Consider the following 70,354-nt stretch of genomic DNA (forward strand, 5'->3'; position numbering starts at 1 on the left):
AAGCCAGGCAGGCACACGCAAGTCCTGCTCCCGGCCTGGTTGGTGCACAGGGCGCTGACGTGACAGCCTCCGTTGTCAGTCTGGCACTCGTCCACGTCCTCGCAGCGCACCCCGTCGCCGGTGTAGCCGGGGCGGCACACGCAGCGGAAGCTGCCAGGTGTGTTGATGCAGGTGGCCTGGCTGTGGCAGTTCCCCATGCCGGTGGAGCACTCGTCGATGTCGGTGCACTGCAGCCCGTTGCCGTTGTAGCCGACCTGGCACACGCACAGCACACCCCCCGCCATGGTGTTCATGCACTCGGCATTGCTGTGGCACTGCTGCCCGGCAGCCAGGCAGGCACTCAGCTCAGCTGCCAAACACAGAGGAGGAAAAGACTTTATCACCTCTGCACTACATTATCATTATTATTATCATTATTATTATCACTCTTCTGGGTTTCAAATACAGTCAAGTTTGACATTTAATTGGGTTTCAGTTTTGTGTTTCACATTCACAGCAGCTTTACTGGATCCTGTTACCGTTCTGGTGCTGTCTGTGAAAAGACCAGTCGCCAGCGGTCGTGGTGTTACCTGTATAATATCTCCGTAAGAGATGTGGCTCGGGTTACGTCTCATATTTCTCATCTACATGGTCTTGTAATAAGGCTGGGGTTGTTTCTCCTGTGCTTTGAGAGGGGTACAGAGTGTGTGTTTGCTTCAGTACATTTTTGGCCCCTGGTTGGCATCTCATTGTTATAAAGTTGTGCTCAGACTGTTGCCTTGGTTCAGATTTCATTACCCAGCCTGCTTGTCATTATAGGATTAGGCTTCTGTTCTGTTAATACCTGTTAATATCAGTGAAAGCACCCTGTGGCGACTTGTGAAGCTACACACCACATCGGACTTGACTGAGTGATATGGTGATGATATTTGTTTGGCCCCGGGGTCACTCACCTGCCCACAGCCGGCCCAGTGTCAGCGCCAGAGAGGTTGCCCACAGCAGGAGTCTGAAACACAGGCGAGAGAGAGGTCACACCGGCCCCTCGATATCCAAGAGAAAGACCTAACATTCAGTTTCTAAAGCGTCCTTGTGTGGGCAGAGGCCCATTTTGTCCCGGAATCGAGTTTGGCCCCCTGTACCCGGTCATAAGGTCGGCCCATATGGCACCGGGGTGACACAGGAGAGGCGAGTCAGTCTCCGTGGATCTCACGAGCTCTACCTGAAGGCCGCGTCCCGAGACTGGGATTGAGTCACACTGTAAATGTTCAGGCAGGCTTGAGGCCCTGATTCAGCGCCGTGCCCGAGACGATCCCTTCTCTGTAGAGGAGCGGGTATCGGGTGACCGGAGCCCCTGCCGTTCAGACGCTGCCGCCGGCCCTGAGCCACGGATCGGTTACTGTCCGGCATCACTGCAGGAACCGCGACACGAGATTTACTAAAGAACCGGCCTTGTTTCAGAGACCTGGGGTTGTCGGGCCTAGCCAGTTACTCTTGCCAGTTTTATCCCAAATTTGGATCGACGCCTTGTAAAACGTCAGCCGAAAAATAGGTAGGAAAACAAATTTGTCGCACAAGCCATTTGTAATGATTTCTCCCTCGCCTCATTCACATCAATACAGTTTGCTCTATAGATCCCCGTCCTGGGAGTGACTCTTCAGACCCAGTTGTCCAGAATGGTTAGATAAATGTTGCAGAGATTACATAATCTGTAGTGAAACATATTTAATCACCGTCCGGTTAATATCTCACACCATCTCACGCTCAAAACAGGCGTGATTTCCGAGCTGTCGTTCACCTTCTCACGCCTGAACCTCACAGCACGAGCGCGGGGGGGTCCCGGCGATTTCTCCGTCTTTCTGCCAATATAAAACTTAGGCTGACAGCTGTGCAATGATCACATTACACATAAGCGTGTTGTGATTGTGACCCCTGTACTGGTGTGCAAACACCAGACGCACTCCAACACCGCGCACCTCAGGCACACATCCAAACCAGACATTTCTCACTCCTCTCCTTCACTCTGTCACAAGAGGTTGTGTAAAGCGCCTGCACACTCACCTCATCGTTGCCTGATTTAAACACGCGTGGATTCACAGCCGCTCTCTGCTCCTCTGTGGACCCCGGTCTGTGTTTTAATCGCCTGCTCTGTCTCTGAGTCCTCACCCCCCCGAGCTCCCTCCCCAGTCGGAGCAGACAATGGCCCGGTTGAGAACGGGGTGATATTTTACACCTTTGTCTCCAGAAAGGCAACTCCCTGGTTGTTGTTTTATTTCTTTATGATTTTTCACAGGATACTGATATGACTTTGCCTGCCGGACACAATGACTCCGGTCCCTGAGAAACCCTGTGAACGGGTTTATTAAGAAGCCCGGGCTGCTGAGCCCAGTAACTATGATTAAAACGGGTCTGATTGTGACCTGGTACCCCAGTGTGAAGCTCAGGGGTGTTTGGACATCCTGCCCCTATTCCCACTGAAGCCGTCCTGTCCCGGGGAAACTTGGTTCAGTAAGGAAGCAGGTTTGTTGAACTGTTTTTTTTTGTATAATTTTCCCCAGGTTTCATGTATTAGTAAAGCCCCTTAACTGTTTTTCCTGGGGTAAAAATAAAGATTTAAAAGTACCCTGTCCCCTACAAAATCCCCCCACAATCAAGATGATTATCAAGATATGGAAGGTGTGTGGCACAAGCAGGACCCCGCCCAGATCAAACCTCTGAAATGGAGAAGGAGACGGATCAGAGAGACAGTGATCAGAGACAACAATGTCCCGGGCACTCCACGAATCTGCCCTGTATGCTAGGGTGGCTAGAAGGAAGCTGTTACTCAAGAAAAGAGTGGCACCGCTGCGGGGGTGCGCCAGGCTGGAGATCTCGGTGATCTGAGAGACGGGAGAGACGCAGAGAGAAGCAGCGTTAGTGGCCATAGAGTGAGAGGCAGAGAGGCAGAGAGACAGAGTGAGTGTGCAAGTGTGTAAGAAAGAGTAGGGGTTGGTATTGGCAAGTACTGCAATACACGTTACGATTCAATACATCACAATTCACCACGATATCACAATTGAATCGCGATACTTACTGGAGTGCTATTGAAAACCTAAAATAGTATTAGGCTAAATACCAAGAGCCAATGCCCATAAGAAAAACTAATAAAATATAACTAGGTAGCCATCAGCAAGCAACTCTTATTGACACTTTTTCCACTCAGGAGATGCTGTAGTCATGCTGCAGTCAGAGTTGTGTGGCATAAATACTGTTATATTTGGTGCAAACCCAACACAGAGCATCACCCCAACAACACCGTCCCCCCAGTGAAGCTCGGCGGGGCAGCAGCATGTGGGGGCTGTTTCTGCTGGGCAGGACTGGGGCACAAGGCAGGAGAGAAGGGAAATGAATGGAGCAAAGGGTAGAAAAGCCCTTGAGGAATTATCATTGAATTGTATCATATGTTTTTTGCTGTTGTAGTAGTAGGCCTGAATTAATAATGCTAATGTGGAAAACAAAATAGTTTAAGTAATAGGATAAAGGTGTTATAGGGAACAGACAATAACTATTAGTCATATTCGTTAAAAAGCAACAAACGATGTACCAGGTATCAAGCTGCATCGCTGTACAGAGTCTGCTTTGTGTAGCGCAGGAGCTGCGGGTCCGAGCCCAAGAATAATGTCCTTTATTTCAGACCTGCTACTAATATAAAGATCTTCCGAGGACACGAGTGCAGCTCTCACATGCAGACTAATGGAGCCTGTTTCAGACGCGGCACACAGTTAGGAAACCATCGCGAAAAGAAGCGGACGATTCCCAGAGATATCACTACAGACAATCACTATGACTTGATTTGTAAAATATTTATTGGAGCTTTTCCAGATCAGCAGGGACACTCGCACCCGGGGACACAAATGGAAATTGGGCTTCAAGGCATTCAAGACAGAAAACAGGAGACACTTCTTCACACAGAGAGGCGTCACAATCTGAACAAACTCCCCAGCGATGTGGCTGAAGAGACAATTTGGGAACATTCAGAAACAGACTGGATAGGATCCTTGATCACTTAGTTATTAATGGACACCAAACGAGCACGATGGGGCGAATGGCTTCTCGACTGGACACTTTCTTATATTAAAGGACTTTTGCGCAGCTGCAGCACATGCATGTAATACATGTGTCTCTCCACAAGGAGGCGGTGATGCACAACACAGGCGCTATGACACAAGACTCGGATTCGCTACTTCTAGGGAAACTGAGAAGGTGGTTTCAGTGATTTGTTTTGTATTCGTCTTGGTACAGGAAGTGGATATGTAATACACCTTATATAATCCTTTTGAAGGGAGTTCATTGAGGGCCTGAATGAGGTTTCCACCAGCTTTATACATGTCCTCTCCTGACGTCCGTGCCGAGCGCACAGTAGGAGACAGTAAACACACAACACACTGGGCCTTATCTCGTCTGCATTAGTAACCCTGATTTAAAGCTGTCAAGGGAACTGGGAATCCTGAAACACATTCCTCCGTGTGAGCCGCTGATATTAACCCTGACAACGGCGTGTCTGGACTCACTACTTTTGTGCAATATGTACTCATGTGTGAGAGAGAGTGCGTTTATGTGTAGGCGTGGGAGTGCATGTGTGGTAGTGTGTGTGTGTGTGAGTGTGTTTGTGTCTATGTATGGTAGTGTGAGTGTTTTTGTGTATGTCTGTGTGTGTGAGAGTGTGTGTTTGTGTATAGAGGCTTTGCCGTTCTTTTCCTATTCTTTTCTGTTCTTACACAATCAGTTTAAACAGGAACACAGTGGTGCTCAATTTCCCATGCATGGAAAAAATGATAATAAACAGTGCAGTTGTTTTGTGTGTTTGTGAGTCGCTGGAAAGCAGCCCAGTGTTGCGTTCGCTCCGCTGTGTGACGGAGAGCCCTGCAGGAAGCTGTCCGACACCCCGGGCTCCCGTGACGCGCTGCCGGCTGCCTCTCTGAAGTTTCGGTGAGAAGCTGTTTTGGTTGCTGCTTCTTCGCCCTCTGAGCCGGGATCCTGAGAGCGGTGACTAAGCCGGCAGGAATCGATACAGCAGCGCGATTCGGTGACGGCGAGATACCACGTGAACAGTGTTCATTCACAGGAAGAAATAGTGTGCTGCCCTGTGTGACCTCTGACTCTCAGCGCCTCCTCTGAGTGCACACTGAGTTTTACACCGATCAGCCATATCATTATGAGCACTGACAGGTGAAGTGAATAACACTGATAATCTACGTTATCATGGCACCTGTCAGTGGGTGGGATATATTAGGCAGCAAGTGAACATTTTGTCCTCAAAGTTGATGTGTTAGAAGCAGGAAAAATGGGCAGCGTAAGGATCTGAGCGACTTTGACAAGGGCCACATTGTGATGGCTAGACGACTGGGTCAGAGCATCTCCAAAACTGCAGCTCTTGTGGGCTGTTCCCGGTCTGCAGGGGTCAGTACCTATCAAAAGTGTCCAAGGAAGGAAAAGTGGTGAACCGGCGACAGGGTCACGGGCGGCCAAGGCTCATTGATGCACGTGGGGAGCGAAGGCTGGCCCGTGTGGTCCGATCCAACAGACGAGCTACTGTAGCTCAAATTGCTGAAAAAGTGAATGCTGGTTCTGATAGAAAGGTGTCAGAACACACAGTGCATCGCAGTTTGTTGCGTATGGGGCTGCGTAGCCGCAGACCAGTCAGGGTGCCCATGCTGACCCTTGTCCACTGCCGAAAGCGCCTACAATGGGCACGTGAGCATCAGAACTGGACCATGGAGCAATGGAAGAAGGTGGCCTGGTCTGATGAATCACGAGTTCAAGGTGTTGACTTGGCCTCCAAATTCCCCAGATCTCAATCCAATCGAGCATCTGTGGGATGTGCTGGACAAATAAGTCCGATCCATGGAGGCCCCACCTGGCAACTTACAGGACTTAAAGGGTCTGCTGCTGACGTCTTGGTGCCAGATACCACAGCACACCTTCAGAGGTCTAGTGGAGTCCATGCCTCGACGGGTCAGGGCTGTTTTGGGACCTACACAATATTAGGCAGGAGGTCATAATGTTATGGCTGATCAGTGTATCTGTGGCGGAGAACATTAAGTGTCTTTATTTTCCTCGTGTCGGTGCCTCCTGTGTGTGTCTGGGGGGGGCCACGGCAGTTTGTTTTCCCTAAGCGTGGCATCATAGGAACAGAGAAATGAAGGGACTGGTCTCTCTCTACCCGTCGGGCTGCATTGTTTCCACATTCCTGTGCGGGTGTGCATGTGCAGGAGGCAGCCGGGGGCACAGACTCCCCAGCCTGGGGAGACCACCCTCTCTGGCGTGCGGTTGTCAAAGACAGGGCGTTCGGGGGGCCAGCAGGGCGCTCTGGGCTCTGACCCCACGCTCCGACTACGATAAGGGGGTCTGCTGAGAGAATATGGCACTCACTCGTGACAGAGAAATTAAAAGGTTGTAAAAATAGATGAAACAATGAAAGTAAATAATGTACTACAGTGAAATATAAGTGTCCCAGCTGAAGAGCGCCACTGTTTACAGGTGAACTGACTACAGTGTGTTGTTGTGGTTGTTGTCCAGGCCTTTCACATGAACATCCAATCAAAATCTGGCACCTTCATATTGTCGAGATGTTGATGGATATGGTGCCCTTCTCAGTAGCATCGGCCCCAGTCCAGACGGGAAGAAAAACACTAACGCTATTGAGTAGTGGGGACAACATGCCTGTGTGCGTCTGTCGTGTGTGTGGCTGACTGTGTGTATCAATGTACATTTCTGTTGTTTGATGTACACTACATTTTTAATGATTCACATATCATTTGTTACAGAAGGTTTCAGACCCGAGTCCTTCTTCACCAGTGAAAACAAAGGGGTGCAGGAAACTGGTTATTGATAAAGGAAATGTGTGCATGTGTTGTGTGTGTGTGCGTGCACTGTTTCTCTGAACACGTTTATCGCTGTGGAGCACAAGTACCCCGTGGAGACCTGACGGCGCTGAGGGCAGAGGAGCCGGGCCGACACCCGCAGTGGCACATTGTTGGGACACGGCTTTCCGCTGTGACTTGAAAGGGGAACCATTTTACTTCCCTGCACAGAAGCCAGGATTGTAATGTTAATCGAATGTGAAGCAACACCCTGCACTGCTGCTTCAGCGCTCAGATCTCAGACCCGGCGGCCTCCCACTGTCCAGCCGCCTTGAGTTCTGTTGTTGTTATTCAGTGTTTATTGTGAATCGAAACGTTGATCCTCACCGAATCTTCTACAACAAACCATTTCCCAGCTGAGTCAGTTGGTGCATCACCTGCAGTTTGGCAACCAGCCGTTTTGTTGTTTTTTGGTTTCTTTTGATGTTTCTGAGGAACATCCTAATATGGTGTGGGAGGGAGGGGGGGACAGGTGAGCCGGTGAGGTCACGATACACCTGGCCACGCCCCCGGTTTCAGTGAGACAGTGGCTGACGTCACAGAGGCAGGTGTATATAATAACCAGAGGAGGAAGCGGAGGAGAAAAGACTGAGGAGACGAGCCGGAAGACGGACTAGAAACAGCCCTTGTCCTTGGAAGAAGAAGAAGAAGAAGAAGAAGAAGAAGAAGAAGAAGAAGACGACGACGACGACGACGACGACGACGACGACGACGACGACGACCCTTTTCAACACAAGCCGCAGTCTTCCTCTGTGCGAGCGCGCAGGACCGTGTCTTTGTGGGCGCTTGACGGCTGGTCCGCTGCTGTAACCCGAGCCTCTGCTCACCTGGTCGGACCGGTCGGACGGGAGGGCGGCGCACCTGTGCGGAGCGGCTGCGGGTTCATCTCTGTGCGGCTCGTCGGCGTTTCCTTCAAACCATGAAGTCTGTCCTGCTGTTGCTCGCCGTGGCTCTTGCCGGATCCGGCGCGCAAGGTGAGTGCGGGGCTCTGCCCGGTTGCGGGGCTCGGCGCACTTTCAGCTGCGGTAATGGATACACAGTAACCCCGGCGTCGTGTGGCTGTGCGGTGACCCGAGCGGAGCGACGCGGGCCTGTACGCGGGTTTCTCGGGGGGGATAAGCCCGTGTGTTGGTGGGGGGGTCGGGGGTGCACTTTCGTTTCTTCCTCGGGGGGAGGGGAGGGTGCAATCCGCCGCCATCTTTGTCCCGGATGTTACCTGGGCGGACAGGCCAACGCCCATCCCGGCGACATCGAAAGCCGGCGGATCTGTGCGCAAGTGTTCGTGACGGTCGCCTGGCCTCTGATGTGATTGTCTCGCCGCAGATTGCACCCGGTGCGCCACCATGAAGTGGGCCCTGTGCGACGGGCCGCCCTGCAGCTGCGCCGTGCTGGTGGACGAGCAGGTGAAGCAGGTCCTGGACTGCAGCACCCGTGAGTATCGCGCTGCGACCCGCGCCTGCGCACTGTAAAGGACCGGTTCTTCCAGCTTGCTTTGCTCTGCTATTACTTCTCTAAATTTAGACTTTGAATTCCTATGCACTGAGCCACTTTAGCAATTTTCCACAACACACCATTAAGTTGCACTGCCCCACCACTGTTTTTGCCCTCAATACTGAGTAACTTGGCTCTTTAATGGAAGATGGGGCAGGCAATTCCAGTGCTTGAGGGCCAAAGGGGGCTCTGGAGACCCGAGTATTTGAGGCACCCCTCTGTTAAATGAGTGCTCCTCATAGGAAGTCCCCCGTGTCAAAACTATCTTCGTGACCCAGACTCTCATTACAGTGATTCCCAAATGCTTCCTGATGAAGGCTGAGATGTACCGGGCGAAGCACGGCCTGTCGACCCGCAGCGGTGGGAAGCCGACCGAGTACGCCTTCGTGGACAACGACGGCATCTACAACCCGGACTGCGAGTCCACCGGCATCTTCAAGGCCAAGCAGTGCAACGGCACGGACACCTGCTGGTGTGTCAACAGTGCGGGGGTGCGCAGGACTGACAAGGGGGACCAGAACCTGAAGTGCGAGGCGCTGGTGGAGACCTAGTGAGTAGCCCCCCCCACCGTTGTAATGTCGATTCTGCTGACCTGGTTTGGGTGATCTGTGGAGACGCTGTAAATGAGTTTAATTTGCCCTTCTGTCATGCGCTACTTGTTTGCCTTCCTTTTGGCCAGAGGAGGAGTCTTTAATCTGTAACTCCTAGTTTGGTAAAAAATCTGCTTTCTCTTCCAGTTGGGTGAGGGCAGAACTGAAACACAAACCGCTAAGCCAGCCCCTTGATACCACCAACCTGAAATCGTAAGTGTTAAGGTTTTACCTTTTTTTTTTTTTTTTTTTTAAATCCGTCATTTCCATCTCCTTAATGAAGGCTAACCTCTGATCCTCTCTCCCACAGTGCCATTACTGGTGCCATTGTCCAACGCTACAACCTGGACGCAACCTATGTGGCAAATGTTACAGTAAGTCCCCCTTATGTGCCAAACTTCTTCCACAATGAGTAGCATGAAAGCCAACCCAAAATCCATCTTCTAGGATATGAGCACCTTTTGGTTAGTGTGAAGCAATAAGTCTCTAATCTTATTCTTGGAAACTGATCTCCAATTGTGTACATTTTAGATCTCTGCATGTAGTGAACCCCCCCAAGTCTGTTGGGGCTTTTGCTTTTGGGCAACATTGCTCGCTCTAAGTGGCACTAACCTGGACTGTTTGCTCTTGCAGTACGACCAGGGCGGCAGCAGAATAATTGTGGACCTGATGAAACCTCTGAATGCCCTAACCCCAGACCTCTCCCGAGCAGCGTACTACATGGAGAAAGATGTACGTAAAGCCGTGCTTTTGCCAAGAAGTCATCCTGTGCTTCTTGGTGAAGGGGACATGAAAAAGTTGACTTGGTCATTAACCCTCCTTGGCCCATCTCTCTCCCTCAGGTGAAGGTCCTGCCTCTGTTTGCCAACGAAACCAACAAATTTGAGCCCATGGTTGGTGCCCAGCAAGTGCAATTTGAAAACATCTTGATCTACTACGTTGACTCAAAGCCCCCCACCTTCACCATGAAGAGGCTCACTGGGGGGATCATTGCGGTCATTGTGGTCGTCATTGTGGCGGTGATTGCTGGGCTGCTTGTGCTGGTAAGAGCTGTGGCTTGCTTGAGGTCCTCCAGTGTCCGAAATGAGCCTGCCGTGTGTCTCGGTTCTGGAATAATCGGCAGCCTTTGCCTGTAGATTTAATGAAGAGATGCTGTGGTTTTGTGCCGTCTGAAGGAAGCTGTAAAATGTGTTGGTCAAGTGTGAGGATCTAAAGGTGTCCTGTCTTGTCTTTTTTAGTTCTTCGCCAGAAGGAGAGAGCGTGCCAACTACCAGAAAACTCAGGTGGGTCTTAAATCTTGGTTCCCTGTAAACTATCTAGACTACAATTGGAAAATAAGTGCCATTTATAGAACTAGGGAAGATCTTTGCCTTGGTTTTCTAAATGCTTTGAAGTGAGCCTCCCTGCTCTGCTGGGCTTGTCTGTAATCCGGTCTTCTGATCCTGCAGGTCCGGGAGATGGATGAGATGCAGAAGTCCCTCTCTTGATCGGGTTGAAGCCGCTGATGTTGTGCAGTCCCTTGCTTTGGTGACCGGAGGAGGATCGGGAGCCACTCGAGCTGACTGGGGTTTAAAGGGGACAAATGTCAAGTCCAGAAATCCCCCTTGTGTACATAAATCTTGCTGTTACTTTTTAATGTTTTTTAAAATCTGAGCAGTTATTGCAACTGTCCCTTCTATGCGTTACTGGTGTACTGTTACATTGTGAAACTATTTATCCATTAGACTTGTAAGCCTTTTGAAATGTCTGACCGTGTGGAGTTGTGAAGTGCAACGGCTAGAAACATTCAAGTCTTCTGTAATATAAATTGAATTGCTGAGATACTAGGGTGTTCTGTTCTTGCCTGTAACTGTACAGTTTGTGGTTAAAGGGTTAAAGTGTCAATTCCTTTTTGATTACCGTTTTTAATAAAACAATAAAATATAACTTTGTAGTGGACTTCCCCTTGTTTTGCTGTGGCCAACTGAGATTCAAACCGTGGTTTCTGGATTTGGGGGCTGGGGGGTGGTCTTGCTGAATCACGGGGCTCTTTGTGGAGATTGCCTTTCAGTTACTCAACTTCTCTGTGCAAATGGATGGCAGTTGGTGATGAACCAGTCATTGCATTAGCACTGAAACTGGGTTTTGTAACACTTATGGGTGCCATGTGTACTGGCTAGTACATGCATATCTGGGAATTAATTGGAACTGATCCTTTAAGGAAAATCCTTGCTGTAAAATGGCTACAGCCGAAACGGCCATTCAATTCTGTATTCTCCAAACCTGGTGCGTGTGGGTCAGATGTATTCCTGAGGAGTGCAGTGTACGGGTAAATATGCAACCATGAAATGCAAATTGTGGCCTTAATGTAGATTTGTTTATTGGGTGGTAAGGATGGCTTTTGTATGCCTGGTATTCTATACACTGAGACTGTAGCTTTCCCAGAAACCCTTTCACCTTGGCGTTAAACCGTTCTGAGAATGCTTTTGGGCGTTTCATCTGGTCCAGCAGGTTTCAAACGTGCGTTGCATAGTTTCGACAGTATCGGTCCTCTCGAGCGGCAATGCTTATGCACAGAACAACTTCAAGACCTTAAAGAGTTGATCAGTCAGACAGCTTCTCTGGCTGTCAAAACCACATTCCAGCATTTTATAAACCTTTCTAATGTGAGCCAGGCATACCTGCACTCAGCCCCACAATCACTTACAGAAGCAATACTGTGCTTGGAATTCAAGGTTTTTGTGGTTACACAACTTCAAATCGGTGTATTGAAACTGTTTAAATACAAAATGAAGTAATTATAATTATTGCACACATTATAAAACCCCAGTGTTGGCATATTGGAGTCTAGCAAATATCTGTTGTATTTTATCATTTGAACAATGACACATTTCTAACCTTTCTGAATGATCAAATATCGGCTGGCATTGAACCCAACACACCTTTACAGTGATCTGTCCCTGCTCAACAATGGATACATTTGGACATTATGGACTCACTGGGACAGCATCCATTTCCGTGTTGGCTTAATTAGCATACTGAAAGACCTAACTATCAATTACAAATTTGTTCAATAAATCTAGACATGCTTATTAATGCTAATTTACTATGTTAAACATTGCAAACTCGCTATGTATCATTAAAACTAAGATTTTAATCACACACGTTCATTTTTACTAAGCCGCGTCAATTATTGTATTTAAAGACTAGGACGGCGTGTCTGTTTCAGACGTTCAGCGGCACTGAAGGGCCCTTGCGTCGCTGGCGTCATGACGTCAGAGCCGACGTCCTCTGCCCTCTGACGCGGCGCGCAACGCTCTGGCGGGAGATTCCAGCATGGCGGTGCAGCCGAAGCAGGTCCTGCCCGTGGACAGCGCCTCGGAAAATGGCTTCGTCCACTTCTTCTTCTCCATGGCCGAGAAGCCAGACACCACCGTGCGGCTCTTCGACCGCAGCGACTACTACACGGCGCACGGCAAGGACGCGCTGTTCGCGGCGAAGGAGGTGTTCAAGACCAACGGGGTTATAAAGTACCTCGGCTCAGGTGACTGCGCGCCGTGTCCGTGTCCAGCCATGCCCGCTGCTGTGCTGTGCTGTGTGCGCCGGTTTGTTTCTGTATTAAAGCCATTTGAAGCTCCTCCCAGCATCCCTCTCGGTGCTCGTCTGCGTGTTGCTGCGGTGCAACCTGCTCCCTCTGCGGCTCCATTACATATGAGCTCCCAGGTCCTGTCCAGGGGAGGGAGAGGGAGAGATAGTCCAAGCTTCTGCAAAAGCCCACATCACAGTTGTGTGCTTGTGCCCTGAAATGACTGAACGAGGTGTCCCGTTAGTAACTGCTGGAGAGACTCCGCTTTATCTGCAGCTCAGATGAGGCCAACACAGCTGGAAAACATCTGGGCAAGAGGGGAATTAATCGCTAATATTACAAAATAATCCATATTATTGAAAAATGAGATGTCCAGCACGGTGGACGGGCAGTGGGGGGTGTATTGTGAGTCTGAGAATGAATGAAAACGAATGAATGAATGTCCTTCACGCTCACACGCCTCTCTTTCTGTGGCCGGGGGTCTCAGGGAGCCGCAAGCTGGAGGGGGTGGTCCTCAGCAAGATGAACTTCGAGGCGTTCGTGAGGGACCTGCTGCTGGTCCGGCAGTACCGGGTCGAGGTCTACAGGAACAAGGCCGGGAACAAGAGCAGCAAGGAGCAGGACTGGCAGCTGGCCTACAAAGTATGGGTTCCAGAGCGTATGAAACCCACACGCTGCAGATAATAATTAATAATAATAATATTATAACGCTAATATAACTATTGCCACTTCCTGTGTATTGCATGTTTACTGTTATGAACAGAGAGAGAACATGCTCTAAGCGTGTCTGTCTGTTCAAGGCCTCCCCAGGCAACCTGACCCAGTTTGAGGAGATCCTGTTCGGCGGCAGCGCCCCGGTGGGCTCGGCGGGCGTGGTGGGCGTGCGCCTGGGCACGGGGGACGGGCAGCGCGTGGTGGGCGTGGGCTACGTGGACGCCACGCTGCGCCGCCTGGGGGTGTGCGAGTTCCCCGACAACGACCAGTTCTCCAACCTGGAGGCGCTGCTGGTGCAGATCGGGCCCAAGGAGTGCGTGCTGCCCGGCGGGGAGATCGCCGGGGACATGGCCAAGCTCCGGCAGGTAACTGGCGGGGCGTGGTGGGGGGCCTCAGCGAGTCGTTCTGCCTTCTCCTCTGGTGGCGTCGCCGATTCGGGGCTTCGGACCCGGCCGGTGTCGCTTGAACGCATGTAAGCCGAGCGTGTGTGTTTGTTAGTCTCTGGGGGTCCGCCTCAACGCAGACCCTCACTGGCCGCTCCGTATCGTCGCAGGTGGTCCAGCGGGGGGGCTTGCTCATGTCGGACAGGAAGAGGATGGAGTTTGGCACCAAGGACATCGTCCAGGACCTCAACCGGCTGCTGAGAGCCAGGAAGGGCGAGCAGGTGTCCAGCGCTGCGCTGCCGGAGATGGAGAAACAGGTAGGAGAGATGCATGATGGGTACAGAGGGGAGGGTGGGATTTAATACTGAGGGACAGCGGTATATGGACAGTGGTCTCACGTGTGGTGTTCCCGTCCCCCCTTCCTGTGTTCCAGATCGCCATGGGCTCCCTGGCCGCTGTGGTCAAGTACCTGGAGCTGCTGTCTGACGAGTCCAACTTCGGCTCCTTCGAGATGACGACCTTTGACCTGAGCCAGTACATGCGGCTGGACAACGCCGCGGTGCAGGCGCTCAATCTCTTCCAGGTGAGGGGGGGCCGGACCGACCGTGCCCCTCGGCGCCGCCGTGTCACTTCCTGTGGCTTTGTAAACCGGTTGTCCGTTTGAGGTTTCTGTTCTTTTATGTGATCCTGCGAAAGAGGATGGTTTCACCGATGATTCACCGATGTATAGTTTCATTTTCTTCCTCTTATTTTAGTTAATTTCCTGCGGGGTCGGTTCTTCACTGTCACTGCACTGAGTTGAGCTGTGAGAGCAGTTTGTGTTTCTCCACGTCTGAATATGCAAAAGTCGCACACTTGCATATATGCAAAACCAGCCCTGCACACACAGCCTCCAGCTTATTGTGCGAGAGGCAGCACGAGCCCCACAACGTATTATAAATCACCCTGTAAGGTTTAGGCACAGATATCTTCACAGTGGAAAGAAAACACTTATTTGCATTCAGTTTCACAATCAGACCCTTTTTCTCAGTTTATTTGGGTCCGGGATCCTCTGTAGCCGATCTGTTGTGTTTGTATGCAAACGCACGTCCTGTGAACCCGGCCCGACTCGCACTCGGTGTCCAGAACCGGCGCCGGCGGCTGAGATGATTTTTACACGATTCTCTGATCGTTATAAACACGAGATATCGGGATGTTGGCAAGTCCTGCGCTGTGATCGGCTGCTGTCCCACGTGTGATGGTAATGATCCCTGTCTGGTGGTTTGGCAGGCCTCTCCGGACGACACCACGGGCACCCACTCCCTGGCCGGCTTGCTGAACAAGTGCCGGACCCCCCAGGGCCAGCGGCTGGTCAACCAGTGGATCAAACAGCCCCTGATGGACAAGAACAAGATCGAGGAGAGGTGAGGGCGCCGGTGACGATCGCGTCTCCTGGCAGAAGTGGTTGAGTGCTGCTCTGCCGCCGCGGCCTTCGGTGGTAGTGTGATCCGCTCCCGTTAGATGCCAGCCTGGTGTGGCCCCGGCGGTGGACGGCTCTGTCCCCGGCTGTTCCCCCGCGTGACTCTAATATGTTGTCCTTCTCTGGGAACGTAATTACAGTTTCCCTTTTCTTTGGTGGCTAAGGGTTAAGAGTCTGTTGATGCCAGCTGAGAGATTCGGCCCAGGGGGAGTGGAAGGTTACATAGATTGTGTGTGTGTGTGTGTGTGTGTATTGTCTGTACTCACTGTGCAGTAGTATGTGTGTGTGTGTGTGTGTGTGTGTGTGTGTGTGTGTGTGTCAGGACCCTGGCTGAGCTTTGAAAGCCCAACACAAACATTTGCCTCAACTCACAGCTCCCAGGGCTCTCCTTGTGTCTGTGTGATGCATTGGTTCACGACACGCCTGTGCTTTCGATCTGTAAACACCGGCTCTGTGGGGGAGGTTGAGGACGGGGTGGGGGTGCGGTGTGTCTCTCTCTCTCTCTCTCTCTCTCTCTCTCTCCCTCTCTCTCCCTGCGGCCACTGTTTATCTCCTGGCAGGACAAGGGTCAGCGTTGGTGCTCCATTCCAGGAAAGCCTGCCCTCTTCCTGACAAACAGTTCCTGCACAGGTTTAAAAAGATAGTTAAACCCGAACTGGCTCCCCCCCAAACAGGCTGTGCAGAGTCTCAGAGGGCTGAGGGCTTAGTGAGCCGTGTGTCGTCGCCCTCGTACCCTTTAACCTTTTCTGTTAACGTCCTGTTGTGTGGGGACGGTGTGTGTGTCCGTTAGTGTGTAAAAAGTGAGTTTGTAGGGTGCTTTGTGTTTGGGAGAATGAGTTATAGGATACAGTAAACTGTAGTAAACCGTAAACTTTCTCCACTGCCTCGTCTTCTGCGCGCTGTAAAGACGTGCCGGCGGGGGGGGGGGGGGGGGGCAGTGGTTTTGCCGTGGCGAGGCCGAGAGGATTTATTCCTGCACGCTGTGTTTTGTGGTGGTGATGCTGTGACTCAGTGAGAAAATCCTCTCCCATCAGAGCTACAGATCCCGAGATTACAGGTTGTCCGACGCCGAACAAGCACCGCCATCCCAGCGGCTCTGGGATGATGAGTGGGTTGCGCTCTCTCGCCGCAGCGCCGGCTTCTTCGTGGGGAAAAGCTGTGTGGTGTAACGAAGAGCAGGCGGGATCAGCAAGAGAGAACCGCAGGCTGTCTACTTTTTGTGCCGCACAGAAAAGCCGCCATAGATTTGGAAAACAATAAGTAAGGAGATGGTTTGGCAACGGGGGCGTGGGCGACGCGGACAGCAGGTGAGCAGCACGTGGAGCTGCGGGCCGGGTCCACGCATCTCGATCGCACCGATCGCGGGATTCTGGGGCAGCTTCTCAAACGAGGCCTTTTGTCTTGCATTGTTTTGTCATATAAAAGTCTTTCCTGGTGCTATATAGTCTCTAGTCTCGTGTCAGTGATGGCAAACCCAAAGCGACCGCTCCGTCTCGGGAGAGAAACGGATGCCGAGGATGAAGCTGGCCACGATAACGGGTGTATGGAGCCGGGGCCCCTCGTGTGTGTGTGTGTGTGTGTGTGTGTGTGTGTGTGTGTTCACTTAGGAAGCGGCAGACCTGAGAGGCGGGATGCATCTCAGCCCAAGGGGGTTCTGCATTTCCCAGAACCTCAGGGAGTGGAACTCATTGGGCAACTGCCGGGCCACGTCTCTCTGGGAGCGGAGCCCTGCCTGCCATGGCAGCCCCTGCAGGGCGTTCCCGCCGAGACCGGTCTGAACAGGTCTGCGCCAGTCCCCTCCCCTCCCCCACTCCACTCGGGGAATGAAGGCGCGCCGGTTTCTGTTTGTTCTCCCTGAAACCCGAGCTGCTCCAAGGCCCTGCTGCGGCCCGTCCCGGCTCTCGGTGGTCTTCGGTGATTCCAGGATTTCGGTGTGGTGGGCGGTGAGCGACGTTTCGGAATAAAACGCAAGCCCCGGTGTTTGTCCCCCTCCCTGCGTATCTGACTGTGACACAGAAGCACGACACTCATGTCCGCACGTTGGAACAGAAAGCCTCCCCGCGCTCAGAGCCGTGTCCCCGGGGGGGCGTCGCCCTGGCCTCCGTCTCCCTGGTTTAAGGTTGTTGTTTAACTGTGCTCCTGCCTCAGCCGGTTTGACGCACAGTGCTGTCTATATTCTCCCCGCGCTGTCGTGTGTGATCGAGCCACAGTGATGACGCTGTGATGGAGCTACAGTCAAGAAAGGACGATACAAATTATAAATTAGATTTTAATGTACATAAACATTTAGTTTTTGTTTATCAAACACAGAAGTAACAAGAAAATACATTATAATACTAGTATCTACAATTAGTGTGTTTCCTCTTCCCAGACAGTGCTTGTGTGTAGTGTGTCCCTCTCTCTCTCTCTCTGTCCCCCTGTCCCTCTCTCTCCCCTGATGCCTAGTCCAGACCTCGGAAGGTGAATGGTTTGATCTGAGCTCGGCCTCAGTCTCTCTTTCTCTCTCTCTCTCTCTCTCTCTCTCTCTCTCTCTCTCCTCCCCTCCCCCTCTCTCGCGCTCAGATTTGCCATTGCCTGTATTTCCTAATGGCCGCCCCCAGGCTCCCTCACTCTCCTGCTCTCTGCCGTGTCTGATCCCCACCTGGGGGGCGGGGGGCCGGTGTGCAACGCCCCCTCTGTCACGGGATCTCTGGCAGAAAGAAACGCCCGGCTCTCTGTGGTTCTGCTTCACTTGGTTTCCCCCCCACGTTACAGCTCAGCCTGGCAGTAAAGCACAGTGATACGGCAGAGACGCAGAAGCTGCCCAGTGGCGGGGAAACACCGCTTGTGTGTCACTGTGTCTGCTTGTCTCTGTACACAAACACACGCACAGAGGGACGGGAAGAGTAGTGCAGTGTAGTGGTTATGCACTCATCCTTTGCGATATTTGTTTACTGCGGTACGGACTGGTTGTGTGTCCAGGCTCTGGGGTTGTGAGGGTGTCTCCGGGGACTTCCCCAGACCTGTGTGTGTCATTCAGAGTAAACTACTCTGATTCTCTGTGTGCTGTCCCTCCAGCTCGCAATCACAGCCACACACTGTCTGTCTGTGTGTGTGTCTCTCTCTCTCTCTCTCTCTCTCTCTCTTTCACACACACAACACACCTGAAACTCTCGTACATGTTATTTTCTGTATAGTACAGTGAGGGGGAAAAAAGTATTTGATCCCCTGCTGATTTTGTACATTTGCCCACTGACAAAGAAATGATCAGTCTATAATTTTAATGGTAGGTGTATTTTAACAGTGAGAGACAGAATAACAACAAAGAAATCCAGAAAAACGCATTTCAAAAAAGTTATAAATTGATTTGCATATTAATGAGTGAAATAAGTATTTGATCCCCTATCAATCACCAAGATTTCTGGCTCCCAGGTGTCTTTTATACAGGTTTTCTCTTAAAGGGAGTGCTCCTAATCTCAGCTCGTTACCTGTATAAAAGACACCTGTCCACAGAAGCAATCAATCAATCAGATTCCAAACTCTCCACCATGGCCAAGACCAAAGAGCTGTCCAAGGATGTCAGGGACAAGATTGTAGACCTACACAAGGCTGGAATGGGCTACAAGACCATCGCCAAGCAGCTTGGTGAGAAGGTGACAACAGTTGGTGCGATTATTCACAAATGGAAGAAACACAAAATAACTGTCAGTCTCCCTCGGTCTGGGGCTCCATGCAAGATCTCACCTCGTGGAGTTTCAATGATCATGAGAACGGTGAGGAATCAGCCCAGAACTACACAGGAGGATCTTGTTAATGATCTCAAGGCAGCTGGGACCATAGTCACCAAGAAAACAATTGGTAACACACTACGCCGCGAAGGACTGAAATCCTGCAGCGCCCGCAAGGTCCCCCTGCTCAAGAAAGCACATGTACAGGCCCGTCTGAAGTTTGCCAGTGAACATCTGAATGATTCAGAGGAGAACTGGGTGAAAGTGTTGTGGTCAGATGAGACCAAAATCGAGCTCTTTGGCATCAACTCAACTAGCCGTGTTTGGAGGAGGAGGAATGACCCCAAGAACACCATCCCCACCGTCAAACATGGAGGTGGAAACATTATGCTTTGGGGGTGTTTTTCTGCTAAGGGGACAGGACAACTGCACCGCATCAAAGGGACGATGAACGGGGCCATGTTCCATCAAATCTTGGGTGAGAACCTCCTTCCCTCAGCCAGGGCATTGAAAATGGGTCGTGGATGGGTATTCCAGCATGACAATGACCCAAAACACACAGCCAAGGCAACAAAGGAGTGGCTCAAGAAGAAGCACATTAAGGTCCTGGAGTGGCCCACCAAGTACTAAGTCGAAGGGGTCAAATACTTATTTCCCTCATTAACATGCAAATCAATGTATAACTTTTTTGAAATGTGTTTTTCTGGATTTTTTTGTTGTTATTCTGTCTCTCACTGTTAAAATACACCTACCATTAAAATTATAGACTGATCATTTCTTTGTCAGTGGGCAAACATACAAAATCAGCAGGGGATCAAATACTTTTTTCCCTCACTGTATGTCCTGGTAGTAAGACAGTGAGCAGTGCTGGGTTTGTAATGCCGGGCTCTGTGGTTCACAGCGGCTTCAGAAGGAAAAAGGCAGAAGCCACAGACCACCCTGAGGAAAAGTACCTGATGAAATCAGCGCCTGTTCCCTGCAGGGACACCGTGAGCTGATTGTCCATCTTGAGAGGAGGTCTCTGCGGCGGGGGGGCAGCAGCTGATTTGTGAAAGGCGAGCGACAGCATAGGTTACCAGCGACGCTTAGGCAAATCACACAGGGGACAGAGCAAACAAACGAGTAGTTCAGACCAACGATGGAAGCTTCCTCTTCCTGATGTGTTTTTTATTGTTCTATCGAGAATGGCAGCCCCCACACGATGAGACTCTCAGGGGGGTCCTGGTACCGGAGCGGAAACGGGGTCCATAAGGGTCCAAACACTTGTGTATGGATATAAAAGCAGTAAACAAATAAATGGAGGGGCAAGCAAACTGATAAACAAATATCTAGCTACATATAAATACTGGCTATGCAAAGTTAGGACAAGGGAGTGGCGACCGTGGGTCGGGTCAGGAGGTGCCACAGAACATAGTATGTGGGCTTTCGGGTTCACGGTGTGCCTTCCTCCCAGTACCATGACCCAGACGGAGGGGAGGTTGATCCCGAAAGCCCAGTTCCTTCAGAAGGAAAAGTGCCTGTCCTCTTCCAGTCCTCGGCTCGGGTCAGTACCGAGTCTCCAGCGCCAGCCCGGCGTGTCCCCGTGCGAGTGCGGTTCCCACAGTCCGGGCTCTGCGGTCTAACGGCCGTGTCTGTTGCTGCGTGTTAAACAGTAACGAGACCCCGTGGCAGCCAGGGCCTCGGCAAAGCGGTCGGACCAGTTCTGGTTGATCACCGGGAGGGTCATGTGACCGAGTGTACAAAGAAAACGAGACGAGACGAGAGGTGTGTGAGAGAGAGTCTGTGAGTCAGACAGTGTGTGTGTGTGTGTGTGTGTGTGTCAGTGAAAAGAGCGAGTGAGTCAGAGTGTGTATTGTGTACAAGCTAGAGTTTCGGTGGAGCCGCGGTGTTTAACAATAGGGGAACGTCATACAGGCAATTCTGGGCCTGAGTGGATCTCCCCTGTCCCCTGGGACTCCCTTAAAGTGTGAGATCCAGCCGGACCACCTGCCGGTAAATGCCTGTGTGTTCAGGCCAGTCGTGTTCAGATTCAGATTGAGCTTTATTGGCGTGACCAGTCTCTCTCGCCTGTCGCAACCTGCACTTCCTGAGGGGGGAAATGAATTAAAAAAACAAACGGCGCTGAATTTGGTTCCCAGCATCTGCTCCTCGGGGTGTAGTGGACTAGAAGGCTGTTGAGCGCCTCCCCGAGTCATTATTTGGTCCCTGTGTTGCACTCCCGCTGACCTCTGCCCCCCCACCGGCACATTGTGGCGGCACCGCTGACCTGAGGCGATCCGAAGCCCAACAGTGACTCATTACAGAAGCGGCCGCAGCTGATGCACTGGGCCCGGGTCATGGGGGCTCTAATCCAGAGAGAGGCTGAACGCATGGCATGCTGGGAGGTCACTGGGGCTATGAGACGGGGGTTTTCTGCAGAGCGAGGCATTCGAGCAGGCCTTTTCTGTCAGAATTGGAGCAGGAGGCTTTATTGGGTCTAACGGGCTGCACCTTGGCAATTAAACTTTTATTAAACATCTCCCTGACTGGCCCCACACACACGTGCCCCCCTGTCTTGGCCCCGGAGGTGATTGATGCACACGGAGAGCTCCCCTCACTCCTCTGGGGGTGTGGCCCCAGAGACGCCCCACTGCCGCCGCCAGCCTCGGCACGCATCACTTCCTCTTCCTCCCCCGGCTGTCTGGTCCGCCCGCATTCACATCAGACCTCGTCAGTTCAGTGAAGTGGGAGAGCGGCGCCCTCTGGTGGCTGGCCTTGCTAAGTCTCCTTCACTTAATTTCCTCTTTTAAGCACAGAGCGGACCACAGAGGGCAAGAAGAGGGCAGCAGTATGAGGGAGGAGCGGGGGCAGTGAGGGTCAGTGATCTGTCTGGGACCTTGAGCCATGTTGGACAGGGCCAGCCTTGACTCTCGAGTGGCAGTGCGATTGGTGGGGCAGAAAGGGTGTAATTGTCCCCTGTGCTGTTTCCCGCAGGTTGGACCTGGTGCAGAGCTTCTTCGAGGACGCGGAGCTGCGGCAGAGCTGCCAGGAGGACCTGCTGCGCCGCTTCCCCGACCTCAACCGCCTTGCCAAGAAGTTCCAGCGGCAGAGTGCCACGCTGCAGGACTGCTACAGGGTCTACCAGGCCGCCCAGCAGCTGCCCAGCCTGGTGCAGGCGCTGGAGAGACACGACGGTAAGAGACGGAGATAGAGGGGGAAGAATGGAGGGGGAGAGGGAAGTAAAAGAACATACACATATAAGACAGTGTCCAATCGAGAGGCCATTCGCCCCATCCTGCTCGTTTGGTGTCCATTAATAACTAAGTGATCAAGGATCCTATCCAGTCTGTTTTTGAATGTTCCCAAATTGTCTCTTCAGCCACATCGCTGGGGAGTTTGTTCAGATTGTGACGCCTCTCTGTGTGAAGAAGTGTCTCCTGTTTTCTGTCTTGAATGCCTTGAAGCCCAATTTCCATTTGTGTCCCGGGTGCGAGTGTCCCTGCTGATCTGGAAAAGCTCCTCTGGTTTGATGTGTTCGATGCCTTTCATGATTTTGAAGACTTGGATCAAGTCCCCTTGTTGCATTTTCTCATGATTTAAAGTCCGATTGCCGATGTGGTTTGGCATTTGCTCAACCCCAGACTATAAACACAGCGCCGCGCCGGGACTGCCCCCCCACTGGCACTGGCGGGGCTCTGCTGACACCTTCCGCCGTGAAACATTGCAGATGCCCATCCTGACGCAGGAGAGGACGGTCAATTTGGTGTCAAATCGATGATGCTCGGGGCCCTGTGTGGGCATTACAACATGGTGCTTCTGTAGGCGGTGATTTGAGGGGCGTGTTTAGGGGATCAATCCACATTGCTTGTGTAGTAAATGTCTCCAGTGCACGGCAGGGTGCAGTGTTGCTCACATAACACACACTTATGTGTATATATAGATCATATATGCACACTGCACAGTACAGTATATGTACGTTTCCCTGGAACAGAGGAGACTACGTGGGGACTTGATCCAAGTCTTCAAAATCATGAAAGGGATTGACCACATCAAACCAGAGCAGCTTTTCCAGATCAGCAGGGACACACGCACCCGGGACACAAATGGAAATTGGGCTTCAAGGCATTCAAGACAGAAAACAGGAGACACTTCTTCACACAGAGAGGCGTCACAATCTGAACAAACTCCCCAGCGATGTGGCTGAAGAGACAATGTGGGAACATTCAGAAACAGACTGGATAGGATCCTTGATCACTCAGTTATTGGACACTTATGTTATGTTCCAGAAGCGATGGGGGATTTCTGTAACGGAACGATTGTGTGACCTGGCCTGAGGGGGTGGGCCTAAAACTTTTATTTTGCTGCAGCGATCAGTGAGAATCACAGTGCCGTCGAGTCCGGTGATGAGGGGCTCTGATGCACAAGTGGCGTACGAATGCATCCTTGACGTTCACGGGCGTGAGTTCGGTTTCAGGACTGGGGCACACATGGAATTCGAGTGCTATCGATATTGGGGGGGCTCATTTCATATCCCAGACGAGACTTACTGGTTAATATAGGATGGAAAAATGCCAGCCCTTGTGCCAAATCAGTTTTGATGATCGGACAGCAGCCAGAGCTTTGACTCCCATTGGTTGCTGACGCTGGGACAGTGTCTCCCGAAACACATCAAGGCCGTTTGTAAAATTGATTAAAAAACTGAGAATTGCAGGACGTGTGGAGACCGTGGTCACACCCCACGCTCGGCTCGGTGTCTCTGGTGGGGCAGCTGGAGATCAGCGCAGGGAGCCGGGCCGCGAGATGGAGGCTGTTAGCAGGAGCCCGCGCTCTCCGTGATGCAGAGAAAGTGACAGCTTATCACGGGGGGGGTTCGGTGTCCAGGGCAGGGGCAGTGCATGGCTGGTCACCCCATCACAGGGCCGGATCTGTCCGCTCTGAGTGTCTGTGGAAATGCCCCTGCGTTGAGGACGAGCCTCGTTAATCGAGACCCTGTCGATGGCGCCCTGGACTCATTCACCGGATCGTGTTTGATTTATTCTCCCCTGTCAGTGTGGGAATCGCTCCCTCTGGCCGACCGATTAATGACCTGGCAGGGGGAGTACTATGTGCGTGTGCGATCCTGATGTATTGAAGAGCTTAAAGCAGCTGTGTGTCAAATATTCTTGGCCACACCGACCGTATCTGCTTCCCAGGCTCTTCAATCCCATGTCAGCGCCTGCTCTCCGTGTTCTCCGTGCCACAGGTGGTCCGGGGATTTGGTTTTTTACTGTGGTGTGACGGAGCGCGTCGAATCCCGGGACGCTCTGAACCCTGTGTCCCGCCGTCCTGGGTGTGAATGAGTGCGATGTCAATGTAAATGAATATGAGAAGTTGCGGGTGTCGCTGCAAGGCCATATCTCATGAGGTTTTAATGGTATTCATTGCTTTTGTGCGCTTAAAGCATTGTGTGCCTGCGTTTGTGTCGGATGACAGAGATGGACTCAAACTTTCCATCCCAGATTCATTTTTCTAAAAGCAGTGAAGAAATTCATACGCTGGTCCTCGTTATTCAGACGCTGGAGCAGAACTGGGCTCATGGCACGGACCCGGCTCGGGACACGAACAGTACTAGGAAGCAGGAATTGCAGGAGCATTAAGATGAATGATCTTCATTAGGAACGTGGTTATAGTGCGTGTGTGTGTGATGGCAGTAGGGACATGTTAATTTGCTCCCCAGTATAAACCACAGGCGCTCAGCCTCACAGCAGCCCTTCTCTGCCGCAGCGGCATCGTAACGAGACCCCCCTCCTTCGTCTGCGCAGCTGGGAGAGGCAAAGCAAGTGAGATGACTCGGCATTTCATCGCATTCATATTAATATTAACGGCGATTCCGCGGCTCTTAGAGCTCGCGTTTATACGGTTTATACAGAAAACGCAAGCAGATCCGGCCGCTGGGATCGGCGTCGATGCGGCGCGTCTCTAAAGATCGCATTTGCATTAATTGCTCCGGCCCTCAGAGGAGCACTTCAACCATATTGCTTTCATGAGCATCGGCATGGCGGCAGTCAGGAGTCCCACGGGTAAAACACGCACACGCACTCGAACACACACATACTCGAAGACACCCACACTGGTACACGCATACTCGAAGACACGCACGCGCACACACACAGCTCGGCTGAATCTCGAGCGAGGCGGCCTTTTTTCATTCTTGTGCTTCTCTCACTCTGTCGCTCTTCCAGGGGGTCACCAGGTCCTCCTCAACGCGGTTTTCATCTCCCCTCTGAAGGACCTCATCAGCGATTTCTCGAAGTACCAGGAGATGATTGAGACCACGCTGGACATGAACCAGGTAGGCAGACCGATGAGCCATGGCGCTCGGGGGGGCAGAGTGGGTTCATGAACGGCGTACCGGGACTCAGTGGCCCGTTACTGTCCTGTGCTCGGCAGTGTCAAATTAAAAACAAGGTGGTGTTTGTGTGTTTTGAGGCCTTGCGTTTTTTTTTGTTTTTTTTTTCACCATCCAAGTTAGTGCCGCGGCTTCGGGGCTTCTTGAAACTGTCCCGGCCGGAGAACATGCCGAAATGGTTTCCAAAAGCCCCGTCTCTGCGCGGGTCGGAGGTTGACATTTAAAGCCCGTTAATGTCCTGGGAAATTGGGAAAAGGCGTCGTGTGACTTGTTAACCACGCTAATCTGGATGTCTTTTAACCTGCTGTCATAATGAATCGCTGACATTTCCTGCCCATTGAAGCCGGCGCCGCCGTCAGACGAGCCGCTTATCGGCGGCAACACCTTCCTGCCCGGCGGCGGCTTAAACACCGTCGCCGTTAATTACAGCGCGATACTGCGGCTCATCAAGCCCATCAAAGGCTGAGCGTTCAAAGCTCTCTCTGGGTTGTCGTGTGTGTGTGTGTGTGTGTGTGTGTGTGTGTATGTGTGGATACTGGCGATTGTGCGTGTCTTAGTCATAAAGTGCGTCTTCATTTTCAGCAGGTAGTTGCTGTCTGAGATGGGTGTGTGATAGTGCTGACCTCTCCCTGTCTGACCCTGCTGCGTGTGTGGAGACCGTGTTGTTGTGTGTCTGACCGTGTTCTGTGTGTTGGGTGCGTGTGGAGGCCGTGTTGTGTCTGACCCTGCTCTTGCCCCCGCAGATTGAGCACCACGAGTTCCTGGTCAAGCCGTCCTTCGACCCCAACCTGAGCGAGCTGAGGGAGCGGATGGACGAGCTGGAGAGAGGCATGCAGTCCAGCCTGAGCGCCGCCGCCCGCGACCTCGGTACGACCCCGGCCCCCCATGGCACCGCGACACGGGGGGGCACCACACCTCGCCCCCCTCCCTCTCTCTGTCTCCCTCCCTCTCCTATACTGCACCCAGCCAGGCTCTAGAGTGTGCTGGTGCCGATCTCTCTCTCTCCCTCCATCGTTCACAGTCTCTCTCCTCTCCTCTCTCCGTCCCCCGTCTGTGTCCCAGGTCTGGAGGCGGGGAAGACGGTGAAGCTGGAGTCCAACGCTCAGCTGGGCTTCTACTTCCGGGTCACCTGCAAGGAGGAGAAGGGTCTGCGCAACAACAAGAAGTACAGCACCCTGGACGTGCAGAAGAACGGGGTGCGCTTCACCAACAGGTGGGCGGGGCTCGGGGCGGGGCGGGGTCCGCGATCACCCGGCGTGAGATGCGTCCGTCTCCCTCTGACCCTCGGCAGTAACCTCAGAGCCGTGCCCCTCCGACCCCCTTTGGCCGTGCTTTACTTTTTATTCTTATTGTGGTGAAACAGGGGAGGGGGGAAGTAGTGGTATTTTTCCCGTAGCCTCTCTCTCTCTCTCTCTCTCTCTCTCTCGCTCTGTCTCTTCATTAATGAAAAATGTCAATAACGGAGAAAAGTCTGAGTTCTGTCCAGTGTCTGCGTTAGACTTGCGTTGGGTTCTGTGTGTCTTAATTGAATTATAATTGAATCCTGGAAGAATGCATGTGTGTGTGCGCCATACACGGGGCTGTGGTGAGGGGGGGGTTGTATTTGGAGGTGTGGGGGGCCTCGTGGTGTCCCTCTTTAAACGCAGAATTGAGTCTGCGGTGGTGGCCCCTCAGTGCGAGACTCGGTGTCGGAGCAGCACCGGAGGAGGAATGGAAACAACCAAACGAAGCATGAATCAGGCGTGTTTTAACCGCCACCTCTCTCTCGTGTTGTGTGTTCACAGCAAGCTGAGCTCCCTGAGCGAGGACTACGCTCGGAACCGGGAGGAGTACGAGGAGGCGCAGAACGCCATCGTGAAGGAGATCATCAGCATCTCCACAGGTGAGAGAGCCCGCTTCTGAGCCCGGTCCCGCGGGGGCAGAGTCGGGTCGTGGGAAGGGGTGTTGGTTTAGTTTGTCCTTCTCTCTCCTCTCTGCTCCTGGACGTGCGCTGCCGTAGTTGTGCATTGTGCTGTGGAGCGTATTTCTCAGTTTAAGCGAAGATGTATTGAATAGCGGGGGGGTTGTTGTGTTCTTTGTTTTCTCCCGTGGGCGGAAATGTAAACTTCACATGACAGCGCCGGCAGCCCCCCCCCCCGGCTCGTCTCTCACCGGATCGGCGCCGCTCCTGCCGTTCGTATCGCCGAGCGCCGCTGGCTCTGCGCCCAGAAACCTGTTCAGGAGCCTCGTCCTCTGTGTCACGGCTTTTATTTTGTTTATTGATGTGTATTTTTGTAAAAACAACGAACTGAGAAGTTACTCAAATGGAGCCGAAGCGCTGGTCTCGGCCCGGGGGGAATCGCTGGGCCGCCGCCCGGCAGGACCGGTTCTGACACTTCACACGTTTTAATCTACTATAGAGAAACGGATAGACTAACTGCTGGTGAATATTTAATGGCCTCCGCAGCCGTGTGGTTCTCATGAGTCACCAGTCTGTGCCGGCTGTGTCCAAACAGCAGCTGTGTACCAGTGTTGTCCCCCCCGGCCCGGATGTATCCTCTCTCACTGTCCCCCTCCCTCTCCTCGTCTCTCTCTCTCTACCTTGATTTAAGGGAAAAAAGTGAAGGAAAAATAAATGTGGAGATGCTTATTTTAATGTGATGCTTCACTGGCCCCTCTCTCGCCCCCCCCAAGGCTACGTGGAGCCGATCCAGACCCTGAACGAGGTGGTGGCCCAGCTGGATGCGGTGGTGAGCTTCGCCCACGTGTCCAACGCGGCGCCGGTGCCCTTCGTGCGGCCCGTGGTGCTGGAGCGCGGCGCGGGGCAGCTGTGCCTGACGGGGGCGCGGCACCCCTGCATCGAGGCGCAGGATGACGTGGCCTTCATCCCCAACGACGTGTCCTTCTCCCGCGGGCAGGACACCTTCCACATCATCACCGGTGAGCCAAGCGTCATAAAAGTGGGAATCTTAGGCGGACTGATCCAGGGCGACTTACAGGATACAAGAGCAAAAATACAGTAAACAGTTACAAATTAAACAAAGCGCAATTACAGAAGTGCAGGTAAATGTACAGTTAATGAAATACGAGCCCTACATCCTAGTTTTAACGGCTAACAAGTGCAGACAAGAAGCGCTGAATATGCGCTAATATGTGTGTATGTGTGAGTGTATCAGTGTGTGTGCATGGGCGTAGGTTTGATTGCAGATTTGTAGGGGATGCGTTTCGAGTCCGCGGGTCGTGGATACACACAGATGCACACGCGCACACGTTGAGTTGCATTCCGAGCCAGGCTTGTCCGAAGGCAGCAGTGGACAGTGACCTGTCGAGTGTATGTCCCCTTGACCCCCGTCCCCTCTGTCCCTCAGGCCCCAACATGGGCGGCAAGTCCACGTACATCCGGCAGGTGGGCGTCATCGTGCTCATGGCGCAGATCGGCTGCTTCGTGCCGTGTGACTCAGCCGAGGTGACTGTGGTGGACTGTGTGTTGGCACGCGTGGGCGCCGGGGACAGCCAGCTCAAGGGCGTGTCCACATTCATGGCCGAGATGCTGGAGACGGCCGCCATCCTGAGGTAAGACCGACCCTCCATCCACACACACACACACACACACACAAGACAGAAAACAGGAGACACTTCTTCACACAGAGAGGCGTCACAATCTGAACAAACTCCCCAGCGATGTGGCTGAAGAGACAATGTGGGAACATTCAGAAACAGACTGGATAGGATCCTTGATCACTTAGTTATTAATGGACACCAAACGAGCACGATGGGGCGAATGGGCTCCTCTCGACTGGACACTGTCTCATGTTCTAACATTGCCTGACAGCCCTCTGCCCACACAAGTATTCATATCATATGAGTGAAATACAAACTGCAAGGAACTGCAAACACAACACCTACAAGATCCCAAATTGCCGCAGATTGTCGTGGTGTCGTCCAGTCTCCGTGGCCCTGAGCCGTGCTTCTGGCCCCGTTTCCATCTGGAGTCTCAGTGTCGGTGCTCCTCACCCCCCCTGCAGGTCGGCCACCGAGGACTCCCTGATCATCATCGACGAGCTGGGCCGGGGCACCTCCACCTACGACGGCTTCGGCCTGGCCTGGGCCATCTCAGAGTTCATCGCCACGCGGCTGCGCGCCTTCTGCCTGTTCGCCACGCACTTCCACGAGCTGACGGCGCTGGCGGAGCGGCTGCCCACGGTGCACAACCTGCACGTCACCGCGCTGACCACCGACAGCACGCTCACCATGCTGTACCGCGTGCAGAGAGGCAAGACGCGCTCGACAAACGCACACACACACGAAGCACGGTCACACTCTCTCTCTCTCTGTGCTGTGTTTGTGTGACGCACTGTCTGTCAGGTCTGTAGGTTTCTTTGGCTGCCGTCGTTAGTTTTGTTTTGGTTGTGAGCTTGCAGAGATGAGCACACACCTCTCTCCCTCTCCGTCTCTCCCATGTTTCTCTTCTCTTTCTGTATGTACATAGATGTAATTTGTCCCTGGTCACGCCTCTGTTACTGACGGGGACTGAAGCCTACCGGAGCCACGCCACACAGGACCCGTCAGAGCGGCCTCTGTATCGACCGCGCCAGAAAGACGGTCTCCCTTTGCGCGTCCGGCACGTCGGCCTGTGTGTTTTGCGACCAAATGAGAACACTGACCTCAGAACAGCTTTTTCTTCCCACATCCTGGCTCTTATTTCACCATAAAGTGGCTCCTGCCAGAGGTTTGACACTGCGTTCATTAGAAACGCGTCAGGCGTCCGGATTCCTTTGGTCGTGTGTGTGTGTGTGTGTGTGTGTGTGTGTGTGCACGCGCGCGCAGGCTCCTCACCAAGGCAGTGGAAGTGGGTGTTAATTTGCATCTGTCCTCAACCCTGATGCCCTTCCGATTTGTCGAGAGGATGTTCGCTCCGAAGGCGGCCCCCGGCTCTCTAACGGCACGCAGAGAGAGGGGGAGAGAACGAACGCACAGAAGCCTGTTCAGATACCCGTGTGGAGTCTCCGCTAACGAGTTCTTTAATGAGACGGATGTTGCCAAGGATATCGTCTCACACGACATGTCCCCAGAGAAGGAACGTCTGTGGACCGCATGTGTGCGCACGCATCCGTCATGGTCTTTTTTCGCGTCCCGAATTGAATTTAAGGATGGTCAAATTCATAACCGTCGTGTGCTTTTGTTTCCTCCGATCGGAGGCATGTGTTTAACGTGTGATCGGGCGTGGATTAAAAGCGGTCGCGGCGCAGTGTCGGCCGGCTGTATTTGCCTCTGAGCCAGGAAAAGATGCGTCGGGAGGTTATCAAAGCCAGTTGGTGGTTCTGCGGCACGCATCTCCGCACAGGAATCTTCCTCTGAGGAAAGCCGTGCCATGAAAGAGCCGGTGAGACGGTGACTTTAGTGGAGCCTTAAACTTGTGTGGGTCTGAAATGGGCTGTTGGAAGTGGTCCGCCTGGCCATTTAGGGGAGACACGGCTGACCGGCGGTGGAGAGAGTGATTGGTTTAAAAGACCTTTTCGGGGGGGGGGTGGTCTCTTCTCATGGATATGAAGTGAAACCTGGAGCAGAGAGTGACGAATTAATGAGTCTCTCCTCCCCTCTCTCTCTCTCTCTCTCTCCCCCCTCCAGGCATCTGTGACCAGAGTTTCGGGATCCACGTGGCAGAGCTGGCCAACTTCCCGAAGCACGTGATCGAGAGCGCCAAGGAGAAGGCGCTTGAGCTCGAGGAGTTCCAGGACGCTGAGACGGAGGGTGCGGAGGGACCCGCCGCCAAGAGGCCCTGCCTGGACCGGGAGGTACGGCCGTCCTCCCTCTCCTCTCTGCATCCCCCGCTCTCTGGGTGTGGTGGTGGTGGTGGTTTTTGTCTGGACTGATTTGTGGTTTGTTTTCCAGGAGGGAGAGAAGATAATCGAGGAGTTCCTGGGCCGAGTCAAGGCCCTGCCGGTGTCGGAGATGTCCGAGCAGGAAGTCAAAGACGAGCTGAAGAAACTGAAGGCCGCTGTGTTGGCAAAGAACAACAGCTTCGTCAACAAGATCGTGGCTCGATCCAAAACCAGCCCGTGAGATGCCTCAGTGCCCCGTGGGGCCGTGCTGGGGTTAAACCGCTTTTGTTCAGTTTTAGAACGGTCCACTCACTACTGTATGTTTTTGTTTGTGCTGTCCGAGGCGGACAGAGTAATCGCGTGTAAAATAAAGAGCTTTACTTTCTGCTTCTTTTGTGATGGACTCATCTGTGCAGCGTGGAAGACGAGCGGTCACAATTCACAGTGTGAGGTCATAATGTAGGGGACGGGTTCTGCCTTGTTTGTGAACCTTGTTTCTTATAAGAATAAATACATATGTACATAAATACTACTTTCTATAGAAGTATTGAGTGCGTTTTAGATGCAAAATGTCTATGAAATAGTGTTATTTTCAGGATAATAGTGATTACACACCTCTCCTGCCCCCCCCTCCACAAGTGCGTCAGCTTGGCAGTGATAATTGTGTAGCCTGACGCCGGCGCTCACAAGTCAATCTGCACCGTCCGCTGCGGCTCGCCCGGCCCGGCACGAGCGCGTTGGTAAAGCGGCCGTTTTTCTCGGGATCGGCCGGGTCAAGTTGAGAGAGGTCTGTAATGGAGGTGGTTTTCAATTGGGTGAGAAATCCAATTCCAGGCTCGTGGTGGGGGGGTCACCGTTTGCTCTGATAGCGGCACTGCTTTTCAATCTCAGGCGAGAGCGGAGTCCGTGGCTTCATAACCAGGCACTTCCCTGACGAGCTGAGGGTGTTTTTAATGTTCGGTGTGTGTGTGTATTTAGTGTTGTACACTTCTGCCTCAATGCAGGTGCTTTTAAGAGGTTGCGTCTGACTTTCCCACCCTCACGGTATTGTCTGTGCACCTGCTGGGATGGTGCCGGACTGGGCAAACCTCCAGCGCCCAGACAAAGAGCCCCATAAACACACAATGAGCGCTTTGTTCGCTGTCGGGTTGGGCTTGACTGTTAAGGACCACAGGGGGAGGCGGCGCGATCTCTGCCCACAGTGTTGCTCACTACCCCGATGTCCGTTTGCTTGACCTGCACATAGAGGTCACGCAGGGGGCTCTACAGGAACGCCACCTGGGGCCCCCCCGTGTCCCATGCGCGCACACGGGTTGGCCACGGTGACCGGGACCAGTTCTGGGGGGGGGATGAAGACCTTGGCCTGTGAGAGAGGCGCGCCAAGACCGAATTTCCACTAAGAACGTCCTCTGATATTTATAAACCCGTTTATCATCAGATAAACTCGTTAGCCCGGACTGAATTTCCCACAATCCTTCCTGCCTGCCGCCCACCGATCCTCACCTTTTAATACTGCCAGGCGATCGAGGCTGTCCCCTGTGACCAGGTCTCCGTTGTCCCCCGTGGGCTCAGCTGCCGGATCACCGGAGCGCCGCGGCACGGAGAGCTCTGATGCGCTTAATGGAGTGCAGGCCACTTCCTTCACACTCGTCTGGAGCTGAATAAACTGGGTCACGGCTTTCAAGCACCGAGAGGAAGGGAAAAAGCGGGCCTTGCTATTTTCTGTTCTGCTCCTTCGTATGAATAATATATGACAGCCTGCCGTAGGAGCAAACCGAGCTATTTCGGTGAGCAGGAGGTTGTTTTTGCAGGGGGCAAGTTGAGCAAGTCTCCTGTTTAGGCACTGGGCCTGAGAGATCACTCTTATTTCCGGACAGACTCTCCAGGGGAGCCCGGGACTGGGGGATGCAGAGACTCGACACAGACGGTACCGCCCGGGGCTGCGGAGAGACGGACAGTAACGCAATTCTAACGGGCAGCCCGACACAGGCGCGTGGAACAGCTGGCGTGATCTCGACTGGCTGGATACGGCAATTTGCTCTGAGCGGACGGGTGTCGGGAAAATTACTCACACTTTAAGTCCTAGTCGGGGGAAGACTAGACTGTGCGGAGGCTTGTGTGTCTCGAAGACGTGAAAGAGGGAAGCGAACCAAAGCCTGTCTTATCGTTGTACATTGTAATTCACCTACAACACCTCAGGATTTAAAAACATTAGGGAAACATTACATCACGAGAGAGAGAGAGAGAGAATTTGAATTGAATTTGAGTGTAAGAGAGGGGAGAGAGGTGACAAAGCATAAATGCACAGATAAGCATTACTAAACAAAGAGATGCTCAGGGGAAAACCTCTCCAGAATAAATGTATTTTAAATGTTTTATTTTTACAGAAATATAAAAGTACAATCATTGGTATAAATGTGCAACTTGCAACCAGAATTCATTTGCATACATTAAATCAATGGTTTTAACACGATGCAGGGAGAGGCAGGGAGAGGGAGGGAGAGGGGAAGAGCAAGGGGATGCTGAGAGGTGACCTCATGGACAGGGGAGCATTGACCAACAGTGTTGGGGGGCCTGGGGATATAAAGACATAGGAACTGTGTAAATCTGACCACCACGCCCAGGGGGGAACCCTCACAGTGGAGGACAGCCACAGAAGGCCGTCTCTCCTCTCTCTGCCCGCAGAGCCGCTCGTAGGCCGGGAGCCAGACTGGCGTCTCCAGTGGCTCTGCACACCTTGAGACCCGGAGAGACGGGGCTCCACCGCGCTCCCCAGGCCGGCGCCTCCAGGCCTTTGCTGTGCGTTGATCGATACTAGCGTTGTGTATGGTTTCTCTATTTCATTTTTTTTTTTTGGTCTCTGTGTATTTGTTTCCTGATGGCACCCCTTGGGGTCGTCTCCTCAGGCCCCTCTAGTCCTGCCCTCGCCACACTCCCAGTGCCCTGGCCACGACGGCAAGGCTGTTACCTTCAGTCTGGCAGAGGGGGACGGAGTACACGCCAAACGCTGCCATTATAATACCCTCCAGGCCCCTTCCACTACACTCGGTCCTCTCTCACCAGAATGCAGTGCCAGTGGCAATAATCAAGTTGTGTACTTCGGGGGGAGATGCCCATGCCATAGTTTGGCATCAATATCATCTCCGCACACTGCGCTATGGGTCTGAAGTGCAGGTTCATTTCCCCTCCGTCCTGCTGAGGGCTCTTCAGTCAATTGTGAGTTTGCTCAATCATACAGATTGAACCACTGGTACCACTACACATCTTGGACAACTTATACAGCCGACTAGTATGGTGTGTGTTCGGAGTTTGGCTTTAATATTGCTGTTGTGTGTGTGTGTGTGTGATGCCAGCAAGTCACACAGATCAGACAGAGGAATCTGTAAGGGTGTTGTGAGATAATGCTACATCCCCGACGCCTGACTGGGCTTGATTTCCACACTTTGCTGGACGTGGCATTAGGACACATCATGTGCTCACCTTCCAGGAGCTCCGACACTGAAGCCTCCCTGCTGCGGCGACACGTGGAGTAAAGGTTTTTCATCAGGAGAGTAAAATCCATTGCAATCAATGGAGATACATTTTGCAAAATGCAAAAGGATTGTATAGTAAAGAGTAGAGTAGCTATACAATTGTCTTCTTGTCTGATCAATTTATATGCAAGGAAAATGTAAGGCAATTAAAGAACAAGCCATGCATGCACTTAAAGTATACAAACCGTTGTCTTTTCGTTTATGCTGCGCTAGCTTAATGCATTGAACAGGCTCTCGAAAATGTAGCATTGCAAAGATGCTGATTTCTCTTAATCTAAGGTCGCAATCAATCCTGACTCTAGGACTCAGTTCAGAAAGAAATATACATGAAGGGGAGCATAAACCTTTTTATTTATATTATTTGTCTGCGCCGCGCTGCGTCAGTTTCCCTCTTTTTCAACGATGCTAAAGAAATGCATATCAGTCCCGTCTGCCGTGGCTTTTCCCCCATCGCAACTCCGTGAACACAACTCGTCCCAAAGGGGTTTAATAGTTTCATTATATGTGTGTCTATATGAAGTGCATCTCTGTGAGCGTTCGAGCAGCCATGACTGACCTGGCTGACTGGCTGTGTCACACTGTTGTACGCAGAGCCGGGGGGCAGCTGCGCACAAGTCCTGCTCCACCCTGCAGGTCCAGACATCGGCCCGGGGGTCTCACACGGGGTCAGGGAAACGCCATCTGGGAAAGATGACCTCAAGTAAAAAATAATGAATAAATAAATAATGCTACATTAAGTAAATCATTGGTTTGGTTCAGTAGTTTGTGACAACAGATGGGACACAACCCCAGACCACCCTTCAACACCCGGTTGGCCGCAACGGCACTGACCCCAACCAGGGGTCTCATAAGGCCGAGGTCAAACCACCAGCCCCTGCGTCTTCAAATGAGCCGGGTTGGTGCCTGCTCTGTGTTGTGCTTGGTACTTTGTGTGTCACGGATGTACGCTCTCTGTGTCAAGCAGCTCGTAATACAGCTGGGCTGCTCTGTGTGTGTAGTCACTGCCCCGCCTGTAGCCCGGCCGCACACCACACACACACATCACAAACCCAACGGCACACGTCTCGACAAATTCACACGTGAGTCGCAGAATCTGTGGGATGTGCAAGGAATTCAATTAAATAACATCTGAAGCATCTGAGAGACAACAAGAAAATCTCATCCCTCCCCCGTCTGAAGCCGGAGATCCCATTTCCGTCAGCGGACAGAAGAACGGGCGTCAGGATGTAGGGATGAAAAAATTAAAAATAATGTGCATTGACACAAGAGCTGCTTCGTGCCAGTCTGTGTTTTTAAAAGCGGCTCGTTGTTCAGTCCATTTCGCAGCCCGGTGATCCTCGCGGTGTCATATTGCCATTTCAGCGCCGTTAGCGACACGATGAGGTCTGCGAATTTTGTTCATTAGTGTCAGTCCGTGAAACCAAAACTGAGCACAATTTCAAGTTCATTAGCTGTACCTTAAACACCTTCCTCTGCCTCTTGTAACTTCCTCTTGCCTATCTCTTCCTTTCCTCAGTATTATTATTTGTACACTTAAAAAAATATACCTATAAGGTGTCTCAGTTATATGTACATGTATATCTCATATGGCTTTACAATAACTGCATGCAAGAAACTATGTCAAGCCTGAAGTTCAAACTACCTGAGATCTGCACAGGAGCAGAAAGGAAACGACGTACGGTAGCCAGTGAAGGTCAATCCGCAAAAAAGGGGCAACGGATAAATACAAATCAATCTATATTGGTATCTGTCTGTCAGTGGTTAAAAACAAACAAATGAAAAACCTACACGTGACTATATACAGTTGGGTTTCTATTCACAGAGTGTCCTTTTGAGTTGACAGGCGCAGAAGGACGGAAGCAGACAGACAATGTGTCGACAGCACAGCGAGTCATGCGAATACCAACGTAAAAAGCGTAATCGAATAAAAACAGGCGAGTGTTGGCGTCCCGGAGAGGCCGGAGCCAATGGGATGGCTGGCGGTCTGGAGACGGGCGGCTCCGTCCGCCCCGCCCAGCGCTCTCTCAGATGGGAGTGAACCACCTACAGCTACTGAAGGAAAGATTATGACCACACAGGCCCACTTGAATGAGCTTTCAGTGACCCGTGTCCTTCCCCTGCGCTCTTTAACCAATCGCTGAGCTTTCCCTCTGCTTCCTTGAGTATTAACAGGCACCTGTGTCCTTTGCTTATTTTACAAATGTGGTATTCTACTAAATTCTTTTGCACCAATCGTGTACAGAAATTATATATATATGGCTAATGTTATCTGTTTCAGTCGGAGAGACGGCACTGCACAGAAAACCCCTTTCTGCCAAAGAAAGGAACTGAGATTCTGCCCGAGAATGTGCTACTTCAACGGGCAAAACTGTGCTCTTAGTATCTTTCGTTTTCTTTAGTTTTTCACTAGAGAGACTTGGCACAATTAAACCCCCGCATAGCATATCCGTAAAGGCATCATATTGAGTGGGCTGATACTTTTATCCACTTGAACACATACCCGGTTATTACGTGAACATTATACACATAATACTGGGGGTTTTGACTGGCACAACCTTGGGCAGGCAGTTGGTGGGACAGCAATGTCTCACCCGTCTCTCCTGAACCCCGGCCTCAGCACGATCTCTCCGTTTGTAAGGAGCAAAGACGGCACTGCACAGCACACGATGTGAGAGGGGAGAGAGCTGGGGGATGCACAGAGAATGGTCAGTATCTCTGCCACTCTGTGCCGGGCCGATGGACTGAGCCCGTGTTGCTCTGAATGGACCTGCGCTCTTCCAGAGAGACTCCCCTGATTTCCAATCGCGCCCGTCAGCAAATCTCAACACATTTGGGTGTTTAACGATTATTTTCTACTGCTTCTCTTCGCCAGTTCAGATTTTACCAATTTCTAACGTGGGATTTTAATTTTGTGAATCGCCATATCATTCATGGTTTTTTAAATATATAAAAGTGTATTAAAATAAAAATAAATTTGAATAAAACTCAAATTTGCAGTCTAGTAGGGTGTATCAAAACAAGGCATGATCATGCAATACAAAAATAAATGAATAAATAAATAAAAATGTATGTATATATATATATATATATATATATATATATATATATATATATATATATATCCTGTTGACATTATATGAGCAAATATAGTTGAGTGCAGTTTTCAGATTCCCGTGAAGACGCACCGTGACAGAGATCAGTACCGGCACGGCAGCCACGCCTCGCTGTACATCCAGCCGTAGGGAAACTTCAAGCCGATGCCCCACGCTGTCACGTGTAACAGAACAGGTGTAAACTTTGGAGAGCCTGATATGTGTTGAGGGGGTAGAGCAAACAAACAGACAGTGAACAAACCTTGGCCCGTCTCCCCTAGAACAGAAAAAAGCAAACCCCACAGTGCAGCGTGCCGGGCGTGTCCTGGGCGTGTCCCTGCTGTGTCCCTGGCGTGGCCTGAGCACGGGGAGCGCTGAGTGGCTACTGCGCTGAGTCCCTGCAGGGCTGGGTCTGTGGGAGCGGCTGCCGTCCCCCCAGCTCTACCTGCTGTCGCTCGTCTCGGCCAGCCGGTTGTTCATGATGGCCAACGCCCCCACGCCACCCGAGAAGCCGTTGTGCCGCGAGCTGGAGGTGACGGTGCGCGGGAAGCCGTTGGCCGTCTCCGACAACTGCTTCTGCATGATGGCCAGCGAGACCTTGTTGGAGGCCGTGAGGTCCCGCATGGAGATCATCTCCCCCGAGAGGCGCCGGCCGTCCGTGTCGCTGTCGTAGGGCCCGTCCCGCTCGGCCGAGAAGCGGCCCCGGCGCAGACGCGAGCCCGGCGTGATGGCGTTGCGCCGGCCCAGGAAGGCATTTGGCTTGTGGCAGCGGCGGCAGCACAGGCAGCCCATCTTGGCCAGCATCCAGTTGAGCACCTGCTTGATGACGATGGAGATGACGTTGAAGAGCGAGTAGATGCAGCAGACGCCCATGAGGATGAAGAGGAAGTTGGCCAGCCGGTAGAGGCCCTGGTGCTCGTACACGGCGTTCTGGCTGCTCACCAGATCCCCGAAGCCGATGGTGCTGAAGGTGACGAAGCAGTAGTAGAGCGAGTCCACGTAGTTCCAGCCCTCCACGGGCGCGTACATGGCTGAGGCGCAGCAGGACAGCACGATGGCAGACAGGCCCAGGATCAGCATCACGTAGTACACCGAGGGCTTCCAGCCCGCCAGGCTGCCCGGGTCCGAGAAGGTGGAGCGCAGGGTGGGCGGCAGGATGCCACTGCGCCGGAGCTGCCGCTCGTGGATGGCCTTCATGACGACCGCCAGCAGGGTGATGATGCGCTCCAGGAACAGGTTGAAGAACAGGATGGTGCCGGCGCAGCCCAGCAGCCCGTAGAAGATCAGGAACACCTTGCCTGCCACAGTGGCGGGCGTGGTCATGCCGAAGCCTGTGGAGGGACACGGGGGACAGCGTTAGTTAATCGGAGTGCCGGGGGCGGGCCCATCGGGGCTTTCGTATCCCATCCCTGAGAAGTGTGCAGAGGTAGCAAACAGGTCAGCTCTAATGGATGCTTTCTGTATTTGTACAATATTAGTATAGCAAATTAAAACAAGTGCCAGGACCACAGCACACTAGAGTACAGTAAAGCTTAGTACAGCACAGTAAATCACAGTACAGCACGCGGCAAGAGCAGTTCAGGGCTAATACAAAAATATAAACACAAAGTAAGCAATACTAATACTTCTTGTAGAGAGGAGGGAGGGGAGCTGCATCTTTATTCACTTTGCTTGTGTGTTTAATATGCGTGTTCACTTTCATTCAGCCGTGAGAATAATGCATTGTTTTACTTTCCTGCTGCTGATCATTGTGAGAATCGGCGCTGGAACATTCAGGGATATAAATAGACAATGAACACATGCCGAGGTGGAGTCTAAAAATTAGTCTCGCATCTCTGTGCAGTGAGTAAGAGTGCGGGCGAAGTGGAGCCGGGTTTAGCGTCCGTCTCGTTATTGGGCCTCGCATCTGAGCACTCCCGGGAGCAACTCGACCGCGGTGAGCGAGACCTGCCGAGCTCCAGAATAGAGATCTTTTTAAGGATTCTGAATTCGATGCGGAGACTCGAGCTGTGGAGGATCATACCGCCAACGCAGACAAATCTCCCCTCTAGACAACAAGACAAAACGAGTGCCTAAAAAAAGAAATTACTGTCATCCACGACTTAATAATAATAATAAAAGTAATACTGACACGACCTTCCCGTTGAGGTCAGGGACGCCCACACCTGCTCAGACTACCTGTAATACAGCAGCCTGATCTCCTGGGCTGCTCAGCACTCCTGCTATCATTCAGTTCTCACTTGCTTTCAAACCCCAGATGATTAATGACACTCATTTTATCTGCAGCATCTACTGCTCCGCGTTTGTCTGCCGGGTCCGACCTGAAAACTGCAGGCAGTGAGGGGAGACCCTGTGTGGCCCCTGGGTCGGGGAACGGGGTCTCCCGTCAGCAATAAAACACAGCTCTGTCATAACCAGCGCTTCAAGCTGCCACAGAAAAGTGTATTGTTTGAGCATGCAGGTAGAGTCGGCTGCTGAGTGTCAATTCACCGGCGAAAATAGTCTGAGCACAATGGGAAGTTTAACAAAGACGACAGACTGTTAATAATAATAATCCTCAGGCTGTGGGGTGCTGCTGCGGCTTAACATCAACCCGGCAGACACGCTGTTCAAACTCTGGAGTCACAACTGTGGTCTGAGCACACCGCTGCAGCCAGGACCGGCTCTTTCACCGAACCACGTGCAAGAAACAGCGCTGTTGTTGTCTGAGCCTCATCGGCCGAGCGGTCACGCTTCTCTCTATCGAGTGAAGGCTGTCTGAACCGAAAGGCCTGTTGTTTTTCTCCCCCCCTCCGGCTCAATGATCTTACAGAGCTAATTTGTAAACTGAGAAGTTAATCAGGGCAGTAATCGCTCAGTTCCAGCAGACCTACACTCCCGTTACCACGAGGTGAGCCGACTGAACTCAGATAACAGTTAACAGAAGAAGGAGAAGAAGAGCAGGAATTAAAACAGGACCAAGGACAGAGTTTCCATATCATTGTCTCCTGCGATAACGGTGCACATCGATGCGCGCGGCCACGTGCGCGGAGCCCCAGGGGATCATGGGAGAACAGATGGCAGGCTGGGGACGGGATGGGCGGAGATCTCCGGCAACTCTCTGCTGAAAACGAGAGCCGTGTAATGGAGGACAGGACCCTGGAGCAGTGATTCCCAAACCCCGGGTTTTCTCGGCCTCCTTAAACCGTTATTGGGAAAGGAGGGTTTGTGTGGTTCAGCTCAAATGCAAACTCTGCCGAGAGAGAGCGCACTGCAGCCAGGTGTCCCGTCATCGCTCAGGCATGCTGGGTAATTCTGCGGTCTGTCTGATTGGCACCAGCAGCTTTAAGAGCAACACTAACAACAACAATAGAAACAATAATAATAATCACCATCATCACCTCACAATGAAGCCTGAGAGGCCCGGCAGGCTGTTCGCTGATTGCTGAGAGAGGCAGCCTGGAACGGAGAGAGAACCCTTGTAAATTAATCTCTTGCTACTTCATAAACGAGACTCTGTATTCATCACGTTTTTTCACCTAGTTCTCATGAGCGCCTTATAACGCCAGACAAAACGGCTCCCTGAGACCCCAGTGCACTAATAACAGCCCGAGTGACGTCTGGCACACATTCACACGCAGGAGAGCGAGAGACCAATTACAAACGAGAAAAGAAACGAAAGAATAAAACTCAGAGAAAGTAAGAGAAGCCCCAGCCGGCGTGCGGTTTAATCAGCCCGTGCTCCCGGCAGCTGGGAGGGACGCAGTGTGACGACAGCAGTGGCTCTTGGACCCCCGAGGACCAGAGAAAGGAGATGCCAGCGGGGCCGGGCGGCGCACAGGGAGACCTGGACCGCCAGCCGAGGGAGCTGCTCAAGCTGGACTGAGCCGATACTCTGCCGGGGCACGTGTTGGCATTGAGGAGTCTTGCCAACAGACAACGCAGGCCATTGCCGGCGCCACACCGTGCCCAGCCCTGCAGAAGTGGCTCATGGGTAAATCAAAATTCAAATTGGCGTGGCTCTCCACTGCCACCAGATTCTGGGATATAGAAATACCCGCGTTGGGGGCATCGTGATACATGTGATTTTATTAGGTTGATCATACAGGGAAAACAGCACCCAAGAATGAACTACAATTTCATAATGGGATTCACTTTTATTCACAATCATAGCAGCACTAATGACTAATGTGTTTATATTGTGTTCGTTCATTTCATTTTGTGTTCGTTCATAATAATGATAATTATATTAACAATTGATTCACATTGCTGGAGAAACCGGCACCGTACGGCTGAAAGAGAAATGCACCAGAAAGACAACCACAGAGCCGGCTAATGGAGCAGCGCTGTCTCGACTCGCACACGGGCATTAAAATCTCTTTGTTTTCCTCGAGTCAAGATGATCCCAGTGTTTACCGCTTAGCCACGCCGTTCCTGGGAGCGGGACTGTGTAATTACTGCGCTCAGAACCGCTCTGTGTTGGAGCTGCTATAGATACACCCTGCTGTTACTCACACGGCCTGTTTTCATACATCTAGAGCTCAGAGTACAAAGCTACTATCAGACATTAACAATAATTATTATTATTATACAAACAGGCCATTTCCTCAATCAACCCTCACAAGAGCACCTCAGCCCCATCATGTCTAAGATCACAGGCTTGAGATGAACTGCAACCCTTTAGTCATAAAGAGATTGATGAAAAAATGTCGCAGTTTTAAGACCAGGACTGTTGTGCCAGGAATGACTGATGCCCAGTGAAAGCATCTCCTCTCCGAGTCCTTCACAGCCTGACTCAGAAGTCTTGCTCGACTCCGTGGTGTCTTTATTTTTAGTGTCCCCTCTCAGTGTGTGTGTGTGTGCGTTCAACAACCATTTGGTCTAGAGAAAGAAAGTCACTCAGGAGATACTGTGAAGTGCATTTATTTTGTGAATCAGAACCTTTTTTTTTCTGTGGAGTTACTGCATGAATACATATCAGTATATATAAAATGTGTGTGTGTGTATAATATATATATATATATATATATATATATATATATATATATAACCAGATGCTTTAAAGAGTAGAGAACGAATTCAAGACTGTTGATTTCAATGTACCATCTGGACGAGGATGTAGAAAATGTAGAAAATGATTTGTGTGTGTGTGTGAGTGAGAGAGAGAGAGAGAGAGAGAGAGAGAGAGAGTGTGCGTGTGTGTGTGTGTGTGAGAGAGAGAGAGAGGGAGGGACAGTATTGAAAACTAGAGAGTCTAGGCAATAATCTGAGACGGCTGTCACTGACTGACTGAACATCTAACACTAACTGCCTCGACTGATGTGGCACAGTGTCTCGTCTCTGTTACTGCAGCGCTTGTAGGACAATTACACTTTCATTAACTTCACAGGTCAGCAGCTCCCAGCCCGAGCGCTACCACTAGGTAGCAATGATCCCGAGTATGGGCAAACTGCGCCGTGTCAATCCATCCTCCTCTCGGGCACACGGATCACGGTGCAGTCTGGGAGGGGAAGCACATTCCTCAATCCCCTCGCACAAGGTGAAATGTCACTTCTTCAAAGTCAGGGAGAGATTCCTACACACACAGGCACCCCGCCTGCTTGCAGAGAGACTAGCTGCTGATTAGCCTTTTCATCCCTTTCAACCTTTTTTAATCCCTTGTGTCCCACACATACTTCTCTAATTGTAAACGCAGTCCGTGATGAAGGTGTTTGTTTCATCTCCCCATTAAAGCAGTGATGTAGTGCTAGCAAAGAGATGTGAAGGGGTGGTGGTCTGTCTGTCTACCAGGAGACACTTCTTCACACAGAGAGGCGTCACAATCTGAACAAACTCCCCAGCGATGTGTCTGAAGAGACAATTTGGGAACATTCAAAAACAGACTGGATAGGATCCTTGATCACTTAGTTATTAATGGACACCAAACGAGCACGATGGGGCGAATGGGCTCCTCTCATCTGGACACTGTCTCATGTTCTTATGTCTGCCTGCCTGCAGCAGATGGTCAGTCCTGGTTGGTTAATAGTTCTGGAGCTGAAGCTGTCTTAAGTGACTGAATCCACAGCGGATGATTTCTGCCCTTATTCCATCCATTAAACTGGAGCCAACGATTCAAAACAAAATACAACAGACAAAACCCATTCCAGACCTGAGACGACAATAATAAATCTTCATTACAAAACGTTTACAGTGTTTGCTTCTCTACAACCAAGTGTGGAAGAATTGAGGCCAGCTAACTGCAGAACCATTTGCTGAGCAAACGCAATGCCCCTCCATGGCAGTTCTGTTTGATTTAAGCTGAATTAACGATCGCCAACTGGCTGCGTAGGATCCAATCTGACCACAGCTCCCTGGACAACACACGTCCGGTGCCATTGCTTTCTATTGAAACACAGATTACAGCTGGTGATGAGTCTTTGTGAAGCTTCAGTCTGTGATGTGGAGGAATCACGTCTACTTATTGTGATTGAAATAGTTGCTTGCCGGTCAAGGTTTTGCTCATGAACTCACTGTAGAGTCACCAGCACAGAGAGAGGCATGAGAAAGCCATGCAGACTAGCGATAGTATTATATATATATAGTAGCACTGTGGGTGGGTGCCATGGTGTCGGGCTCTTGAAACACACACACGGGAACAGCGGCGTAGGGCACGAGCGAGGCTATATTACAGTGTGGGAGCGTGACAACAAGACAGAAACAAAGCAAAACCGCAGCTCGACTACTCAGAGATAGCAGGTTACACAAACAGCTAATCAACACAGAGCGACACAGGAAGTGCCAATCCAAATCCACAGAGTTCTCAAAGCTCAAATGACAGTCCGTTAGCTGTTATAGTTTGTTTCTCACTGCTGTTCTCTCCTCGCCTTTCAAATCCTACTCCCCACAAACCAGGCATCCTGGCCTTATACTGGCACGGCCGATAAGGTGCGTTCTGCTGGTTTATATAAATATAAATATGACACCTTATGAAATAACCTGTTGCACCTCAAATGTGTGACTTCAATCTCTCTAAACATTGAAGTGCAGCAGCTGCACGTCCAGTTCAGTGCTCTGATATCCCTGCCAATGAAATGACTGATCAATGCAGCGCGATGTTGTGCTGTGTGTGTTGTTACGAGCGTGTCGTCCTCCACGGGCTGCCAAGGAATCAAGCCGCTGTAGTCGTTCAATCATTATTGCGCACCTGTCAATCATGTAATACAATTCGAGGCCTAGATATCTCCTTCGTTTTGTTATTAATATTTTTTTTTTCCTTCTGCCTGCAGTTATTAAATTCAGTCCTACGTCTTCGGCTCTGTTCAATAGTATCAATAGCATGTCAGCGTTTAATTCACTCTCAGAGATTTCTGCACTACAAGGAATCGATGCTGTTGCCCTAAGACTGAAAAATTGTCAGGAAGCACACCGTCCTTCATCTGCAGCTGTATTCCTTTCATTTCAATTTCCATGTGTTTGGCTGTGGTGTGCCAAGAACAATTCACAGACGGGCGACCCCAGGCTGGTCTCACACTGTGCTGCGCCAACTGAGTTCAGAGGTGACATCACAGAGCCCCTGATGACATCACAGGGCCCAGATGACATCACAGAACCCCGATGACATCACAGAGCCCCCGTGACATCACAGAGCCCCCAATGTCATCACAGGGGGCCTGATGACATCACAGAGCCCCCAATGACATCACAGAGCCCCCGATGACATCACAGCTCTCTGGGAATCGGCTCTGTTTATTGACCTCCACATTCCTGCTGAAACTGCAGCTCCTACACTACAGTGCAGCTCTCTCTCACTCTCCCTCTCCCTCTCTCTCTCTTTCTCTCACTACAGCACAGAAAGATCCTCAGCAGTAAACCTCCCTCAATCTCTGTAGTGTCTGTGGATTTGTAAATGTGCTGCATCTTGTATGGAGTTTGGAAAAGCCATTAAACCGAACATGAACCCCCGTTCCCATTTGTACAGACGGCACAAGGCAATCAAATTGCATAACGGCAATTAAGGCCCTTCATATGTGATTAATGGCACAGTGAGGCCAGTGTGTGCAAGAGGACAACCTTATTGCTGCCAGTGCCGGGCTGGGTCAGTGAGCACGGGCCTTCCCTGCTCCCTGGCACTGCGTGCAGCCTCCTCCCTTTAACATAAAATGGAAACAGCATTCGGGAGTGGCCCAGAACCAAACTACTTCAGCATTTAGTATTATTGCCTCCACTGAACCATATTTAATCGCAGGGTCCCACAGTCCCTAGCCAAGCTGTCGGTCAAACACTGGCCTAGACTGGACACAGGGCAGCCGCGGGACGCCGTCAATGGGAGTGTTTCTTTTCTCTGAGGGAAGAAGCCCCACAGTCACCGCAGTCGTACTAATTGACTCTTGCTGTGATTGCTCTGGGGATGGAGACTGTCCGTCCCGCAGCTGCAGGCACGTTTAGGCATCCTCGCACAACACTCCAGAGCGGCTGTGAGATGACAAGCCAGCAAGAGGGAGTGTCAAGAGAGGAAACATCAGCACCATACGAGCACATGGAAAATACTGTGTATCCTACAACACGTTACATGCAGGACACAACATGTATCATCGTGTTTTTTTCTCTTGCATGGCTGGCCATTCCTGTGACCTCAGCCTTGATTGTTTGAGGGCCATTCTGTTTTACATGTATATGTATGTTTACTGTCCAAAGAGGAAATGAAATACATTTGCAGAAAACCAAAGGGAATATGAGGGGGAAGAAAATGGTTTTGACTTCTGACTGTCTTCCCCTTCAGCGACGCACTGCTCATTGACATGACAAAGGACAAGAGGATCCAATTACCCTCATGTGCAGGGGGAGCGCGGTGCTCAAATTGAACAGCGTCCCTTCGGAGCAGAAGGGCTTTTAAACCAAGACGCGACGACGGGGGGCGAGTCACACCGATTCGCAATTTAATGTTGAGTTCCGTCAAAAGAAAGAATGGAAAAAAAAAATGTCAGTAGCTCGGGAGGATTGTGATCTGACCAGGCAAAGCTTACAGCGTTTCACAGAAGGCCTCTGTCAGATCCAACCATGTCTGCAAATTATTCAAGCATATTATCACAATACAATCAGGGCCTCTGAAAGGTGCTGACGCTGCAGAGAGTGTGATTCACCCAGCGGCTGCCACACTACGGACAGAGACACTGTGCTGGCACAGGGAACGGGTTGAGTCTACAACGAGGCAGGCTGTCCCTCAGTTATCTGCCAACGGTCTAATTAAACAGTGGGAGTGCCACGCAAAGCGGCCCTTTATAGATTGCAGGGAAGTGGTGATGGCTTTCGTAATGATCTTGTATGCAAAGCAAACACACTGGAGCCAGCAGCTTCAATGAGCAGGTTTGGAAATGCTCTGTCAGTGACAATTAAATGAGGTCTCCACTGTAGAGGCGAACCGCTGCCAGTCGTGAAGTGACCTCGGCTGCCGGATAGGGGTGACAGAGACAGCTGGCTTTTACACGCGCGGATAATTGTTCTAGCAAAAGATGGTGCTACACATGCAACACCTGTTCAGATCTGAGCGGTGCTGTGCCATCCGCCAGGGACATTTCTGTCGGACACTATAGATTCATTAAGTGGACGGGTCCCACGCGTGAGATCATGAGAGCCAAATGGAAAACGCAAGATGAATAGATTTTCATGTGTAGTAAAATCATCACTGAATCAGTGATCTGCAGGGTGTAAAGCAGGAGGTTTGTCTTAACCTAATTTGCTCGGCCGAGGGGCACCTCTGAAGCCACTCTGGGGGTCTGGACCAGAGCCAGCCACTTCTATAGGTGTGTAAATACAGAGACCCGCGTCTCAGTCTCGGCCCCTGAGATTTATAGCCTTTCTGGTGAAAGTGTCGCTTCAGCACAACTGTCCCGAGACGAGAACACTTCCAACAACAAAAAAAGATGTATAGACAAATCCCATAATGCCAAGTCATCGGCAGCTGGAGAAAGACGGGGTGATACTCGGAGAGATCAAATTGAGATGGTGACATTTCTTTGCACAGAGAAAGAGATAGAGCGAGATTGTGAGAGTGAGAGAAAGAGAGAGATAGTGAGAGAGCAATAATTGCTGCTCTGGAATTTATCGCTTGTCCTTTTTAATATCTTATAAAATTGTTTGTATAACCCATGAAAAGGAAAATTTAATCTTTTGGGAGAAATCAGCGTACAAAATGTGAATGTCATCTAATCTGATTATGCAGCCAACACAGACACACACACACTGGTCACAGTCATGAGAAAACGTCTCCACGATGACTTCGTATTGACTGGTTCTGTTCAAGCCGATTCTCCCTTCAGAGCGGACAGACCTCAGTACGCCACATAAGACGGGATAAGATTACTCTCCTCTCATTTGTTACCTTTCATGTTCCCATAATCTCCGGTTCATTATTCAAGGCCTATTGTCAGACAGGGTTGGAGGAAGCCCGGTCTTTGTCGCGGTCTTCTCCTCGCTCTGCCCACGTTGGTGTGTCTTGCAGAAGGAGCCGCACACTGCAGAGCGGGCTGACATATTACTCACCGTGTTTTCATTTCCCTCCGTCCAATGACTCATTCACAGACACATTTGCCTGAGTATAATTATCTGTGTAATTATAATATCTATAGGTGTTTATTTCACAGCAATTCGTTCTCCATGCAGCGTTCATTTGTTACACGGCTGTTACTATAAGTGATCTGTGTCTGCACGTCTCCGGCTGCCCTCGCTGTGCCGTATCAGATACGGATGATATGTCCAGCCCTCGTGTCAGCCCAGGTTCTGGTCTCACAGGCTTCATTGTCCACCCTTTAAAGGATCGACACATGGAGACCTTTCGTTCTGATCAATGAAGCAGTTTTGGAGATAATTTTACGAACAAACACCTTGAATACCATTCAGTTCTCACAAGACTGATTTACCCTTTTGAGCAAGAGAATAAAATTCAATGTGCAAGGTATTACATGCAGGTAATACAAATGTCCACTATAATTACACTATGGGAGGAACAGAAGTGGATGAAGCAACGCATGAGAAAGTGGCGTCACAATCTGAACAAACTCCCCAGCGATGTGGCTGAAGAGACAATGTGGGAACATTCAAAAACAGACTAGGACGATGGTGTGAACGGCCTCCTCTCGACTGGACACTGTCTTATGGTCTTATGTATGTTCATACAGCTGCAGCTGATTTTGTTTTTGATCTTTTGAAACCTGCTCTGCGAAACAATGGGCTAAATCGTACTTTTTTCATGACCAAATATCCACTAAATCTACCCCAAATTAGTACAGCTGTCCAGTGAAATCCTGAAGTGAAAAAAAGCAGAACGTGATATTTGCAGTAAAGAACTGCGAGTTGAGTTGAGGTGGCCAGCCCTGATTTAAGGACAGCAGTGCCGTCTCTTTGTGTTTTTACATTAGTGACAACCAGAGCAGGTCATGCAAAACATCGCAATTAAAATGAAGACCCACAATTAAGTGGATATTAATTCCTCTGGACTGCGGTGCAACGTTATTCTGAGCCTTTCCGGCCCTGACCCCCAACACAGAAATCTACTGTCTGAACATCGCCTGTCACTGACCTCTCTCTTGCTCGGGTCGCCTGGATGATTTGTACTGTTGCAGCAGGAGAGCAAGCAAGCAAACAAACAGGAAGCAGTGAAGCGAAGACGGACAGGGTCGGCACACTGAACCGCGGCCCTTGGCTCTCCAGCCCGACCTCTGCTCCGCTGCCAGGGAAGAGTGCTATTGGAGACGTGTGTCGGGGAAGGGAACAATCACACCGAGCCGGAGGAGGTAAATAATCACTGAGGAATGGAGAGTGAAGAAAATGAGCAGCTGTGAGGATCGAGGTCAGGAGGCCTGCAATCTCCCGCTGTTTTTATTCTGCACGTGTTCGGCAGGCCGCTCTCCACACTTTTCTCATCCTGAGCAATTTCAGAGGAAGGAAAAAAAGGCAGCGAATCCCCAACCTCCACCCCCCCGCCTACCCAGGAGACTGCGAGTTTAATTGCAACCCTGGGAGACAGAGAGGAGATTTCCCATCCAGGCTTCAAGGGACGAATCCTAAGCATCCTAAGCAGAGCAGCAGTGAGAGCCGGGTGGCTGCGGTGCCCTGCGTGCTACTGTGGGCCGAGTAACAGCATCTGTGTCACACGCAAACAGAGGCGCACACTGGTAACACACACAGGGGCACACGCTGGTGCACTGACCGGCAACGTGGGTTCATCCTTCCTGCGCTGTCGGCACGGACAGAGCAGAGACTCGTACGCCACACAGAAAAGACAAATGCCCACAAGTCCCTGTGCTGGCAATACACTGGCATTTCACCTTCTTGCCTGAAGAAGAGATTTGTATGTGTATTTCCTGGTGCCTCTGAATCTTATTCTGTCTTTTTTTGGCTGCATTTGGTTAATGCTTAAGTCCAAGATGACCTACTGGCGTCTTGCAATGCGGTTTTATTGAGTCCACATTCTGTCACCCTCTCAGAAACAGACCAGGACTGAGAGAGCTCTGGGCAGCTGCTAATACGGGGGGGTTAATAGCAGAGCAGCTCCTGGCTGTGATGTTGGATTTCACTTCCAATAACATCCAGAAGAAGGAATTCTAAAGGGTTTATTTTAAGGAATTGTAAAAAATGAATTTTGTTCTCCTAAACAGCTGTCAATCCTCAATATATTCTGAAAATATATACAGCAACTACACCAGGAGGTCGTTCCTGGTCTCATTAGTATCCGCAAAACCAAATGAGCAGTATTTCATGAAGGAAGAATAATCCATTCTGCGGTGAGATTTCTCCGGGCTGTCACGACGATGCGTGGGAAATTTAAACCGCTGCTTTTAATCAACAGTGCAAGTGTAGTGGCTACAGTGGAGTCTGAGACGGAGCATGCGGTGCGACAACAAGAGAGTGAGAGTCTGCATGAAAGACACCCAGAAAAGCGTTTAATGCAAATTTGGCAGAGACTCGGAGGGGAACACACTAGGGGATTGTTTTAGGAATAGCAGAGCAGGCTGGCGATCTCGGGGCGCAGTGAGGCGAGGAAACTGCGTCCTTTCAGGGCCACATCTGTTGTGATTACGGTGGGTGGACATCTGTAGACAAAGAGCTGCCCGCCCCGCAACTCCAAAGAATGTCTGATCGTCCCTAAAGCCCACCACTGTCAGGAACATATTCTGCATTACTGCGCCGCTCTGTGCAACACTTTCTCTTCCCAGCCTCTCATGCATTTTGAGCGTTTTTGTTTTTTAAAGTCAGGGATGGAAAAAAATAAAAGAAGCCTTGTCCCGCCTCACGTCTACTTTTATTGATCTTATATTTAAAGAAAGAAATAAACCTGCAGGCAGGAATCTGTATGGGACACACACGGACCCGGCAGCCCACAGGAGAGTGGTTGCTCTTTTGTGACCTATCGGAGAGGTAAATACCGGCGCCCGGGCGTCACTCGACACCGAGACCTGCCTGTCACTTATTCGGCGCACATCCCGCCATGACAAAACCCCAGCGTTTGGCATGCAGGGCCCACCGGACTCCCCTGTGGCCGGTGTCGGAGTGCGGCTCGAGAATGAGAAGGAGCCCCACTGGCTCGGCTCGCTCCAGCTGACACCGACGAGGAAATTATTTTACATACGCTGGAAGTGAGACGACTGCTATCGCATGCGTCTGCCAGCCAGATACCCAGATGCAACAACAAAAACCCAATCTGGATTCAATTAAGAAAGCGCCCGAATTGCACTGAGACTCCCAAGGAAATCCTTTCCAACTTCAAGTGCGACCAGGAGGAGTTATTGTCCGAGCATCTGCAGCCTCCGCACTCCATGGGGGGGGCTCAGACTCTTGGTATGGATTTGCAGGGTCATGGATCTCTCAGTTAGCAGGTGGATATTACAATATACATTGTTTTGGCTTAACTGAAGAAATTGATCACATTAATTAGCCCCCCAAAAAGTTATTCTTTACTGATTAGCATGTGTCCCAATTTCACCTTTGAGTAGAAGATATGTTTGCCTGGGAATTAAAAACTTGCAGAATGATGCGCTCCATAGCATTCTTGTATTTATCAAACACCGCCAATCAAAACATGTTTCCCCAACAGTCACGGCAAGACTATTTACAGAAATCCACCCAATTATCCTCACTGAGTTTATCCCTGGTAAATTCCCTCAGTGCAGCGTGTTTACACTGTGGATCAGAAAAGCCGAGTAAGCCGCAGAATCCTGAAGCTAAACATTGTTTTCCGTGTGGACATTTCACCCGTAGACAACGCAGTCTCTCAGCTTCCCTGCAAACCACAGACTCTCTCGCTCGCCTTTCTTGTGCAAATGCGTTTCCGCATCGTGCAACATGTCAACAAGCACAGAGAGACGGGCGCGTCGACCGTGGGGAATGCAAACTCTTTTAACATTTAAGTGGAGTAGACAGGCTAAAGCACTCTGAGTACCGTACCGAGGTAGGAGACATTGTCAAACACCCAATCTCCATCCCTGACACTCAACCACGACTCTACCCGGGAGCTCAAAGACTGCTTCGCCCAGTTGATTTATTTTACTTGACCTCATGTGATTTCGTTTGCATTGTGAAAACATACGTCCTATTTGAATGGCTTCCACTGGCGGTGCAGAGGCACATTTCTTACTTTATGGATTTTAAATCAAGGCTGACATGACAATGAATCAAAGACAGACAGATCTTGGAATTCTACTTCAAACCAGCAGTATTTATAGGGATTATTCCACTTAGAGTTTATTTACTTGTGTGGATAAAGAACAACAAGGCCGTTGACTGTTGGCCATCAGCCGCACACAAGTTTTGTTAACAGACACATGCAAGCGTGTATATTATGTATGTGTCTGTGTGTATGTGCGTGAGTCGGTAGGTCTGTGTGTCAGTGTGGGTGTGTATATCTATAAGCAGGCAAACTAATAACATCATAGGAATATTATGGGTTAGACAATAACAATAATAAAGTATGTTTCCTGTACAATAAAAATGCAAAACTGCAGACACTGAAGAAAGCTTGGAGCTTTTGAGTAATGCAGTCTTGTATTCTGGGATGATACTCTGTCTGTAAAGCACACAGTGTCCAGGCCACGGCGGTCTCTGTGAAATTGCACTGACAGCAGATGCTGTCGTCCTGACTATGGACAAGGATTACTAGTGTAAAGCACAATTTAACGTATTTCTTGCTATAGCTTTTGCAATTGAACTCAGAGATCAATGGGGGATTAATGTCATATATATATAAAGATTGTATGAAAATGCCAGCTGTGCCAAATGAAATGCAAGACTTGAAAGTAATGAAATATTCCAGTTGTGTTTACGTCCACAGTCGTGCTTTTCATCCGCTCTCTGGTTATATCGATTGCCAGATAATTGGTGCACCTGTCTCACAACATAATTGTATAGATTTTACACAAAAGCAAGCATCTTGGTTTCTCTGCTGATATAGTAACACAAATAAAAAAATACAATTAGTGCTGCTGAACAACCAAAAAGGGAAATGTATTGAAAAGTGTTGAAGCGCGGTGGAGGATTAAAGAAACTGTGTTTGAAGCTCTGGGATAAAGAACAAATGAACAGGATTGCAGCCACAGTACAAAAGCCTGCAGCCCTGTGACGGAGGTATTAGAGAGCTGGGGTCTGAATGCAAACACAGCATGTCATAGATACACATGGACAGGTTTAGAAAACAGACAATGCAGACGGCAAACAAACTTTCATCTGACTGACCTTTACAATTTAGCACAAAAATATTGGTACATGAAACTCATACTCAGCTTGTGATATAGCAAGCATTTCACAGAAACTTACAAAAACTAACTATGCAATAACGGCATATTTTGTATATTATTATTATTATTATTATTATTATTATTATTATTATTATTATTATTATTGATAAAAAATACATCAATGTTGAATAATACCATTACAAGATAGCTATTTTAAATCAACATCGATATTTAATCATCTGCAGCTGAATGGGCAGTGATTCTCTAAGAGTGATGTTTTGTGTGGTGTAGGTTGACCTGCAGACCCAGAACCATCACTGGTCTTTATTTTTGTATGTGTTTTGTCTTGATTTGTTAAACCAGTGTAACAGTACAAAATCCACGACACTTTACAGAGGATGCACTGCGAGATTAATCCCCATATTTAAGGACGCAGGGAGGTTGCAGAAGAAATGGGTTGGGAGCTTCGCTCAGAACAAAACCATATATTATCATATGAACGATCAATTCATTTGTTGTAAAGTAACATTTCGATAGCAACTGTAACCTCTGTACACAGTGCATTGCATTGATCCTTCATTAACGGTACTTTTAAAAGTATACATCTATATTTTTCTGAATAAGCGAATAGAAGAAAGGTAATAAAACTGCAGCAGCTCATGTTTGTGACTCCAATCAATTATTATTATCAATAATAATATTATTACCAAATGCATACATAAATAAAACTCCTTCCCTTACCAATAGTGGACACCACTGTCCCGACAAAGTAGAAAGCCCCCGTGAAGTCCCATCGTGGTCTCTGGGGATCCGCCCTGATCCCGGCCGCGATCGCCGCCTCATAGTCCCGCAGGAAAGCGCTCAGCTCCCGCAGGCTGATGTTGAAGGTGTCGCTGAAGTTGGACAGGGTCCGGTTCCAGCGGCGCTGCGCTGCCAGCTCGGAGGGTCTCTCGACGGCGGAGAAGACGGCGGCGCCGCACAGCAGGTACAGCGCGATGAGCAGCGCCAGCAGCAGGAAGCGCCCGGTGTCCTCGTTGATGTGCAGCGGGGAGCGGCATCCTCGCACCCGCCGGCCGGGCATCATCCGGACTTCAGCACCACCGGGGGGCCGGACAGGGACTTCAGCACCACCGGGGGGCCGGACAGGGACTTCAGCACCACCGGGGGGGCGGACGGCGACCAGCTGCGCATCGGAGCAAGTGGCCTCGGCGGGGCGGGCGCTGGAGGGGGTCTCCCCGCAGACTCGCTTCTTATCCCGTCACCATGGGGGGGTTACTGGGGGTCTCACTGGGTTTTACTCTTGTGTGTGTGGACGTGATGATGCCCACAAGCCCCGGCCGGGTTTCAGATGTGCAGCGGGCCGGAGGCAGGTACAGGTGCGCCTGTTTTGGGGCTCAACCGGACGAGAGGAGTCATGCTGTTCTGAAAACGGTTTCCCAGAATCGCCCACTGATTGAACAGATAATAGTAACAGCGATCATTTGGAAAGCAGCTGTCCTCGCCCAATGCGCTCCTTTCTTGTGACTGAACGCTGAACTTCCTCCGTGGATGCGAGCCAGAGCGTCACAGCTGCGTCCTGTTGTTAATTTGGCGATTTCTGCCCTTTCCCCATCACTCCCATCACTCCCATCACTGCCACTGTGCATGTGTGTGTCATCGGTCTTTGCTGGGGGTTCATCCCTTGGGTCGCTGCACCAAATCGCGGTTTCTCAGGTCCATATCAACTTCTGTCCGCAGCATTATTCACGGCCGAGTAGCAGCGATACAAAATACAGAGCGGAATCGTAGTGCATGTCTGCTCCGGTCCATTCTCTCGCTAACTTGTGCTCCGTGTCGTGCTTGCTGTGAAGTGTAACTCCGGAGCCCAGTCGCGGCTCGGGGGCCCGGGATGATCCGTCCTGATGCCCGGGCTGCAACAGGAGACAGCGAGAAGGAAACCAATCTAACGCCTCACATACCTGCAATCAACTGTGTCCGCCCTCCAAAAAATACAAAAGCACAAATCACTTTGCACGCATCGGTGCTGCCCAGTCCGACGTGTCCAAAAGGGCGATTCCGGCATTTAACTCCTAATCCTGCGGATGGACTGATATCAGATCCAGGCGATTGCTATCAAAGTGCCGAACCACAAATCGTCTGTTTCCCATTCAAACGCCAGAGACCACAGCTCTTCACATCACCCCCCAGCCCACCCTCTACAGCCCCACTGGATCAGCGCATCGAGCGGCACCCCCCCGTCCGGGGCCAGACCTCGGCACATGCAGCTCCAGCTCGTCTCTGTTCATCTGCTCATACAGCCTCGGCGAGAGGATCCCAGGCAACCAAGACAAGCAGCCCAATCCGCGGCCAGCGTCCTCCCCCTGCCACGGAGCCCCTGTCCGAATCGCTCTGGCCCCGGCTGTCCCGACGGCGGACCTCGGCGCTGTCGGCGCTTCTCCGGCCGCAATGTAGACGCAGCGCTGAGCTGTGGAGCGGCCGGTCTGCGCTGCTGTGAGACAGTGAGCTGTGAAACCCGTGCTCCCGCTGGCGCAAAGTGGATGCGGTGCAGCGCGTCGCATATGGCAATTTACATAGAGCCGGCGGTCCCGCACAGCCGAGGGGGCCGGGCCGTGTGCGGGCGATTCGCAGACGCTTCCTCGCTACAGCAGCCACTGGAGCAGATGCAGCGCTTCACTCGCAAACGACAAGACATCCATCACAACGCCTCTGCAAAAACAAAAAACAGAAACTACACACTAACGCATCAGTAACTAAGTGTTGAATCTTCTTAAGCCTTTTCAGCCAGTGAGCTTCCTACACATCATTATCATCATCATCATCATCATCATAAAACAGTAGTTGCAGTCATGTGGCTTGGATAAAGGCTTTTGACTAATTAATAAATCATGAAATAGCAAAGGTTGGTCGGGTGAGAGAGTGTGGGGGTGTGAGAGAGTGTGGGGGTGTTTGTGTGTGTGAGGGAGAGAGAGAGGGAGAGCGCGTGTGTATGTGAGAGAGTGAATAAATCATGAAATAACAGAGCTTGTGTGAATTATTGCTTCTCTAGGGCCGGTTTGTTTAAGCCTCCATCTTTGACGTTATACAATTACAGAAGAGACACAAAATCCCTTCCGATTCAAAGAGAAATCCCTTTCACAGGGATCAATATGTAGCCTTCCTCCAGCACATCATTTAGATTTCCCCTAAAATCAATGAAAAAAACCCTCTTTGCCTCCAGAAGCCTTCACCCTAATCAGGACTCGCCGAGACTCAGAGGGAGGCCGAGAGAGAAGACTGAACTTCAACTCCATCATTATAACCTCCGTCAAAACCCACAAGAAGAAAATAACACCAGTATGAATATCTCTAGTGTTTTAGAGATTTTAAAAATGGAGAAAAGCAACTGAAGATGTGGGTTTATGTTTGAAGTAACTGTAGATGAGACGAGAGAGGTCTGCTGTCCTGTCAGGAATAAACTCACTTTCTTCATGAATACAAGACAACCTGCCTCCCAGGCCCCTGGTCTTTGACTCATTGGAGTCACCAGTTTGAGACTGTCTGCCTCCAGGACCGCTGGCCCGGACTGTGAGCACCACACCGCTGGGCTGAACGGGCGGCTGACAGGAGCAGCAGGTCAGGCAGCAGCGTGCTTTCACTCTGAGAAAGGGGCAGGAAAAGCGTTGCTGCTGCTAATAAAACATTCAGCAGTTATTGTATAGAAAAATATACACAATTAGCACAGAACAGCAGATGGACTAATTGACTAATTGGTGCTGTCTGAGGCTGTGAGGTTATTTGCCAATGCACGAGCACAGAGCCCGACACACACCTGATGCTAACAGAACCTGCCCTGCCCCTCTCACGCTGGCCATGCAGAAAGCTCCTGTCATCCTCCCATCCGCCTGGTACCCCAGCCTCAGAGTGTAGCCCGGTCTCCAGGGCAGAACCCCACCTCCTCCTAGCGTGGTAAAGTGTGGCACTAATCCGGCTGCAGATCATTTTGTCTCAACTTGTCTACTTTTGATTCTGTTGAAGCTCATTAAATGTATAGCACTAAAAAGGTTCAATAAAAGAGAGAGAGAGAGAGAGAGAGAGAGAGCCCATGGCCATGTTTCTCCACCTTCTATGTCTTCATATTATCAACCACGGGGGAGTTGGGGGTTTGACAGATAAACTTGATTATTACAAAAAAATAAAGTATAATCTATATTTCTCTCCCTTCCAGGCACATGGTTTCTCTTTTGAGAATCTACTGTGCGTAACAATGACTGAACCGCCGAGATGCACCTGGGTGCCCCTCAGCACATCTGAGTCAAGCGAGGAGGACAAGGAGGCAGACGCCAGCGCGGAACGATGCCTCCCTGCCCCCTCAGGCTGCACCGACAGGGTGCCGCGTATCGACTGAGCCTCCCGGGAGTCGTACAGGAGAGCTGTGCCAGGGTTTCTGCATGACTGTGTGTGTGTGTGTGTGTGTGTGTGCATACCAAAGGCTTCTAACTAACCCAAACTGCCTCCCAATTGCTTCATCGACTGGGTCTAACCACTTCAATTAGCCGTACAGCTGGTCAGGTATTTAAGATCACCTGTTAACCTGTCAGCCGGGCTGTTAGGACCCGTGATTCACTGCAGATATCAATCAACCTTATCAACAGGAAACTAAACAGCTGAAACCACTCACAGTGCACTAACCCTAGCCCTGGCACACACAACACACACACACACACACACTCTCACAATCATATCAGCGAATCGGAGAGAAGGAGACAGAGAGGTGGGATGCCAGGGGGTGTACGGGGGAGAGACGGAGTATAAACTCTCCTTGCAAACTCTCATTATCAGGTCAAGGGAGGGCAAAGGTTGAGTATTTAATCACCCGTCATAATCACCCTGAGCCAGAAGAGCCAGCAGCCATGTGTGCAGCGCTGAAAACACACAAACCCAGACTAACACACAAACGCACAGGCCCGTGCTGCGGTTAAAAGGCAAAAATCCAGTTAAAATGGCTTGTGATGAAACAGCTCACTACAAAGCAACGTCCCCCGATGATCGTCCCGCTGCGCCCACTGCCGGCCCGATCCCCACAGCAGAGTCCTAATTAGTCAACAGACCCTTTCAAGCCCTGCCGGCCGCGCTCAAAGCAGCACTTTGAACACATCGCCGCCTCGTTTTCCCAGAGTCTAACTGGTTCGCCAGCTATCAAAGCTGGGGCGCCGGGTTCAGGGCAGGAATTACATCGCGATTAAGCCACGGCGCTTTGGACTTTCGCCTCGTTCATCCGGTGCGCCAATTACACGCTTAATTGAATGAGACGCAGCCCGTTCTCTGCGGACGGCGGTTTAACGTTTGGTTTCAGATCATCTTGCTAGGCCGACCCACTGTTGTGGGGTTTTGATGGATTGGACACACAGAGCAGAGGGAACCTGGTGTTTAATCCACATGGAAACGAACGCTCACCAATCCCAGACAGTTTCCACTCGCCAAGGTAATTGAAAAACACGACACAAAATAACTGCCAATTCCAGACGGTAAACGGCCATCACAGCACGCTCCTTGTATGACTAAGCCAAGCCCTCAGCACTTCTCAATGCATTTATCCTGCTCCCTCGTACAGGCTGCTCGAAACAAACAGGCCCTGACCTTCAATTTAGCCTCTTATTACTGACATCCTTTACCCTAATGTTTACTGACTCGCACTCCCAGATGGACACTGCCTGGAGCAAACTCCCAGCTCCTCTAATCGCTGGGGCCGGTTCTGCCCTCCCCAGGAGCAACACTGAGGGAGAGTGACCAGAGAAAGAGTTACTTATCTGCCCACAGACATTAATGTCACTCACACTGATGATTCTCTGTAACCTATGCAGTGTGAGCAACTGTGTGCTGAGGTTGACATCCTGTACATGTGATCGGTTACAGGGCATCGAGCTCGGACTCTGTGGGTTGGACAGCATCACCGGGAGAGCCCAGAGTGACCGGTTGGGTGTTGACCAGCAAACAAGAACATAGGAAAGTGTCCAGTCAAGAGGAGGCCTTTTGCCCCATTGTGCTTGTTTGGTGTCCATTAATATCTAAGTGATCCAGTGATCCTTTCCAGCACAGAGGCGTTCAGAGATGGGAGGATGAGGAAGACTGAGGTCCTAACGCAAGCTCTCGCACCGCACCTCACACACCAGGAGCGTATGAGCACCTACGCAGTGTCGGTGACGTCACCACCGACTCCTGATAAGCCCTGGGGAGAAAAGGAAGCTGGCACTGATGACAAGCTAGAGAAAAGAAAAAACAGCAGAGCTTAAGTCTGTGCGGAGGGATAAGAAACGAGATGGTCTGTGAAGCTGAGGGAAACAATGGCCCGCTACGACACTGCTGTCACCTCCTGCCGAGCGCCGGAGATACGCAGGTCTGGGGTCCGTTGACGTCACGGCAGCGATTACACTTTTCCTGCGCCGGCTGCTCACATCCCCCCCACACCTGTCCCCTGCGGCAGGGAGGCAGACGCGGATATCGATCTCGGTTTCCTGTTCCTCCTCAGCAGACAGGTAAACAGAGCCCTCCGTCATAAATATTCATCTTCCTATGAATTGCCGTGGTGGCCCCAGCAGACACGGCGTGCTAAGTATCTACCCACCGGCAGGGTCGGAGGTCACCGCGCGGCCGGGCCGATCGATAAGCGACGCGTCCCGGTGTCCCACAGCGGCAGGGGGGACGGGTGCCAGCTAATCACGTCCGCTCGTTTGTCAAGGACTTTTACACCAGAGCAGCACTTGGTATAAACCTGAAAACTCTTCTGGTTTTCTTCAGGTCCTTCAAGAAATGACTATCCGGATCGTTAAGCCATTAGCAGCCAATTAAGCAGCGCCGGCCCGTTCTCAGCTGTAACCTTCCTCTTATTCTGACCCGCGGAGGACGTCCTGTCAGGGGTTTCAATGCCCAGCAGTGCCACAAGCTTCAGAGTCTCTCCTGTGTGCCTTTGATTCCACTCATATTTTACACATTACACTGACACAAACTCATTGGGTGCAGCGGGCTCTTGCAGACCGTAATCACAGATCTTTCTTTTTATGTACTTGTCATGCTTGCATCCCTAAATTATGCATCTCCCGGCAGTGGGAGGTTTAAAAATATCTTCTGTGAAAACACTTTCGACAAGGTGTGGATGAGCTCGAGTCCCGATCTGTGCTATTCTCAGCTCTTTTCACTCGTGAGAGCATTTGCATTTCCCTGCTCCAGCGTCCCGATGTGGAAAAAAATTTGAGAGAGAGCGAGAGAGAGAAAATGATTTGCTCATCTTATCTCTCTTATTTGAAAAACCACATCATGTCTTCATCAGCGTAATATTTCTGTAGTCATCACTTTTGAACATTTAAAAAGACTCTCCACGCTGGGCTGCGATGTCATCGCATCAATAACGCAGAGGTTCTCTATTACAGACCTGCACTGAATATCAATGCGCTCGTATAATCTGCCTTAAATGAAAAATGCCTCTGCGTTTGAACTGAGTTTCACGTGTCGCTACATGCGCTCCGGGCGCTCGTTTTGATCTGAACATGACAGTCCCGGCAGCTAATACTGTTCGGCAAGGACTGATGCCCAGGCTACTAAATAATTCGTACCACCTGTCATCTTCACAGGATCCCCGTCTATTAATTTATTTCACATCTTACGAACCCAGACCTGTGGCTTCAAAGAAATTAAGTCACAGATGTTTCTACACTAAGGGAACCATCTTTGTCTTCTTATTTTTTCTTTTTAGTTTGTTTCTGTTTCGCAGTGCAGACGAGACCCCCCTTCGCCTGTAGCTTATCGTATTTATTTAGGTATTGATTGGTTTAATCTAAGTCCCAGTCTCTTTTTCTTGCCCCCTCTCCTGCCGGTGTGTCTTGTCATTCCTCAGCTATGCACCGCAGGGTAGAATCTGTGATTTGCAAAATGATCCAAAGAAAAACCCGTCGCCTTCCTGCCTTTCTTCCACCCACTGGATCCCACTGCTGGGCTGGACTCGAGCTGGGGACCCAGCCAGGCTGGGACCAGTCTGACAGCGCTGGGCTTTACCAGTCAAGCCAGAGACTCAAAGCCATGAGCAGCAAAACAAATCTGTCCATTTATTGCAAGAATTCACTGCTAAAATGTATCTTTTTGATCAGTACCAGGAAAGTGTTACAGCTCTTTGTACGTGAGTGACTCCTGCAAGGCACTGTGGGTATTCACAGCTCAGAGGGCACGCGGCGATGAAGTTGAAGAAAATTGCACATTCCTAATTGGCTTTAAATCAAAGTCTGTGCTGCTCCTGTGCGTTCAATAGCTTCCTTTGAGAAGAACGGAGTGAAACGAACCCCCTGTGTTGACTAAAGACCGCATCGATTTTCTCAGTCTGTCCTCTAGGAAAAGCACCAAAGACCCACATGGGAATAGCTGCTGCATCCATTGGATGGGATAATCAATAATCAAGAATCACAAAGTGAGCAAAAAACGTGTTAAGCGCAGAGCTCAGTGTGTTAACCAGAGATTGTTTTTTCTGAGAAACACGACCATGTGAATTTAGCTCCTTTAAGAACAACTGAGTTTCTGAAAAATACATACATACATATATACATACATAAACAAATAACAGAGAGCACACCAGCCACCTGACATTAAAGCTTCTGCTTCTGCGCTGCTCAGGAAACCATCTGCAGAACTATTTAATGATAATTATTCTGTTAAAATCTATGTATTAATATAGCAGAGTAAATGAAAAATAACAACGATGATGACTCAAAAGCAAAATTACAGTTGAAACAACATTAATGACCAAAACACCGATGCGTTTGTCGAACACAGTCCAGTGCAGAGAAGCACTAAAGAGATTTGGGAGGATGTGCACTCGTGTCTGTGGATCTGGTTTCCGCCGTTTGACATTGAGATAAATATCTGTCACTCCGTTAGCTTCAATCAGTAGGGTCTGTCCCGCGGGGATTCGCCGGCAGCTGGCACCCCTGAACGCCTCACCAGCAGAGTGCGTTCGCCGGGATCGGCTTCGGCTTCCTGAACACTGCGAGAACCCTCCGGCCTGGAGGATCAATGATTGGAGCTCTATGGGTTCCCTTCCAATCATCCCGGCCATGCATTACTGTCAATTAGCCTGTCCTGGACCCAGAGCTCTGGCCAGAGAGCTTCAGAGAGGGACAGGCCGAGACGTTTCTGGACGCCTGCCTCTCTGCAGCCTAGACGCCTCTGGGCCCCGAGGGTCACAGCGCTGTCAGGGTTTCATTCCACTCTGACACAGGGCGTAAACCCACCTGGGTGCAAGCGTGTTATATTACAAGGCGCTATAAGAGTGTGTAATATGGATGATTTTGCTGCTCCACTGCTATACATTTGACTCTCATGTGTGCCTCTGCAACGTTTCAGACGGGAGATCAGATCAAATTGAAATTGGATTAAATAATAATAATTATAATATAGTTCCCTGCCCTATGGCCAGCCCATGTGCATTAATTGGCTCCCAGCTGCTTCTTAAGCACGGCACAGTAAGTACGGCACACTGAGCACATCCCTGCGGTCACCTCTGCACGAACAAGGTTTGTCCTACAGAGAACCGCCCGGCTCCAGCTCTGGAACACACAACACACACACACACACCCGTCCTCGTCACAAAAACCTGCAGGGTTTCAAAAGGAGGATTGCTTATATAACGCAGGCATGACTGCACATTTAACCAATTTAACGAGCTTCATACCTCTGAAAAAAATGAAAACAAACTAAAGCTAAAAACACTACAAAGCGGAAGGGACGTTCTGCTGCAGATCTCACTGCCCACTGACTATTTCAAACGCCAGGTGTTGCAGTCTGTCGTCTTCCACCTGACACTCAGTCCAGCCCAGTGTCCCCCCCCGCTCGCTCTCCATCATCTCAGAGGCACTTTAATTTAGATGAAAGCCATCGGCAATATGAGGCTCGTGTAAGAAACTGGAGACCCCGACTTGACAGACCCGTAATTAAATTAGATAGATTAGCTCAGCAGGCCTGTCCTTCTCGATGTTTCAAATCAGGGCATCTGCGGCACAAAACAGACACAAATCAGAGTGGAAAGCCCTTCACACAGGGGCAAGACGAGGAGGAGGGCAAATTCACAAGGGTGTTTATACAGGGCACACGCGTGAGACTCTCTGTGGAAACAGGGGGCTTGAAACGGTGAGGTAGATTTCAATATTCACAGAGGAAAATAAAATAAAACCTAGAGTGGAAGAAAGAGGCTTTATTTTTCTCAGCCCCCTAACTTGCCCTTCACACCTACAGTTGGTCAGGGACTTTTATCTGTTCATAACATAATACCCAGTTTGCAAACCCCAGGTGGACGAGCTGAGGAGTCAGGCTTTGGGTTGATCCTCGAATAGACAATTCTGTTCACTTCCTCAAGAAATCGCTCATGCGCAGGAAATAAAAACCATAAGAATATAAGAAGAACCTAAGACAGTGTCCAGTCGAGAGGAGGCCATTCGCCCCATGGTGCTCGTTTGGTGTCCATTAATAACTAAGTTATCAAGGATCCTATCCAGTCTGTTTTTGAATGTTCCCAAATTGTCTCTTCAGCCACATCGCTGGGGAGTTTGTTCAGATTGTGACGCCTCTCTGTGTGAAGAAGTGTCTCCTGTTTTCTGTCTTGAATGCCTTAAAGCCCAATTTCCATTTGTGTCCCGGGTGCGAGTGTCCCTGCTGATCTGGAAAAGCTCCTCTGGGTTGATGTGGTCGATGCCTTTCATGATTTTGAAGACTTGGATCAAGTCCCCACGTAGTCTCCTCTGTTCCAGGGTGAAAAGGTTCAGTTCCTCAGTCTCTCAGTAGGACATTCCCTTCATGAGATATTAGTTTCCAGACCCCCAACTCCTTCAGCGCTCAGACAGGCTTTTTGTGTTGTTCTGTTTTTGTTTGTTTTAATTTGAACACTGCGAGGCGATCGCGTGTGGACGTGCTGTATAAGAGGCATTGATCCGGGGATGAAGACCAGATTGTTTTCCGAAGCATCAGCAGGAACAATTGTACAGTCTGTGTGTGTGTGTGTGTGTGTGTGTGTGTGAGGGCAGGAGCAAGAGCCAGGGGGTTACACAAGTCAGGCGGTGCTGGATTGAGACAATGACACAAACAGGGCCACAGAAAATGAACCACGTCAGATCCTAGAAGACTGTGTGGTAGGTTACTGAGCATCAGTGTGCTTTTATCGGTGTAAATACTCTTCTGTCTGCTCGATTCCCCCATTCAGCACATCAGATAGCAGGCAGAGCATCATCTGTCAGTACAATGGTCTCCACATGGAGCCACGCAGCGCGGTGATGTGGTGATTTATCGGGTGACCAAGGGGCTCCTCCTTTGCAGAGCAGAGGCCTGCGTGCTCTGATGACGTATCGGAGGTCTGTGCGTCTCCTCTGTTACAGCAGCATCACCTGGGCCTGGGGGGTGGGGTGGGGTGGGGGGGTCGCTCCTCGCCCACCTGCCAGAGCTGGATGTTATTTTTATTACCACGTTAAATAATTCATACGAAAGTAAAATGTTTTCCCCTTCTAGCTGCTGCTACAAATCAAAGGAGCATGAAAGCCATTACATAACCTGCATCTTCAGCACAAACCAAAAAAAAGGAAGGGATCGTCCTGTGGAAATATCTGCAGAGGAGGCAAAATGCGTGCGCTCAGCTCCATGGCTACACCGCTCCCCGCACGGCCCCGCTGCTCTCTGCATTGTGTAGACACTCCCATCACCCCACATCTCTGAATTGAATCAAAGGCCGTTGTGCCGCTCAAAGAACGAGCCCAGTGTCCGCTTCTCTCAAGGCGTTCACATACAATTAAAACTAAAAGCTTAATAAAAACAACAACAACAAAACAGCATCACCATATTATTGTGGCCATGCTTGGTCACGCGCCGTCATGCTCTCACTGCTCTGTGGTCTCACCGGCTCGTTTGCTGTGGCTTCTCCAGTCACACAGGGTCTCGAGCCGACCTGAACACAGGAGGGGTGTCTATATTCACGAGTTAGTAAAGGCACTGAACCGTGCTGAACCACAGCAGAAATGAAACAGAGATTATATCATCTCCTGTGGAAAGGATGTGATTACAGTGGGAGAACTCAGCTCCCACTCACAGGGGTGCACAGAGCTCAGCGCGATTCTCCGCTTTCTCGGCCCGACACATAAAAGGGGCGACTCGCTCTCAGCCCATTAACATCACCGTCACCGGGGCCTGAGCATGAGGCGGTGCATCGCATCCTCACATCCGCAGGACTCTGAGGCTTCAATTGGATCTGCTGGGCTACGTTTACACGCCTTGTGTGGGGAATAAGAGTGGAAAAAAGAGCTGAACAAACACCCACTGTTGCAAAACCAACAATAAAAAAGCAGACAGCGCCCAGTGGGATTTCACAGCAAGCTCGCTCTGTGGTACGCTGCAGTGCGTCACACTACCTCGGAGGGACGGCTAGTGCTGACACTCTCACAACTCTCTCCGCAAAAGTGCAGCATCCTGAGGACCATGAACCACTGTCTGATTTTAGTCTCCAGTGATGGACTCAGGGCCTCCTCCTCCTCAGCGCTTCTCTCAACACCAGCACGGCTACAGCATGCGGTTACGAAGACGTTCAGCCCAAGACCCCCATCCTACACGGTCAATCAGCACCTTTGTGTCCCGGGCCCAGGCGGCGCAGCGCTCCTCGGTCTCATTAGCAGTGTTTACAGGCAGAGTGAAGTCATAATTAAAGTGGGAACACCTGCCATGTGTTTACTCTCCTCTCCGGTATTAGATGATTATTGACGAGACGAGCCGCGGGAGCGAATGCACACGCATACGCCGCAAACACGCCCCGGCGGCTCGGCTGCAGCTGCTGTTGACAGACGCACCAACTTGGGCTGGAGATGACTTTTAATTCTGAAGACATGACCCGGGGTGATAAAAATGTGTGCACGCTCACTTTTTTCTTCTTTTCCAAGAGGCAAAACAGAGGCCGAGAGCAGCTCACACAGTGAATTTAATATTACAGGCTCGTAAGCAGACCCTGTGTCAATCTCCTGGCTTCATTTCATATTCTGTCTTTCCTGTTGTTCTCCCCAAGGCAGGGTTTCAAACACCGAGCGCAGAATCTATAATTCAGAACTGTTTCTGACGGTTCCCTGTTGCAGGCGATGCTGGTGCATTTCATTACCCCAAGCTCAGGTGCTGGACGGGAGCCAGAACCTGTCGGCCTCTGATACTTTAAATCTCTGCGGCTCCTGGTTGTGACCCTGGAAAGACACTGCCAAGCAGGGGATATAGCTCTCTTTACATCAACAGCACTTAAATCAATTAAGAAATTAGTTGAACTCTTTGATTGAGAGCTTAGCTAGGAAAAGAATCAGGACACAACCTGAGCGATCCCGGTTGAATCCCACTGTAGCTCTGCTGTCGTGATGGAAAGGTGTTGTGACGTTCTTGTGTCCTGTGAAATGCCTGATGATTAACTCTTGTAAGATCGAGCCACTGGCGACAGCGCAGGGACACATGTGCGAATGCTGATATGAGGGCGAGGAGATGCATGATTAATAGCTGCCACAGTAGATATTCCTGTTTCCTGTGGCAAACGCATTAAGTGGAATTTCGTTGACCAAACAGGGGAACGCGAGTCCCAGATTGTGCTGCTGACTCCCGTTCATATATTCTTATTAAGCCATCACTTGAAACTAATATCACTAAAGTCATCTGATATCATTGGGCTGCATCTAGAAAAAAACAAACCCAAAAAAGTGCGATAATGCAGAGCAACACAATGAGGCCTCTGTGAACGAGTGAGTCAACAATAAAAGCAAGCACTGTGCTGCTCGGGGGGGAGGGGGGACGGATCTCCAATCCTGGAAATGTCTGCAGCAATTAAAAGGCTGGAGGCGAGCGTTTCATTTAGACAATCACACCCTGAGGCAAACAGCAGTTTTTATACGGATTCGGGAGCCAGCAGCTACATGCGCCATGACATGACTGCGCAGCCCTGGACAGACACACACAGAAACACACATCAGACACACTCCCACACGATTGTGCCCAGCAGGTCCGGACTGCAATCGATGATGCCCCACACTTCCGCAGCACGCAGCCGAGAAACTAATTTGCTGTGAACGCGGGGCCGTGATTCAATCGGTCTTGCCGCGGCTCGGCACCCTTCATCAACCACACACATTCTCCGCAGCCCTCGAGGGTACAGACAGACAAGGGACAGGACAGACTCGCTTTTATCGATCTGAAATGACAGACATGCCCTCTGCCAGGAGGCTCAGAGATGGGGGATAGAGTTACGGAGTTGAGTCCTCTGGCACCGTCGTGCCCATTAATGGGGACATCAGATCCCAGGCCCGTGGGAGTAACAGGAGGTATTCAACACAGGAAGCACAGCAAAGTCGATAAGTCTTACTGGAGCCGGTTGCAAACTGGAGTTTTTTAAGTTTTCAAAGTTGAATAAACTTTATAAGGCCAACAAGCTGTGCTGCTGCTGTTTATGGCACACTGTGCTGAGAGTTGACGGCAGTTCTGGGTGTCGGGCAGCTCTGTACAGGAAGGAGATGCACCCTGACCTTGGTCTCCTGCCCCTCCATGATATGTTCCTGCAGACGTGATGGATCTTCTCTCAAATAAACCCCATCCAGTCCAGTCACTCTGAGTCAGAGCAGTGCCGCCGCAGCCTTGACACTGAGAGGCTGACTCAAACATCATGGAAGGCAGTGAAGGTTCCTGCACACACACACACGCACACACACACACACACACGCACTGCCACAGGAGAGAAGGCCGTGCTGTGAGGGCCGTGCAGGGGCTCAGGCGGGACTGTCTCCAGCTTTCCACGCCGACAGGGAAAGAGAGGGATGACTAATCGCCCGTCTCTCACTCTGTCCTCTGTGTGTTTTCAGTGCAAAAACAAACTCCCAAGCCTTCATTTCCCAGATGCAAGAATGTATGGACCTGCGTGTGTGTGTGTGTGTGTGTGTGTGTGTGTGTGTGTGAAAGACAGAGAGAGAGAGTGTGTGTGTGTGTGTGTGTGTGAAAGACAGAGAGAGAGAGTGTGTGTGTGTGTGTGTGTGTGTGTGTGTGTGTGAAAGAGTGTGTGTTTTTGGTTTTATTTCTTCTTTTTTTTCTGCTGGAAATTATTTTCCTTCTACAGCAGCCAGCGGCGAGGGAAGAAAGGACTCCAGTAGGGATTGAAAGTCCCGCCGGGTCAAAGTACAGTTTAACCGCGCTGTGTCAAACCCTGACGAGGATTAGAGAAGGAAAAAGCAGGAGGGTTTGATGGATACAGTGCGTCGGGCCGAGCACGGAGAGCCCACACAGGGGCAGGCAATTAATGCACTCCAGCAAATGTTAAAAGCGCACTATTTATAGTACGGAGGACGGCATGTGAGTGGCCAGATTAAAACCACAGCAGAGAGGGAGTGGCCGCGGGACCGATATGGCGCCCAGCGGTAGGGTTTGCACTTCCATTCGGCGCTCGCCTGCAGCCACACGCTCACCGCTCCCTTCCCGGCAGCGCGCTCAAACACAGAGCCAGCGAGAGGGCCCCTGACCGCGCAGAGGGCCCTCCAGCAAATCAGAAAAGCAAACATGCTCTTCCAGGCCATTAACTCTCATTACTGTTGCGCTGCTTTACTCTCTGATGCCTCCATCAACAGCCACTCCCCTTCTTAAGACATCGCGGCTGTTTGCACTGCCGGGGGCACGGAGGCGCTGTCACACACCGCTGGAGGTGTAGAAAGCTTTGGGGGGTTTAGTCACGTGTTCCACTTCAGTGTTAGAGCTGTAGGGAAGGTATTGGGAGAAGTATAATAATGTTCTGCCTCGTTGACTGTGGCTCAAGTCACCTGAGTCGAAAGGGATTCTGTCATCGGCAGCTTCCACGCGTCAGCACTTCTTCATGAAGACGGAGCAAATTATAACAGTCAGCACACAAGCATCCATAAAGCATTGCTCAATAACAAACACACACACACTCACAAATATAATACGCACACATGCACATTTATATATATTCACAAAATAGTGTGTGCAGTATTCTGAATATATCTGAACGTTCTCGATTTAGAAATATATGTGTTTTCTACACATGCACACAAAATAGATTCAGCAGAATTCTCTGAATAAATCACAGTCAGCTACACTTCACCAGTGAATAACCTGGGAGATGCCTGTACTTCTTATAAAACCAGCCTTGAGAGATGTTTTATGTAAGAATAGTGAGCCGTATGATTTTACACATTTTACAGTGTGTCTGGCAGTAAAACGGCCCTCTGCTCATCAGCTGTCCTGTTGATTCTGGTGTAGTCACGTCTCCTCTCCTCGCTGGCGCTGGCACGTCCAGAGGAACTGCAGTGAACTCAGGGCATCATTAAACAGCTACTGAAGTCAAGCGGACTCCGGCCCGCCTCGCTAAGCATCACCAGGTCAGTCAGTCGGGTGTAGGAAGAATGGAGGCACATTTGTATAACGGCGGTGGTGGGATTGGTGGTGGGACAGTCGTGGGTTTTCTCAGGTTCTGAGGCTCGAGATTCGTCCTGCTCTCTAACGTGGGTGACCTTAGCGAACAGCCCACCGCCGCATAGCCCAGCTTGGCGGCTGCAGGAGACAAACAGGGCTCCGATCGATGCTGCGCCTTGAAATAGCAGCGCCTGACATTAATGGTGCCAGGCGGCAAATGTGTAACGATGTTTGGGAGGCCCCCGACTCAATTAGGGCATGTAAAGTGACACGGATCGAGTTAAGCAAATGCAACACTGCAGAGGAAAACCAATCGAATTCAATAAATATATCGCCCAGGACGGCAAATGCAAGTGCTGGCCGTGCTGCAGTCATCGGCAGGGTACAGAAGCCAAGCAACCCGAGGAGGAAGGAAGGGCTGCACAGATTAGATTGGAGACTCTTAGCAACAGGTGCGCGCGAGATGTGAGGAAAAGCATGGCTTCGCTCCCCTGGCAGGGATTCACACTAACAACAGGCAGACAATAACAGTCTGCACCCACACTGCCAAATTGCAATTATATAAGAGCAGAGTGTGCATCGTTCGGAGATCCTCGGGGAGCAAAGTCCCTCTGCTTTTACAGGAATGCGACGTGAGGATGTGAATAAACTGTGAGGCTGATA

General features: G+C 50.7%; 3 protein-coding genes across 4 annotated transcripts; 2 read left to right on the forward strand and 1 right to left on the reverse strand.

The window, feature by feature from the left end:
• Positions 1-7,444: 7,444 nt before the first annotated feature.
• epcam (epithelial cell adhesion molecule) lies at positions 7,445-10,885 on the forward strand. The gene is made up of 9 exons (XM_066696766.1): positions 7,445-7,852; positions 8,202-8,309; positions 8,661-8,919; positions 9,107-9,172; positions 9,270-9,333; positions 9,593-9,691; positions 9,802-10,002; positions 10,198-10,242; positions 10,408-10,885. The coding sequence occupies exons 1-9, from the start codon at positions 7,798-7,800 to the stop codon at positions 10,444-10,446; spliced, it is 936 nt and encodes a 311-aa protein (XP_066552863.1). The 5' UTR covers positions 7,445-7,797; the 3' UTR covers positions 10,447-10,885.
• A 1,355-nt stretch (positions 10,886-12,240) lies between these two features.
• Positions 12,241-31,342, forward strand: msh2 (mutS homolog 2 (E. coli)). Of its 2 annotated transcripts, XM_066696771.1 has the most exons (16): positions 12,242-12,482; positions 13,012-13,166; positions 13,325-13,603; positions 13,792-13,938; positions 14,055-14,204; positions 14,891-15,024; positions 21,761-21,960; positions 24,988-25,097; positions 25,898-26,021; positions 26,217-26,367; positions 26,939-27,036; positions 27,828-28,073; positions 28,502-28,706; positions 29,159-29,406; positions 30,762-30,928; positions 31,026-31,342. In XM_066696771.1, exons 1-16 carry the CDS (start codon positions 12,275-12,277, stop codon positions 31,194-31,196), a joined length of 2,793 nt encoding a protein of 930 aa, XP_066552868.1. In that variant the 5' UTR covers positions 12,242-12,274; the 3' UTR covers positions 31,197-31,342. The 2 variants fall into 2 exon arrangements, with proteins under 2 accessions (XP_066552869.1, XP_066552868.1); XM_066696772.1 differs by lacking the exons at positions 29,159-29,406; positions 31,026-31,342 and having other exon boundaries at positions 12,241-12,482; positions 30,762-30,896.
• Positions 31,343-37,700: 6,358 nt separating this feature from the next.
• kcnk12 (potassium channel, subfamily K, member 12) lies at positions 37,701-54,347 on the reverse strand. Its single transcript, XM_066696815.1, has 2 exons — positions 54,005-54,347; positions 37,701-38,911 (listed from the first exon to the last, which is right to left on the reverse strand). The coding sequence occupies exons 1-2, from the start codon at positions 54,345-54,347 to the stop codon at positions 38,022-38,024; spliced, it is 1,233 nt and encodes a 410-aa protein (XP_066552912.1). The 3' UTR covers positions 37,701-38,021.
• Positions 54,348-70,354: the final 16,007 nt, after the last annotated feature.

The sequence above is a fragment of the Amia ocellicauda genome, chromosome 23 (genome assembly GCF_036373705.1).
Source record: "Amia ocellicauda isolate fAmiCal2 chromosome 23, fAmiCal2.hap1, whole genome shotgun sequence".
In the NCBI taxonomy this organism is placed as follows: domain Eukaryota; kingdom Metazoa; phylum Chordata; class Actinopteri; order Amiiformes; family Amiidae; genus Amia; species Amia ocellicauda.

Bases quoted from the DNA above. Each gene is read 5' to 3' on its own strand.
- kcnk12 (XM_066696815.1), bottom strand. From the start codon at position 54,347: ATGATGCCCGGCCGGCGGGTGCGAGGATGCCGCTCCCCGCTGCACATC. The intron at 38,912-54,004 runs GTAAGGGAAGGA...GTCCCTCCACAG, and splicing joins GACAGTGGTGTCCACTATTG to GCTTCGGCATGACCACGCCC.
- msh2 (XM_066696771.1), top strand. From the start codon at position 12,275: ATGGCGGTGCAGCCGAAGCAGGTCCTGCCCGTGGACAGCGCCTCGGAA. The intron at 13,167-13,324 runs GTATGGGTTCCA...TGTCTGTTCAAG, and splicing joins ACTGGCAGCTGGCCTACAAA to GCCTCCCCAGGCAACCTGAC. The intron at 28,074-28,501 runs GTGAGCCAAGCG...TCTGTCCCTCAG, and splicing joins CACCTTCCACATCATCACCG to GCCCCAACATGGGCGGCAAG.
- epcam (XM_066696766.1), top strand. From the start codon at position 7,798: ATGAAGTCTGTCCTGCTGTTGCTCGCCGTGGCTCTTGCCGGATCCGGC. The intron at 7,853-8,201 runs GTGAGTGCGGGG...GTCTCGCCGCAG, and splicing joins TGCCGGATCCGGCGCGCAAG to ATTGCACCCGGTGCGCCACC. The intron at 9,173-9,269 runs GTAAGTGTTAAG...TCTCTCCCACAG, and splicing joins GATACCACCAACCTGAAATC to TGCCATTACTGGTGCCATTG.